The sequence below is a fragment of the Eriocheir sinensis genome, chromosome 30 (genome assembly GCF_024679095.1).
Source record: "Eriocheir sinensis breed Jianghai 21 chromosome 30, ASM2467909v1, whole genome shotgun sequence".
In the NCBI taxonomy this organism is placed as follows: domain Eukaryota; kingdom Metazoa; phylum Arthropoda; class Malacostraca; order Decapoda; family Varunidae; genus Eriocheir; species Eriocheir sinensis.
This window is the reverse complement of record NC_066538.1, coordinates 14,066,969-14,139,057: the sequence shown is the minus strand read 5'-3', so window position 1 is coordinate 14,139,057 and position 72,089 is coordinate 14,066,969. Positions and strand designations below refer to the sequence as shown.

General features: G+C 41.8%; 2 protein-coding genes and 1 long non-coding RNA gene across 11 annotated transcripts; all 3 read right to left on the bottom strand.

Annotated features, from left to right (window-relative positions):
* Positions 1-11,023: 11,023 nt before the first annotated feature.
* LOC127005607 (uncharacterized) lies at positions 11,024-37,898 on the bottom strand. Of its 2 annotated transcripts, none has more exons than XM_050874561.1 (15): positions 37,736-37,898; positions 29,746-29,871; positions 26,418-26,605; positions 24,535-24,608; positions 23,579-23,762; positions 23,257-23,348; positions 22,355-22,436; positions 21,511-21,668; positions 19,650-19,777; positions 19,379-19,521; positions 17,977-18,156; positions 15,372-15,533; positions 14,546-14,711; positions 12,408-12,503; positions 11,024-11,847 (listed from the first exon to the last, which is right to left on the bottom strand). In XM_050874561.1, exons 2-15 carry the CDS (start codon positions 29,858-29,860, stop codon positions 11,597-11,599), a joined length of 2,019 nt encoding a protein of 672 aa, XP_050730518.1. In that variant the 5' UTR covers positions 29,861-29,871; positions 37,736-37,898; the 3' UTR covers positions 11,024-11,596. The 2 variants fall into 2 exon arrangements, with proteins under 2 accessions (XP_050730518.1, XP_050730519.1); XM_050874562.1 differs by lacking the exon at positions 37,736-37,898 and adding an exon at positions 30,843-30,960.
* A 3,471-nt stretch (positions 37,899-41,369) lies between these two features.
* Positions 41,370-70,583, bottom strand: LOC127005603 (MICOS complex subunit MIC60-like). 3 transcript variants are annotated; one of them, XM_050874558.1, is made up of 16 exons: positions 70,432-70,583; positions 65,816-65,974; positions 63,594-63,810; positions 62,059-62,157; positions 61,280-61,360; positions 60,004-60,292; positions 57,484-57,653; positions 56,123-56,304; positions 51,570-51,694; positions 50,724-50,852; positions 48,748-48,841; positions 48,300-48,391; positions 47,291-47,373; positions 46,689-46,851; positions 45,753-45,881; positions 41,370-44,216 (listed from the first exon to the last, which is right to left on the bottom strand). In XM_050874558.1, the coding sequence occupies exons 1-16, from the start codon at positions 70,474-70,476 to the stop codon at positions 44,039-44,041; spliced, it is 2,235 nt and encodes a 744-aa protein (XP_050730515.1). In that variant the 5' UTR covers positions 70,477-70,583; the 3' UTR covers positions 41,370-44,038. The 3 variants fall into 3 exon arrangements, with proteins under 3 accessions (XP_050730515.1, XP_050730516.1, XP_050730517.1); XM_050874559.1 differs by having other exon boundaries at positions 63,609-63,810; XM_050874560.1 differs by lacking the exon at positions 62,059-62,157 and having other exon boundaries at positions 63,609-63,810.
* Positions 52,717-55,191, bottom strand: LOC127005605 (uncharacterized). Of its 6 annotated transcripts, none has more exons than XR_007758752.1 (3): positions 54,412-55,191; positions 53,094-54,376; positions 52,717-52,915 (listed from the first exon to the last, which is right to left on the bottom strand). It is a non-coding gene; the product is annotated as an uncharacterized LOC127005605 (long non-coding RNA). The 6 variants fall into 6 exon arrangements; XR_007758748.1 differs by having other exon boundaries at positions 53,094-54,616; positions 54,689-55,190; XR_007758749.1 differs by having other exon boundaries at positions 53,094-54,688; positions 54,761-55,189.
* Positions 70,584-72,089: the final 1,506 nt, after the last annotated feature.

The window sequence follows — 72,089 nt, the reverse complement described above, 5'->3', positions numbered from 1 at the left end:
GGCTACAAGAAGGGAATATGAAACACGAAAATATATGTATACAGCATCTGACACAGCTCCACATAAACTTATTGTTTTTTGTTCTCTTGGTTATTTTCTCGATTTGGTGCATAAATGTCGCATCCTACTATCAGAGTTTTATTTTTTACTAGTTTCATATTGTGCTGAGTTAAACTAACTTAAAGGTTATGTTATTTAAATGAATAAAAGCCAGAATGAAGCAGTTCCTCTCTGTACCCGCGGGGCTTTGGGAACCAGTGCGCACGAGTTGCGGGAGTGACGTCACGGTTCCCCGCCACGTCATAACAATGACGTCGGCATGAACTATCCTCTCTCTTTAATCCATGCTCCGGACGCCCATGATGAGCCGTGCTCCTCGTCTCGAAAATAGCCAAAAGAATGCATTGGGATAATATTCACGAAAGCGTAGCCTCCTCCTCTGGCGGTCGCGGCGGCGGTCCAACCGGTGTTGCGAGAAATACCTCCTCGCAGAAATTAGCCGCATATACATCCCCCCACCCCACCCCACCCTGGTTAGGAGGTTATGTAAAGTTCGGTTGGAGTAGTTTAAATACGCTCCCTCACCCAAAACCCTCGATTTCCCACGGGTGTCGTTGAACCTCTCTGCGAGCTATTTTGCGGCTGCGGCGGCGGGTCCACAAAAGGCATTGAAAAGTCAATCATTTAGTAGTGATTTCCGGAGAAAATACTATCTCCATGATAAACGGCTCATATTTTGTCCAGAAATAAGCAGTCAGCATCTCGAATTTAGTAGGCTACACTTTCATGAACATGCATTGAATCACAAGAACTATCTCGAAAATCTCTCCTGAGGGACACGTGCCTCCGCCATAACAGCCTGTGTTAACATATGCGTGCCTGCCCCTCATGGCCAGCGGGGCACAGAAAGCGGAAACCAAACACTTGTGAACAGAAATCTCGCCTGACAACCCTAAAGCAATAGGCTAATCTAGTCCTTTAAGTCCAGGAAATATAAAATAACTTCCTAGAAGGTTTACTGTTGGACTGGCTGGGCCACACGTGTGCCTAGACCTTGTCCTTACCTAGCCTTAACCTTAACCATTACCTGCACTACACTCGTGAGGACACAATTAAGGTGGGCAGCTGTGCCAAGGCTCCCCTCTGAACAAGCCCTGCACTGAACCCTGCCCCGCCCAGGTCCACTCCAGGCCCAGTAACACGTGAACCTTACCATTACCTGCCGCGCCCCGCCTTCTAAACCTGCAGGACTACTCAGGGAGGAGGTGAGGCCATGAGGGGCAGGAAATAGCGAGGCGTGACCATATGGCTGAGGCAACACACGCCCGGCGCACCAAGACAACACAAGGCAGAAGAGAACCATTTCCTCCACGCCCAAACCTCCATAACCAGCTCTAATATACTTCCATATGCTCACTGGTACTAAATGGCTCTCTTACTTTAATTCCTCGCTAGGGTGCTTCACCGCCGCCTGCGAACACTCACTAGGGAAATATCGACATTATTCTGTCCCACCGAGGCACCGAATTGCCGACCCGACACCTCGAGGACTCGCCTGCAGCTGAGTGACTTTCCTTTTGTTCTACAGTGAAAGAAAGAAAAAATATTAAAGAAGTTGAAAATAATTAGACGATATAGGTTTTGTTGCTAGGAAACAACTGTGGTCTCTCCTGTTGCAGTCCCACGTTATTTCTGATACGTTTATGATATGCAAATTTATGATCTTTTACTGATAAATTCATTGCTAGTAGGTCTATTTTATATATCTTGGATGCTACACAAAGTCTTGCTTATATGTAAAGACCCTATTTTTATATATGACACTGGCAGTAGGATTTAGTAATAAGTAGCCTAGTACTGAAGTTTTCTTTCTTATAGTTAGGTAGCAGATAGTTCTACATTGACCCTATCCTTCTTTCAAAACAACTTAGCAAGAACACCCAATAAAACTCTGTAAAACAATAATAAAATACATCAAGCTTTAGGGGATTTGAGGCAAATCTAATAAGTGACAACTTGAATGTAAATAATGATAAATAACACACACACACACACACACACACACAGGTATAGCTACTGTACCAACAATCATATGCAGCCTATTGGGTTTAAACACTTTCAGCAATACAAAATTAGTTTGTCACACTTAACTAATAAAACACAAGCAAAGAACACACTGACATCACATACTAACCCACATGGCAATATACTAAGTTACACTTCACTAACACCCTCATACTGACACATACTAACATACAACATACCCACATACCAATATACTAAGCTACGTATCACTAACGCCCTCATACTAACACATACTAACATACCAACCCACATGCCAATATACTAAGCTACACATTTTTATAACACTCTCATACTAACACATACTAACATACCAACCCACATACTAAGTTACACATGACTAACACCCACATACTAACACATACTAACATACCAACCCACATACTAAGCTACACATCACTAACACCCTCATACTAACACACACTAACATACCAATATACTAAGCTACACATCACCATTCACCAACACCCTCATACTAACACATACTAACATACCAACCCACACATCACCAACACCCTCATACTAACACATACTAACATACCAACCCATATACTAAGCTACACATCGCTGACACCCACATACTAACATACCAACCCACATACTAAGCTACACATCACTAACACCCTCATACTAACACATACTAACATACCAACCCATATACTAAGCTACACATCACTAACACCCTCATACTAACACATACTAACATACCAACACACACATACACTAACATCACATACTAACCCACACGCATACACTAACACCCACACTAACATCACATACTAACCAACACACACACACTAACACCCACACTAACATCACATACCAACCCACACATCAACTAACACCCACACTAACATCACATACTAACCCACACATCAACTAACACCCACACTAACATCACATACCAACCCACACATCAACTAACACCCAAACTAACATCACATACTAACCCACACATCAACTAACACCCACACTAACATCACATACCAACCCACACATCAACTAACACCCACACTAACATCACATACTAACCCACACACATACACTAACACCCACACTAACATCACATACCAACCAACACATCAACTAACACCCACACTAACATCACATACCAACCCACACATCAACTAACACCCACACTAACATCACATACTAACCCACACACATACACTAACACCCACACTAACATCACATACCAACCCACACATCAACTAACACCCACACTAACATCACATACTAACCCACACACATACACTAACACCCACACTAACATCACATACCAACCCACACACACACTAACATCACATACCAACCCACACATCAACTATAACACCCACACTAACATCACATACCAACCCACACACATACTAACATCACATACCAACCCACACATCAACTAACACCCACACTAACATCACATACCAACCCACACCCACACTAACATCACATACCAACCCACACACACACTAACATCACATACCAACCCACACATCAACTAACACCCACACTAACATCACATACCAACCCACACCCACACTAACATCACATACCAACCCACACATCAACTAACACCCACACTAACATCACATACCAACCCACACATCAACTAACACCCACACTAACATCACATACCAACCCACACATACACTAACACCCACACTAACATCACATACCAACCCACACATCAACTAACACCCACACTAACATCACATACCAACCCACACCCACACTAACATCACATACCAACCCACACATCAACTAACACCCACACTAACATCACATACCAACCCACACCCACACTAACATCACATACCAACCCACACATCAACTAACACCCACACTAACATCACATACCAACCCACACCCACACTAACATCACATACTAACCAACACACACACACTAACACCCACACTAACATCACATACCAACCCACACCCACACTAACATCACATACCAACCCACACACACACACTAACACCCACACTAACATCACATACCAACCCACACATCAACTAACACCCACACTAACATCACATACCAACCCACACATACACTAACACCCACACTAACATCACATACTAACCCACACATCAACTAACACCCACACTAACATCACATACTAACCCACACACATACACTAACACCCACACTAACACCACATACCAACCCACACATCAACTAACACCCACACTAACATCACATACCAACCCACACATCAACTAACACCCACACTAACATCACATACCAACCCACACATCAACTAACACCCACACTAACATCACATACCAACCCACACATACACTAACACCCACACTAACATCACATACTAACCCACACACATACACTAACACCCACACTAACATCACATACCAACCCACACCCACACTAACATCACATACCAACCCACACACACACTAACCTACACATCAACTAACAATCTCACTATGATACCAAGGACACAAACTCAAAAGAACACCTCCACACTGTCATACCTAATACTGCTTACCTTCATCTTGCCCCGAGAGACTGTGGTAGGGACTGTCATTTTTACAGGAATTAGTTCATAGTATGGTAGAATTAAATAGATAAGTCAATGAATAAAGTAACAAATATAAAGGTAGAGCTATGGTGAAAGTAAAGAAAGCACATAAATAAGTAAGTAATAAAGGAAATGTAGAGCTATAATTGAATAGATGGATAATAGTGTACTGAAAGAAAAGTAGACATAGTGGAATCAAAGTAAATAGATGAATAGATAAATGAATAAGGTAATGAAATAGTTGTGGTGGAATTCAAGTAGATAGATAAATAGATAAAATACTAAAATAATGGTAGAATTATGATGGAATTAGAGTAAACAGAACAAAGAATAAAGTAAAAGAACATTGACAGAGTGGTTGTTGAATTCCAAGAGCCAAATATGAGGATGGGCAGATAATCAACCATAATCTGACGGGCAGGTAAGCTCAGTCTCGTTATTTTCCTTAATACAGATGTTCTTTCCTTTATTCATGAGGCGTGTGCTTGCTGTGTGCTTTTGCTCCTCACTAAATAGATGGAATAAATGTAGAGTAGGTGAAATTAATGTAAGTAGATGCATAGAAAAATAATTAAATAAAGATGAACCAAAGATAGTTATGGTGAGATTCAATAACAGGAGGAAAAGGAGGAAGAGGAGAAGTTATGAGAAAGAGAAGGAGGAAGAGTTGGAGAAAAAAAGAAGTTGGAGAAAGAGGAAGAGAAAAAAGAGGAAAAGGAGCTGGAAGATGAGAAAGAGGAGGAGAAAGAGGAAAAGGAAGAGGAGGAGGAGAAAAAGGAAGAAAAGGAGCTGAAAGACAGGAAAAAGGAGGAGAGAGGAGGAAAAGGAAGAGGAAGAGGGGAAAGAAGAGAGGAGAAAAGAAAAGGAAAAGGTCATCGTCCAGAAATAATACACCAGTTTTAAGTTAACTATTGCATGCTTACCGTAACCTTCCTGGGTCTTCTTGGTAACGGGAAAGCTATAGAAAGTGGCATAAGAAAATAACACAGACTGGGAAGCAAAGAATGTACTATAATATGCCATAATGCACTCTCTCTCTCCCTCTTTCTCCCACACACACACACACACACACACACACACACACACATTCATGAGGGCAAAAAAACAATATACACAAAAAATATATATAAAGAAGGGTGTGAGAAAATCCAGCTTTCCGACAGAGCTATAAATCAATGGAATATATTATCGGAGGAAGTCGTGTGAGCCAAGACATTCACACAGGCTTCAAGAAAAATATGATAAAGAAAGATTCAAAAGACGAGACAGAGAAGCTTCACCCAGCGTTGTAAAAAGTAGAAATAGGGAAGAATTAAATGAGAAATCACACTCGCTCTCTCTCTCTTACACACACACACAGCATCAAAAGGGTACAGAATCACAGTCCATTCCGGTATCATTATATAATTTGGCATCATCTTAAATGAGTATACAACAATAGTTACTAAAAACGTTTGGACATGTGAAAAGCTCCATAAAAACTGCGGCTTCCGGGATTATCTTATACACTGTGATGAACGATGAATGGATGAGTGGGCGGGTGACTGACTGATCGGGTGAGTGATGTGTGTGCATGTGTGTGTGTGTTAGTGATGGATGACTGACTGATGATGAGTGAGTGGTGCGTTGTGACAATGGCCTGAGTGGTGGTGGTGGTGGTGACGGTGGTGGTGATGGGTGATGGTGGTGGTGAATGGTGGTGCTACAAAGCCGCGCAGCAACCCAAAGGTGGCGGGACCGGTCAGAAAAACAGTCCATGGAGTGGCACAGCACGGCAAAACAAACATACACACACACAGCGTCCACCTGAAATATATATAGATACCCACGGTCCGATTTCTTCTCTCTCCCCTCTTATTCACTCTTCCTTCCCTTTACCTTTATTTTTTTTTCCTAGCTGTCTGAAGGCCTGTTATTAAATTCCTTGTGGTCTGTCCCCTATTTCTTAAGGCTAATGGTAGTGAATAATTGGTTAGTTTTCTTCCAGTTGAAATAGAAATAGAGGAAGTTAGACAAAATAGGACCAAGATCACATAAATTTTCACCCCATTTTAAACACCCAATGAAAACTAACGTTGCCAGATTGTCGTACTCGGCCGATTATATTTCCCGACTTCTTACCCCTAAACTGTCTTCTGGGTTCCAAAAACAAAACTCATTTATAGTTATCGTTAAAAGAGTTAGATCCTGATGTTTCTTGGCAATAGTTAGACGTCAGAAACCAGTAAATACTATGCTCTGAGTATGACAATCTGGCAATGGTGATGAAAACCAGCTCAAAAAAATATCACTGAAGCAATTTTTAACTTCTACCAATGAGTTAAAAAAAAAGACAAGTGGACCAAGACGACACACTTTCCAATCATAAAAATCCAATATAGTTTAACCTCACGAAAAAACGAAGGGAGACCAAAAATCGCACATTTCATCAACGGAAAATAAAATAAACGAGAAGGAAGGAAAGAGAGAGCGAGAAAGAGGAAAAAATAATCAGACCACAACACAAATCAGTTCTTCCAAGGATAAACTAACTGGCACTCCTCTCACCCAGTGCCAGAAGGGAAGAGGTCAGGGTCAACGAGGATTAAGAGGTCAAAGGTTAAGCCCAGGACGCTCCCCCTTACCCCCCTCCCTTCCAGCACTAGTTGAGGTCAGGCTTGCCACGGGAGGGTCCATCGAGGGTACAAGACAGAGGAGAGACGTGTGTGTAAGTACAAAGAGGTCATGGATAGTCATCAAGAATATAAGACTAGAATTGCTGTGTTTTTTTCCAAGGTGTTCGTGTTGAAGGGTAATTTTTTTGAGCTCTGGTACACTTGCAGCTGAACCCAAATTGTTGTACTAATTATTTACAAATTTTCTGAAGGCGGAAAAGGAGGAGAGAAAGGAAGATTGAGAGGAAAAGGAGGAGGAGGAGTTGGAGATCTAGAGGAGGAGGAGGAAAAGGAAAAGGAAAAGGAAAAGAAAGATGTGGAGGAATTGGAAAAAGGGGAGAAAGAGGAAGAAAAGGAAGAGGAGGAGGAGGAGGAGGAAAAGGAAAAGGAAAAGAAAGATGTGGAGGAATTGGAGAAAGGGGAGAAAGAGGAAGAAAAGGAAGAGAAGGAGGAGGAGTTATGAGAGAGAAGGAGGAAGAGTTTGAGAAAAAGGAGAAGTTGGGGAAAGAGGAAGAGGAAAAGGGGTTGGAAGAGGAGAAAGAGGAAGAGAAAGAGGAGGAAAAAGAAGAGGAAAAAGATCAAAAGGAGTTGGAAGAGGAGAAAGAGGAAAAAAGAGGCAGAAAAGGAAGGGGAAGAAGAGGAGGAGGAAAAGGAAGAGAGCAAAAAATACCATGTGCCCAAAATAATCCATCAATCAATCCCCAAACACTTTCTCTCCACCAGTTCCTTGATTGTCGTTGGCTCGTGAGTGTTCCGTGATATGTAAAAAATGTGAAGCAAAGAGAAGTTCCCCCAGCCAATACATATACACTATATAAACTCCGCTGGCAATACAAACCCCAATTAAAAAATATAATCCATCCCACCAATTAGCTACAAGAGAACCAGACTCAAAGCAGAACCCCCAGATAGCCAGGAAAAAATATGTATAGTTGAAGCTGGCTAACTTGTCCCCTATGCCCAGCCTCTTGGTCTTCGTTGATTGGGTGAGTTGCTGTTTCAGGTGTATAGGAGCAGTGATTAGCATTTTTTTTCGTTTTCTTTTTTTTTCTGCCCTTGAACAAACTGCTTCCTTTGCTGTATAAAAAAAGTTTAAATAGAAAATAATTATGTAAGCCATGGCGTAATCTTTTGAACTTGACTGTGATTGATTCATGTAATGCGAGGATGTTTTTGGCTTAAATAGAAAAAGAAATATTAAAAAAAGGTTGATTTGAATAGAAAAAATATGTTAGCTATGGAATTATCTTGTGATCTTAAGTGTGATCAATTCATATAGACGTTGTTTCACACTTAAATAGAAAATAATTAGATAGAAATAACTGCGCAAGTCATGAAGTAATACGATTTTAAGTACGATTTATTCATAGAGAAAAGTCATAGTTTCTGGCTTCAACATAAAAATTTAGGGAGGTCATGAAGATTGATCAATTCATATAAAAAGATAACTATTTTTGGCCTGAATAAAAAAAAGTAGCAATGAAGTTATCTTATGTGCAACTCATGTAAAAAACTATTACATTCACAGCCTTGAGAGAAAAATTACATCTTACGGTGATCTTCAATGTGACAAATTCATATAAAACACAACTCTGGGTCTAAAGGTCAGGGCTAAGGGGACTAGATAGCCGGCAACAACTACGTCACTGGTACGAGTCTTCCAGCGGTGCCAGCATGCAGGGCCACGGTGCCACTCTGCCTCATAGTGCCAGGCATCGCGCGGGCCAACAACGCAACGCTAGCCTTGCCACACTGTTGAGCAAATCGCTGAGTGGCTGCCAAACACAATATATCTCAGAGTAGCGACAGCGAGCACTTTGTAAGGGGGTGAAAATTATGCTTGTTGCGAGTTCACTATCATAAATATTACCATTATCTTGTTTAGTTGTGCGTTTAAATACATGCTCTCTCGAAGTATGTATAGTTTAATTTTTTTGGCTTTTTGCTATATTTTAATCTACTACAGGTGTGATTTTTTAATAGCCAAGCGTATTGTTATTATTTTTTCTTCTTCAAACTCAGTGGGCAGAGGCTGAGTTAGTGTAAAGAGACGGAAACTACAGAACATCATCGTGGATCTCAAGAACACAGGGCCAAGTAGTAATGAAGTTATTATTCTCTCTCTCTCTCTCTCTCTCTCTCTCTCTCTCTCTCTCTCTCACATATATATCGACCACTTAAATTGATCATAACGCTGTATCAGTAATTTCCTTTTTCCAATTTTATATATTAATTTCAGTGCAATTCATCTCTTTTTATTTCCTTAGTTAAGTATGAAATTGTTTTCTTTATATGGATGAACTGAATTATTTTCCTTTAAGTACCTCTATATATCAACGATGCACATACGCTTGTCTGTCTTTCTTATGTTCATTAGCACAGTCCTCATTTCAAGACATATCCCATTTTTCACACATACAGTCTTTCCATAACTTCCATTCCATAATTTCCATTCTTTACTTATACACATCAATCTCTCATCTCTCAACACCATCATTACTTCATTTCTTCCTCCCTTCCTTCTTCGTCCTTCCTCCCGGTCACTAGCACAGCCACAGGAAGCGGTTAATACTGATAATGACACAATGATAAGTAACGCTTGGCAGGTTTTTACACACATTCACACACAGGCTTGCGGCTCCGGACTCACACACACTGTCTGTTCTCGTTTCTTTTCGGCGAGTGCGACCATCGGCGACGACCTCCAGCAACTTGCATAATACTGGATGTGGATGTGCCTCTGGAAGATTATTTTTCCCCTGACGTCAATGATAAAAATATGAAAAATAGTCGCATATAATCAACCTTGGCAAAGAGTTAGGCAGTTATCGGTAAGTATAAGTTCACAAACACTTTACAAAATTAAACTGCAGACCAGAGTTACCGCACTGGCTCAGTCGTGTAAGTAGTAATGGTAGTAGCACTGGTAATGGTCATAGTGGTGGTGGTGGTGGTGGTAGAAGTAGCAGTAGTAGTAGTAGTAGTCATAGTAACAATCATGGTGTTTCGTAATCTCTCTCTCACACTCATTCTCACGCTCTCTCTCACTCTCACTCTCTCTCTCTCTCTCCACTCCCTCTCTTTGGCGTTGGGTGTGAGGAGACTTTATCATCACAGCAGGAGGTGGAGGTGGTGGTGGTGGTGGTGGCGGTGGTGACTTGGCTCCGGCAGTGGTGGTAGTCATGGTGGCATTTATGTTGGTGACACAAACACTCGCCTCTGCTGCCACTCGGACCACACTGACTGGGTAGAGGCTGGTAGGGTGAAGCAGGGGAAGGGGGGGAAGGAGTAAGTGTAGGGGAAAGGGGTGAGGAGGGAGAGGAGTAGGATGAAGAGGAAGTAGAAAATCGAGAGCAAAGAAAAGGAAATAGCCAGGACAAGAAAAATGGGGGATGGAATATTGCACAAGCTGAAGAATGCAAGAAGGAATGAGGAAATAGTAGGAAATGAGGGGTGAGGAAGAGGAAGAGGAAGAGGAGGAGAAGGAGAAGCAGGAGGAAGAAGTGAATGGAGAGCAATGAGCGAAGAAAAGGAAATACCCAGGACAATTAAAGTGAGGGAGGGTATTTTGCCCAAGCTGTAGAATGCAAGGAATAAGAGAACTGAAGGAAAATTGAGGAAAACGTGGAGCAAAACTGAAGAAAGACTACCAAGATGAGAAGCATATGTAAGAGAGGATGGAAGAGGAGGGAGGGTATTTTGCGCAAGCTGTAAAATGCAAGGAATGAGAGAACTGAAGGAAAACTAGAGAGGATGGAAGAGGAGGGAGGGTATTTTGCGCAAGCTGTAAAATGCAAGGAATGAGAGAACTGAAGGAAAATTGAGGAAAACGTGGAGCAAAACTGAAGAAAGACTACCAAGATGAGAAGCATATATGAGACAGGATGGAAGAGGATGAAAAACTGCATGGAGAAATGAGAGAATAAAGGAGAGCAAGGGGCAAAATGAGGGATGGAAAGATGGGACTAAAGAAACAGGAGAATGAAAAATAAGAGGAAGAACAAGGAGTAAAGCATGGGAAGGAAAATGAAGATGCAGGAGGAGGAGGAGAAACAGAAAACAAACAATATGAAAAAGAGAAAGACAGGAAAAGAGGCACAAGATGATGAGATGGGGAGGAAGGAAAGGGAGTGAAAGGGAATAAAGGAAAAATGAGATGGGGAGGAAGGAAAGGGAGTGAAAAGAAATAAAGGAAAAATGAGAAGTACAAAAAGAAAAAAATGCAAAAAATCACCAGAGAAACAAAGTAAAGACAGACAGAAAAATAAGCGCAGGACAGGGATGGGAAGGGGCGACGGGAGAGCCTAGGGAACCCGGGAATCAGTGGCGAGTGGCGGCGAGGGCGAAGAGTGTGTGCGCATCCTCCACGGCAAGCACCGGGACCAGGGACACCGAGGTCAGCTGGGGCGGGACAGCGGTGGAGATGGCCTGCTGGAGGAGGGTGCGCGAGAGCCGGCCGGTGCGGTAGTAGAAGGTGAGGTTGAGGGGCGTCTCGGTGTCAGCCTTGGTCAGCGTGTATTGGATGGCCTCCTCCAGGATCTCCAGCGTCAGATCCTCACACGAGAAGCAGCCTGAAAAAGGGGAGTGTGACGTGGAGGTGAAAGTGGTGGTGATGAAGGTGTTTGGGTTAGGCTTGGTGTTTTGTGTTATCCTGTTTGTTAAGACTTTTTTTTTTTTTTTTTTTTTTGTGTGTGTGTGTGTGTGTGTGTGTGTGTGTGTGTGTATTATCAGGCTATTTTGTGGACACTGATGGTTAGCCTCCAGCATACACACACACACACATACATTGCATTGCATGAAGCATTGAGCTGTGGAATGGAGAAGCATTGAGCTGTGGAATGGACTGGGGGAGGAGGTGGTTTGTGCAAGAAACATTCATGATTTTAAGAAAAAGTTGGATAAGAGCGGATATGGAGACAGGACAGCACGAGCGTGGCTCTTTTCCCATATGTCACAACTAGGAAAATACACACACACACAAACACACACATACACACACACACATACACGAATACAGTTAAATGAAAACAAATATAGAAACAAGAAAACACTAGCTTAGCTCAAATCCTATATACTACAACTAGGTAAATACACACACACACACACACACACACACACTTGGTACACTCACTTGCCACAGTGTTGACGGCACACACAGAGTTGTCATGGTACCACCGCCGCCGCAGCCGCACACTCACGTTGCCCCTCGTGTAGCCCTTCTCCTCATCTGTCGGCACAACCACACACAAATATTGGGTTAGTTTAAGCCATTAGGTTCTGGTTGGGAGAAGAGAAGATGGAGGAAGCAATACTTAAGAGACAGTTCTATGTAAGACTGGCAGCATGGAGAGAGGTGAAGGAGAGAGTAGTGAAGGATGGACAGGTGGTTTGGAGAGAGTTATGACAGTAAAACAGGAGAGTATAGGGAATAACAGGGGCACAAGAAATAACATTATGCAAGAAGGAATGAGAAAACAGAGGATAATCAAAAATGAGGAAACACTGTCATAATGAGAAACATGAGGAACAGTAGGACAGGATGAAAACTGCATGGAGAAATGAGAATAGAGAGCAAGGTGCAAAATGATGGGAAAAAAGATGGGACAAGAAGGGTTTTTTTTTTTTTTTTTTACAACAAAGGAGGCAGCTCAAGGGCACACAAAAAAAGAAAACAATAATAAAAAAAAAGCCCGCTCCGAAAAAAGAAACAAAAGAGGTGGCGAAAGGAAGATCAAATGCGGAGAGAGAGGTGATACCCTCCTCTTGAAAGAGTTCAAGTCGTAGGCAGGAGGAAATACAGATGAAGGAAGATTGTTCCAGAGTTTACCAGCGTGAGGGATGAAAGAGTGAAGATACTGGTTAACTCTTGCATAAGGGGTTTGGACAGTATAGGGATGAGCATGAGTAGAAAGTCGAGTGCAGCGGGGCAAGGAGGGGAGGCATGCAGTTAGCAAGTTCAGAAGAGCAGTCAGCGTGGAAATATCGATAGAAGATAGAAAGAGAGGCAACACTGCGGCGGAATTTAAGAGGTAGAAGACTATCAGTATGAGGAGAGCTGATGAGACAAAGAGCCTTAGCCTCCACTCTGTCCAGAAGAGCTTTGTGAGTGGAGCCCCCCCACACATGAGATGCATACTCCATTGACAAGGCCCTGTATATGGACAGCAACTGTGCAGGGGAGAAGAACTGGCGGAGACGGTACAGAACGCCCAGCCTCGAGGAAGCTGATTTAGTAAGAGATGAGATATGAACTTTCCAGTTGAGATTTTGAGTTAAGGATAGACCGAGGATGTTTAGTGTTGAGGAAGGTGATAGCTGGGTGTTGTCAAAGAATAGGGGATAGTTGTTTGGAAGATTGTGTCGAGTGGATAGGTGGAGAAACTGTGTTTTTGAGGCGTTGAAGGACACCAGGTTCTTCTTGCCCCAATCGGAAATAATAGTAAGGTCTGAGGCTAAGCGTTCTGCAGCCTCCAGCCTTGAGTCGTTAAGTTCCTGAAGGGTGGGTCTTCTATTAAAAGAAGTTGAGTAATGATGAGTGGAATCATCGGCGTAGGAATAGATAGGACAGTTTGTTTTGGAAAGAAGATCATCAATGAACAACAGAAAAAGAGTGGGAGATAGGACAGAACCCTGTGGGACACCACTGTTAATAGATTTAGGGGAAGAACAGTGACCGTCTACCACGGCAGAAATAGAACGGTCAGAAAGGAAACTGGAGATAAAGGTACAGAGAGAAGGATAGAAACCGTAGGAGGGTAGTTTAGAAAGCAAAGATTTGTGCCAGACCCTATCAAAAGCTTTTGATATGTCCAGCGCAATAGCAAAAGTTTCACCGAAACAGCTAAGAGAGGATGACCAAGAGTCAGTTAAGAAGGCTAGGAGAAGTATGAGGATTGGTTTGACAGAAGATAAAAAATGAGAGGAAAAACACAAGGAGAGCATGGAGAACAAGGGCAAACTAAAATCAAAACCATAACATAGAAACATGGACAACAAAAGTGGCAAGATTCTAATCCCCCCAGCATGCTAACCACTACACCACAGAGCCCTAGCAGTCCTCCTCTTTTTCCACTCTTCTCATTATCTTAGCGTCATCAGCAAGCAGACTCATATGGCTAGCCACTCCTTCTATCAAATTATTAACATATACTGCAAACATAATTGGGGCCAACACAGAGCCTTGCAGAACTCCACTCATAACATTCTTCCAACTTGATTTTATGATGCAAGTGGAGAAAAGGAGAAACAGCAACATCATAATACACTCACACTCAAACTTATTATTCTCCACACAAGCCCAGGTCTGCCACTCCACCAGGACTCCTCGGGGCAGCGCCGGCACCACCACGTAGGTCGAGATCTGAGACTCACTGAGGCGAGCCATCATGCGCCGCGCCACACCAATGTCAGAGAGCCGCGTCACAAAGCACACACCCTGCCATGGGGGAGAAAGGGGCGCTGTGAGTGTGGTTGTGGTGAGTTTAAGAAATGTGAGGTGAGAGAGAGGGGTGTGTGAAATGAGAGGTGAAAATATGTGTGTCGAAATAAAGAATGAATGATAAGAATAAAGAATAATAAATCAGAAGAGTGCAATGTGTTTGTGGTTTAAGGAATGCCAGGAGGTGAGGGAGAGGGGTGTGTGAGATAGATGAAAATACTTGTGACTGAAGAAAAAATGAGAGGATGCTAAGAAAATAAGAATAATTATAATGAATCAAGTGTGGTGTGTGTGTAGTTTTGGGAGGTAGGGGAGAGGGATGTGTGAGATGAGAAGTGGAAATATTTGTGACTGCAGAAGGAATGAAAAATAAAAAAAGAATAATGAATCAGAAGTAGTGCATTTGTGGTTGATGAATGTTAGGAGGTGAGGGAAAAGGATATGGAAGATGAGGTAGAAATATTTGTGAGATGAGAAGTGAAAATAGTTATGGATAAGAAAGAATGAGAGGATGATAAGAAAAAATAATTAATCAAAACAAAAAATAAGACCCTCTAACCATGAAATCACTGAAAAAGAGAAAAATGAGGTAAATGATTTGAACTCATATATATAATCCCTTCCCATACCTTCCCCTCCCCGCCGCCCCACACCCACCTGTACCACCGCCCTGATGTCCGAGGTGTGCACGACGGCAGTGATGACCCGCGACACATGGCGCAGCGCGAGCCTGGCCTGCATCTCCACGCCGCCCGCCACCACCTGCAGTGTCCCCGGCACCAGCCCAATCATGCCCGCCACCACCACCACGCCCCCGACCTGTGCCATGGGGAAGGAGGAAGGGATTAGGGGTAGGGGTCAGTCTCTCTTTCTCTCTCTGTTTTTATCTGTACATCTGTCCGTCTGTTATATCTGTGTTTGTCTGTCTATCTGTTCTGTCTGTCTATCTGTCTGCTGTGTGTGTGTGTGTGTGTCAGTCTGTCTGTCTCTCTATTCTGTCTGTTTGTCTGTTGTGTCTGTCTCTTTGTCTCAGCTCTTTCTATTTCTCTACACATATGAAAGATATACAAACATGTAAACATATACACACAAATGAAATTGTGCCAAAAATATACATAATATCAAAGAATTAAAAGATAAAAAGTGTTAAGATTAGGAAGATTACGCACTTGGTAAAATTCTGTAACGTGTGATCTGAAACCCTGAGCCACAACCTAGAATAAAAAAATAAATAATAATAATGTATTGACACCCTATCAATGTGGATCATAGCTGTCGAGAGAAAGAAGACAAAACATCTACAACAATAAAATATTACACAAAATAACCTCAGAAATAACTTGTGTCTTGTGAACCACACCTGACTTAACCTCAAATCGAACCAAACCAAACTGAAATTAACCCACTCTACTGTTACCTAACCTAACCGAAATGAACCTAACATAATCTAATACGACCTAGCCCAGCCTAACCAAATCAAACCAAACCAAATTGAACTTAACCTAATCTAATATAACCTAACCTAACCTAACCTAACCAAATCAAACCAAGCTGAACTTCTAATCTAATGTAACCTAACCTAACCTAACCAAACCAAAACAAATTGAACTTTACCTAATCTAATATAACCTAACCTAACCTAACCAAACCAAACCAAAACAAATTGAACTTAACCTAATCTAATATAACCTAACCTAACCTAACCAAATCAAACCAAACCAAATTGAACTTAACCTAATCTAATATAACCTAACCTAACCTAACCAAATCAAACCAAACTGAACTTCTAATCTAATGTAACCTAACCTAACCTAACCAAACCAAAACAAAACAAATTGAACTTAACCTAATCTAATATAACCTAACCTAACCTAACCAAACCAAACTGAGCTTAACCTAACCTAACCAAACCAAAACAAAACAAATTGAACTTAACCTAATCTAATATAACCTAACCTAACCTAACCTAACCAAACCAAATCATACCAAACTGAACTTCTAATCTAATGTAACCTAACCTAACCTAACCAAACCAAACCAAAACAAATTGAACTTAACCTAATCTAATATAACCTAACCTAACCAAACCAAAACAAATTGAGCTTAACCTAATCTAATCTAATGTAACCTAACCTAACCAAACCAAACCAAACCAAAACAAATTGAACTTAACCTAACCTAACCTAACCAAATCAAACCAAACCAAATTGAACTTAACCTAACCTAATATAACCTAACCTAACCAAATCAAACCAAACCAAATTGAACTTAATCTAATATAACCTAACCTAACCTAACCAAATCAAACCAAACCAAATTGAACTTAACCTAACCTAATATAACCTAACCTAACCAAATCAAACCAAACCAAATTGAACTTCATTCATTCATTTCATCGACGCCCGCTCCTAGGAGCTCCCACCAGGGGATGGCCACGGCAGAAGAGCTTTCAACTTTCTCTATCCAGACACTCCCTCCTTGCCTGCTCAAAGTTTCTCAAAGATCTTTCCCCCCTCTCCCTAACGTACTCTTGCACCCTATCCCTCCATTTCACTGGAGGTCGTCCTCTAGCATTCCCTCCCTCTATCTCACTCACATACACCCTTCTGGTCATCTTACTCTCCTCCATTCACTCCATGTGGCCAAACCACTTTAAAGTCTGTCACTTCACTTCTTCCACCACTCCACACTTCTTCCCTTCACCCCTGTGACACATTCCAAAATGCTCGTACACACTTTCATTACTCATTCCATCCATTCTACTCACACCACAAGCACTCCTCAAATAACTCATTTCCACTGCCTGCACTCCAGACCTCTGACTTTCATTCCAGGGCCACGTTTCACTTGCATATGTGAGGGTTGGTACTAATTGGTACAAATTAAACTTAACCTAATCTAATATAACCTAACCAAATCAAACCAAACCAAATTGAACTTAACCTAATCTAATATAACCTAACCTAACCGAATCAAAACAAACCGAATTAAACCTAACCTAACCTAATACATACTAACCTAACCAAATCAAACCAAAACAAATTGAGCTTAACCTAACCTATACAAACCAGGGCAAATTAAACCTAACCTAATATAACCTAACCTAACCTAACCAAACCAAATCAAACCAAATTAAACCTAACCTAATATAACCTAACCTAACCAAATCAAACCAAACCAGACCGAATTAAATCTAACCTACCCTACCCTACCCTAACCCATCCCTCAGCTCCTCAGTAAGGCCCAGGGCACCGCTATTCACCTTGACGGCCTGGCTGTAGGGCCCAATGTTGGCCGGCGCCCAGTGGGAGATGCCCTGGACATGCATGGTGTTGCGGGAGGCGGGGTGCAGCTGGTCCCCCTCCTCCTCCTCGGTGGTGACGTGGCCATGCTTCCACGCACACACCTCCAGCTGCACCCTCACTTGACTTGGCAGTGGCACCTAAAACACATTGACGCACATTGGCATTAACACATATTGACATTCACACACAATCACGCACCCTGACATTTATGCACTTTGACATTCACACTCACACACATTCACAAACATTCACGTACATTGATATTCACACACACTGACATTCACACACTTTAACATTCACACTCGCACACATTCACGCACTCTGATATTCACATATATTCATGAACATTGATACATTTTAAAGTCGTCATGTGCTTAATCCTGAAATACATGCACATACCCTATCCCCAGAAAAGCACATAAGCAAGTTATTTGGAGAAACCTACAGGATGATGCAAAATATAAGGGTATCATTCCACTTTATGGACAAAGAAATGATGAAGAAAATAATAACAACACTGATAAGACCAAAGCTTGAATATGCTGCAGTTGTGTGGTCGCCTCACAAAAAGGATATCAGAAAGTTGGAAAGGATACAGAGAATTGCAACTAAAATGGTCCCAGAACTCTCGAATATGACATATGAAGACAGATTGAAGGAGATGGACGACGACACTGGAACGAAGAAGGAAGAGAGGGGTCTGATCATGCTGTATAAGTTGGTAAATAAGTTTGATGAGGTGGATAGAGATGATCTCTTCTTAACTGCAAGAATGCAGGGGTTGAGATGACATAGGAAGAAAATTAATGAAGGAACCTGTTTGAGTGACTTAAAAAAGTAGTTTTCCACATTGAAGTGTTAACACATGGAACAGCTTGCGGGAAGAGGTGGTGGAGGCGAGCAGCGTCCATCAAATGAAGGAAAGGCTGGATGAATGTAGATATGGAGACGGGACTATTAGAGCTTAGCTCAGGCCCTGTAGACAACAAATAGGTAAATACACACACACACATACACACACAACTCTTTACTTTTTCTCTCCTTCCTTCCCCACCCACCCACACACACACACATACATACACACACATGCAGATATAGACTACACACACACCCATTCACCCAACCATCAATACATACATCAGGCAACATATAGCAAACATACATACACCACACACATCCAAGTATATATGCCGTCATTAAGATATATACATCATGACAATATAACCATTTGGGATAACAATAACAATAGTAAAAAGCACTAGCCAAGGTAATTTAAAATCTCACTCCTCTTCCTCCCTGAAAAAACAGCGCCTGACCCCTGTGGCAGTGACCCGGGCGGCGAGGGAAGCAGCTACCTACCTCTACACAGACTCTAACAGGAGGGTTGAGGGAGAAGTGCCTGATATACTGGTTATTGAGCTGGACATAGTCACCCATGTCCTGTACGTACATCTTGACGCTCACCACGTGCCTCAGAGCCATGTCCTCCCCCTCCAGAAGCTCTGAAAGGGAGAATAATAAATGGATTGTCTTTTTACTGTGAAGAAGCAAAGGGTGAATTTCTGTCTACTAAGAGGAAGAAAAAGATAGGTTTGTGTGTGTGCTAAGAGAACCTTCCTCCCTCAATTACCTTTTAGCCTCAATATAGCGTCCTCAGTGGTAGCAGCGGAAATGTTTGAGATGAAGGTGAAGCCGGTGGGGGTGTGGACAAGGGGGCAGTGCTCCCCCTCCCCCTCCCAGTCCTCCTCCTCCTCACACCTGTAGGAGGAACATGGGGAGTGTAAGTCAAGAGGGCAATACAGATATATCAGGAGTGAGTCAAGGAAGCAAGTGTATATGGGTTAATAGTATTCTAGCACAAGCCAACTAAAATAATGTAGCATATGGTAGGCTGTAAGTCTGAAACAGTAAAGTTATATGAAGAGAAGGAATGTCGTGTGTGTGTTGTGTTAGGGGAAGGAGAGGGAAGGAAGGGAAGGATAAGTAGAAGAGCTACAAGACCAAGGAAAATGAGATGAGTTGAGAGTTGCTGGGTCAAGGAAGAGAGTGTTCCAAAAATGATTCAAGGGTGTAATGGAGTTATTATATCATCAACGAGCTCTGTGTGAGTGTGTGTATTTATCTCGTTGTGACACACGGGAAAAGAATTACGCTCGCGCTGTCCCGTCTCCATATCGTCTCTTATCCAACTTTTCCTTTCCAACTATTTCAACTTGTGTGTGGATGTGTGTGTTACTATATCTGCACCTCAGCATCACTTACCTCAGAGCAGGATTATCATACTCATACCTAATATTTCACTCCTATCTGCATCACCAATGATTTAAGAAGTGTGTGAGTATGTGTGCAGTCACATACAGTCGTCCCTCAAATAGTACGGGGGTTAGGGACCCAGGACCCCTGTACTATTCGAAAATCCGTATAAAATTAGTGCCCCCCGTAGAAACACTCATGGGGCACTCCTACGGAATCCAAGTCCCACCTGGCTAAGCTGTTACCCACGGGCCCAAGTTGCCAGTTATGCAGTCACAGTGTAGTGTTATCATGCTGGGGGGGTCGAGGGGGGCCAAGCCCCCCCGTTAGAGGTCAGGATATTTAAAGTTCGGGTTGGAGTAGTTTAAATATGCGTCCCTTAACTATATAATATGGAGGCGTAATGTCGTATTTTGGAGGCGCAGATTCAATCTCCACAATTACCGTTTTGTATCTTATTTCAAGTATGATTTAGAGAGCAATAGAAACTGTGGTAGAGAGTAAGGGAGAGTGTGAGTGTATGACATGGCTCGCTCGCTGACAATGTGGGAGGCAGCTCTGCCAGGATGGCTTCGTTGCCCAGCGTGGAAACACTACAGCAGAAAATGCAAAACTGGCAACTTTGGCTGGCGAGTAGAAGCTTAGCCAGGCGGGACCCAGATTCACGTGGTAAGCTCTCCCTACCGCAACTTAACTCATACCAAAACGTACGTAACTTCATCTAAATCTGAATTCTTCTGCAAGGTGAATACCTTTCTCAAATGCTTTGGGGTGCATTCAGTAGGTGTTTTGGCTTGTCTCTTGGGTCCCATGTTCATGTTATGTGGTAATGGAGAAGCGTAGCTAAGGGTGTGCACACACACGGACTTAGGGAAAGCGCATAGGTTTCAATCTGACAAAACAGTGTTCCTGATGTTGTGCACACACATGGACTGAGGGGATGTGCATGGGTCTGGTAGAACAGTGGTGCCACTCACACCATGGCTACCTGGTGCAACGAGTGGGAAATTTAAAAATCCTAAAAAAATCTTCCGTATAAAACCGAAACCGTACTATTGGAAACCGTACTATTTGAGGGACGACTGTATGTCTGTCCCTCAGTAAGCATGATTCACCATACAGCAGCATTATCGCAGTCATGCCTAATATCTCACTCCTATTCACACCACCAACGAGCAAAGCAAGTCAGTGTGTGTGTGTGTATGTGTGTTCATCTGTGTGTCTGCCCCTTCACCCACCTGAGAGCTGCGTTATCACAATCGTCCTCGATGTGCCGTTCCTTGGCCTGGTCCTCCGCCTGCTGCTCCTCCTCGGCCAGTGTGAGGTCAGACAAGAAGTCCTCCGGCGTGCGCATGCCACAAGCCTTCACCATCTCGGCCTGGCTCAACCCCTCGGGCTGACGGGTGGAGGCGGAGAGGATTGGTAAACTTATGGTGAGTTTGTGAAGGGAGGTGAAAGGTGAGTTATTGTAGAAAACTATCAACTGTATCAACAGATTACTTTTAAACTCTTCCTACTACTCTTAGTATTCAAGAATATTTCAAAATGGATTGCCAGCTAAATAAGTCCCATGTATTTGTGCTTTCTATATTTCTTCTCTCTTTCCCTCTCTGTAGCCTCCCCGACATACCTATCAACCCAATCCAACTAGACCCACCCGAACCTAGCCATCTACCTAACTGCCTGCTTATCTAAGTAACTCTGCAACACTAGAGATGTTGGCTAAGTGGTCAGCATGCGGACAGGGTGATCCTGAGGGCCTAGGTTTGAGTCCCACTGCAAAATGCTGACAGCCATCACTGAGTGGTTGTAGATCACCCACATGCTGCCCATAATTATCTTCAATCAACCCTAACTTTAGTGACTTGGGTAAAGAGGAGCAGCATGGGCCAAGCAAGTCATACATCATGGCAGCCACTATAAATAAAATTCACCTTGGCCACTAACAGGCTGGGGTCATCCAAGAGGCCTAAAGAGAACCCACCAGCTCTGTAGGCAACACAAAAAAAAAAAAAAAAAGTACCAAAATGATGAGCTAAAGCAATGCACTGGGAAGGAGGAAGGTGAGCAGCAGGGACTCACAATATCTTTACTGACGAGCTCGAGTTCCGTGAGGTTGAGGTAGCCAACGTCCCCGGGCGTCTCCACCATCTCCGTCTTGTGGCTGGCAGGGGGACAGGGAGGAGTGAGGAAGTGTTTGGGGTGTAATGTGTTTGTGTGAGTGTCATTTTTATCCCTAGAAAGTTTTCCTGGACTTGCAGAATAAGATGATTTGTTTTAAAAGATTTCTGTCAACAAATTGATACATGTGGCACCAATCTTTTTTGTTTTGTGTTAATCTGAGGACAAGGACACATTATAACTGAAAGGATACTTATCATAAGCCATGTAATTTCAAGTTTTATGATGTGATGAGCACTGAGCTTTGTTATTTCTGTGTCAGCTTACATTTGACCTGAAGATAAAACTATAAACTTGCAATGAGTGTTTCAGTAATGAGCTTGGGTTACAGGTTTATCATATCTGTGAGTTAAATTATACATGTATATGAATGTTATCCAGCCATGAGCATGAATATATAATTTAATTATATGACTTCATTATGTCATTAGTAGGTGAATGTTATCTGGTAATGAGTGTCTTTGTTAATTATGCATCATTTACATTACAGCATGTTACCTAGCAATTAGTAGGCTACATATTTGCATAATTGTTAGGTCACTTTAATCGTGCCAAGAGTATGTGAAGATCATCTGAATGTAAACACCCATATCAAAAAAGTAGGCCATGAGTGTGAGCTAAATAATGCCATAAGTATGTGCATTATCCAGCAATGAGCACAGGACAATGTTATGTGCACGTCTACTCCTGCAAGCATGAGTATGGGTAAGTTTACTCAAGTCAAAAGTATAAGTATGAATGAGTCCCAGCACAACACTTCATCTTCAACACTACAATACAGAGGGGAACCTGCTGTCACCTACACAACAATGCGCTTCCTGAAGAGGGGGCAGTCCAGGGTGAAGGTCTCGTACTCGCCGCCCTCGCCACACACATTGAGGTGGTACTTCTCCTTCTGCACCACAGAAAACCAAACACAAAAACTTAACAACTTCAGCTTCAACACCGGAGACTAACATACAAGATTACTCAATCAATATGAAACCAAATATAATAGTATTGAATGTGTAATGCAGTTAATATTACATTACAAAAAATGTACCAAAAAGTAACTGTTTGCAAGTTGAGAGAGAGAGAGGGGCACTGAATTATAAGTGAAAAAATGAAGTCATACTCCTGACTCACCATTTTCTCGAGGTAGGAGATCATCTGTGTTAGGGACTTGCCGAGGTGTTTCCGGGGCTGCAAACCAATGGCGGCCACCTTGATGAGGATGGCGTCCAGGCCACACGCCACCATCTCCTTCAGCAGCTCAGACTGATCACGGCGCCACATGTACGCCAGGCACACCAGCCCCAGCCGACTACAGCTGTAGAGCACACACACACACACACACACACACACACACACACACACACAAGAATCATTAGAGATGTTGAAGTAAGAAATGGTTGGATAACCTAACAGCATATTGGGATGCAATCAGGAGCAATCTTTTGCCTATAGAGTACATTTAGTAAACATATAGCAGAAGTGGGCAGTCTAATTTAAGAAGCCAGCTAATCTAAGTAACTAACCAAACCTATCCAAGTTAACCTAACCTAGCACTGTCCTCATTCAAATTTACTATCAACCTAATCTGCCCTAATCTTATATAACCTAACTTACCCTGACATTACCTACTCTACAGATGCCCAGACCCACCCCTCCTCCCCATCAGCCCCACACAACAGAGGCTAACCTATTATAATATTACATACTTTACAGACCCCCAACAATCCCCCATCCCCACACGATAGAGGTTAACCTACTCTAATGTTACCTACACTACATATGCCCAGACCCAGCCCCACATAGCAGAGGCTAACCTATTATAATATTACATACTTTACAGACCCCCAACCAATCCCCATCACCACATGATAGCAGCTAACCTACTCTAATATTACCTACACTACATATGCCCAGACCCAGCCCCACACAACAGAGGCTAACCTATTAAAATATTACATACTTTACAGCCCCCTAACCATTCCCCCATCACCACACGACAGAGGCTAACCTACTCTAATGTTACCTGCACTACATATCCCCAGAGCCAGCCCTCCTCCCCACCAGCCCCACACTTCTGCCACACTTACACGTTCTCCACCCTGACCCGCTGGTAGTCCGACAGCACGGCGCCCACACTCACGGCCTCCACCTGGCACTTCTCCTGCAAAAGAAAGGTTGAAGAGTGATCTTGTGTCATTTCTGTTGCTTTAAATTTTTTCATTAACCCAGTAGCAGCGATGGGCCAAATTTGTGCCATTATTTAAACCCCCCAAAATAGATGATACATAAACTGATCACAAATGCACTGATATATATTATGAAATGGTTTGTGTGAGTGATGCTTTTTTCTCATTTTTCTCGCTTAGAGGGACCATTAAGAAACATGATCCCCGCTGCTACCGAGTTAAAGTTAAGCATATATTACAGTTTCAAGCTCTTCATTTGTCGCCTATTTTTTCCATCAAAGCCAAACATATATTACGGCTACAATCATTTCACTTTTGTTGGTTATTTTTTTCCTTAATATCAAACAGAAGTCTCGGTTGTTATATCACGTCATCTATTATGCCTTCGTTGTTTCCCTCAAGGTCAGAGAGATATTACGGTTTTGCTTTTGTTTCATTTATGTTACTTTTATATTTTTCCTTTCAGATCAGATATTAGTTTCAGTCCTCTCATTTATGTCGCCTAATTTTTTTCCCTTCAATGTTAAAAAGATATTACAGTTTTAAACTCCTCTCATTTTAAGTCATCTGTATATGTCCCTGAAGATAAAAGTAAAGTATGTAATTTAACCCGTTGAGTGCAGCATTTTATTCAAGCCATCTATTCCCCTGTGCATGTCTTATCAAAAAACTCAAAATTCACCTTCCCATCATGACTGTTGGGTGACTGACTATGGTGAGAAGGGGCTGACAGGTGATGCCACTCTATAATCTGACCCACTTTAGGAAGGAGGTCGGGGCTACATGTGGGTGACTGTCATTTGCTTAGGAATGGCCTGATAGGGGTGTGTCACAGATTATGGGTTTACCTTACTTCAATCATGTCACCAGTAGTTTTCGTAAAGGTCATAAACTCTTAAATCACAATATGTATATACATGCCCAACTGGCAGGCTGATATAATCTTCGCAAGTAAGGAGATTAGGATGAACTTTTTTTTTATACTGTCCGACTGCCAAAAGAAAGTAGACCAACAAACAGAAACATAAAAACTAACATCTTTATCCTTCTCAAAAAAACAGGAGTAGGACACACACCCCTTCCCTTCTGCTGCAACATAGTCATTTCCATTCAATATGAGGTTACTGTTTCTGAGGAGTCTTCTTCATCTGCTATCAAATACTATGTCCTCCCTGAACTCACCCTAACATCAGAATCCACGCATGTAGTAAAAGGTGACACTAAAAATTGAAGACAGGAAGATAGAAAGGAAGAAAGAAGGAAGGATGAAAGGAAAGAAAGAGAGGAAGAAAGAAAGATTTAACTCCTCAGAATCCATGTAGTAAAAGATAACACTCAAAAATGAAGACAGGAAGATAGAAAGGAAGAAAGAAGGAAGGATGGAAGGAAAGAAAAAGAGGAAGAAAGAAAGATTTAACTCCTCCTCAGAATCCATGTAGTAAAAGATAACACTAAAAAGTAAAGAAAGAAAGAAAGATGGAAGGAAGAGAGAAAAGGAAGGAAAGAAAGAAAGGAAGGGGACGAGAGAAAAGGAAGGAAAGAAAGAAAGGAAGGAGGAAAGATTTAACTCCCCTTCTCAGAATCCATGTAATAAAAGAAAGATAGAAGAAAGAAAGAAAAAAAGAAAGACAGAAAGAAAGAAGGAAAGAAAGAAACGAGTCACCTATATCATTACCTGACCTAACCTCTGTCCAACCCCATACAGGAAAATAAGGACACTAACCAAGGAGAAAGAAGAGAAGATTACCTGAACTAACCAACCTCTCCACGCCACTGTCCCTCACCTGCACTTCCTTGAGTAGGAGGTAAAGGTCCTCCACTTCATCTCCTTCTGTGGGGTGGTAGGTGATGGAGGTGGTGTTGAGGGAGGAGCCTTGGATCACCCGGCGGAAGAGCGGTACACCCACAGCCTCCGCGTACATCTCCACCCCCATGTGACCCACACTCTGGTACATGTAGCTGTCCAACTCATCTGTAAGGGCGGCAGGCAGAACATGGCGTATAGTATAGCACAGAACAAATGGAGATAGGGAAACAGGTGTGTGAAGGATTTGGCTTTCACTGGTAGCCTGGTAACATATACTCCCAGGTCTTTCTCTGCCCCTGTGGTGGATAGTGGAGTGTTTCCCATGTAGTATTGGTATGCTGGATATCCCCTTTCAAGCTGCATGACTTTACAATTTTCTGCACTGAATTGTAGCAGCCACTTTTTGCTCCATTCCTGTAGCTTGGTGATGTCTTCTTGTAGGAAATCCACAATCAAGGGGTTAAGATGAAGTCAGGCAAGAGGAAAGAAAAATATGTAAGATGGAGGTATTCAAGAAGAAAGAAAAAAGGTAAGATAGAGGAAAGGATAAGATGGAGACATGGAAGAAGAAAGAAAAAATGTAAGATGGAACATGAAAGAAGAGGAAAAAGTAAGATGAAGGCATGGAGGAAGAAAGGAAAAAAGTAAGATGGAGAAATGAAGGGAGAAAGAAAAAATGAAAGAAGGAAGCATGAAAGAAAAGATGAAAAATTAAGATGAGGGCATGAAGGGATGAAAGAGTAAGATGAAGGCATGAAGGAAGAGAAGAAAAAAGTAAGATGGAGAAATGAAGGGAGAAAGAAAAAATGTAAGATGGAAGCATGAAAGAAAAGAGAAAAAAGGTAAGATAGAGGCACGTAGGATGAAAGGAAAAGAGTAAGATTGAGACATGTAAGAAGAAAGAAAGTAAGATTGAGACATGGAAGATTGAGACATGTAAGAAGAAAGCAAGATTGTGACATGGAAGATTGAGACATGGAAGAAGAAAGTAAGATTGAGACATGGAAGATCGAGACATGCAAGATTGAGACATGGAAGATTGAGACATGGAAGATTGAGACATGTAAGACTGACATGTAAGATTGAGACATGGAAGACTGAGACATGTAAGATTGAGACATGGAAGATTAAGACATGGAAGACTGAGACATGTAAGACTGAGACATGGAAGATTGAGACATGGAAGACTGAGACACGGAAGATTGAAACATGTAAGATTGAGACATGTAAGATTGAGACATGTAAGATTGAGACACGGAAGATAGAAACATGGAAGACTGAGACACGGAAGATTGAAACATGTAAGATTGAGACATGGAAGAATGAGACATGTAAGAAGGAGACAAGGAAGATAGATACATGGAAGACTGAGACATGGAAGATTGAAACATGTAAGATTGAGACATGTAAGATTGAGACATGTAAGATTGAGACACGGAAGATAGAAACATGGAAGATTGAGACATGGAAGATTGAAACATGTAAGATTGAGACATGTAAGATTGAGACATGTAAGATTGAGACACGGAAGATAGAAACATGGAAGATTGAGACATGGAAGATTGAGACATGTAAGACTGAGACATGGAAGATTGAGACACGGAAGATAGAAACATGGAAGATTGAGACATGGAAGATTGAGACATGTAAGACTGAGACATGGAAGATTGAGACACGGAAGATTGAAACATGTAAGATTGAGACATGGAAGATTGAGACATGTAAGATTGAGACATGTAAGACTGAGACATGTAAGATTGAGACATGTAAGACTGAGACATGTAAGACTGAGACATGTAAGACTGAGACATGTAAGATTGAGACATGGAAGACTGAGACATGGAAGACTGAGACATGGAAGATTGAGACATGGAGGAAGAAAGGAAAAAAAGAGATGGATAAATATGGAGGAAAGTGAGACAGGAATGAGTGAAAGCATTGTCAATAGTAAAGTGAGATAAAAAAGGAAAGTATGTTGATAGCACAGATAAAGGAAAGGAAGCAGAGATAAAACTGAAAGACTAAGAAGTAACATTGATACCACGACAACTGCAAAAGAGTAAAAAGAGTAAACACCCGATATCGACCTCTCTTTTGGTCACTCTTTACTTTTGTCTGTTGTGGGGGCGGTGAGTAGCGGGCTTTTTTTTTTAATATACACTCTTTGTTGCCCTTGAGCCGTCTCCTTTGTTGTAAAAATAAGGATAAGGAAACACATGAAAGATAGTGGATGTTAATATAGAGGGATAAAAATAGAGGAGAGGAAGGGACGGAGTGGTGGAGAAATACAGTAAAATTGAAGAGGTAAAATAAAAATAATGAGAGAAAGCAAAGTGGATAACAGAGAGACAGAAAGTGGAGGATGAGGAGAAAGGGAAAACAGGTGGGAAAAATAGAAAGAGTGGGAGATTGTTCCAGAAAATACGAGTTAAAAGACACATAGGAAGGAGAGAGGTGAAAGTAAGTAACGCAGCAAGGGACATGTGTAAGGGTAAGCAGCCAGTGTAGATGTGGTTAAGAGGTTAGGCAATTACCATAAGCCAAGGAGACAAGCAAAGGTAATGAGACAAGGAAGATTTAAGCAGAGACAGTGGTAATACAAGAAGTCAAGAGTACAAATTAAGGAAGACTGGAAGCAGAAACAACATTAACCCGGTAGCTGCGGGGATCATGTTTCTTAAAGGTCCCCCTAAGCGAGAATAATGAGAAAAAATCATCACTCACGCAGACCATTTCATAATATATATCAACGCATTTTTGATCAGTTTATGCATCATCTATTTTGGGGGGTTTGTATCATGGCAAAAATTTGGCCCATCGCTGGTACATGGTAAGGCCACAACTTTGCTCCGTTGTTGCTACCGGGTTAAGAAGTTTAGTTTTCCAAATGGAGGTATTGATGCTTGGGAAGGCTTGGTAATGGAGGTGGAGAGGGCAAGGAACATTCACAATTTTAAGTCTTAAGTTGGACAAGTGTGGATATGGAGACAGTTCAACACAAGATTAATTTAAATCCCGTATACTACAATTGACCTCCCAAAATTAACCTTTCTTTCGGTCACTCCTCTTAACTCTTTTTTATAGGAACAGTGATTTGTGGGCTTTTTTTCATTAGTTTTCTTCTTTTTTTTTGCCATTAAGCTGTTTCCTTACTGTAAAAAAAATGATAATAATAAAAAATAAATACAAAGCCAGGGCACTAAATACAAAATAAGGACACAAAACGAAAAGTGGAAGAATGCGAGAAGGTAAAGACAACCAGGTAAAGACAGGTGTGAGGGAGAGTGGCAGAGTGTCTGGCATACCTGTGTGGTTGGGTGCAAGGTTGGCCAGGGCCACCACCTGGTGTCCTGCAGCCACACACTGAAGCAGGTTGAAGCAGCTGTCCTTCCCCCCCGACACCAGCCCCACCACCCGCATCCTACACTGTCCTGCGGAGGAAGAGGAAGAAAAGGTTAAAAATGCTGAAAATGAACTTACTGTCTTCATATTTTATACTTTGCTGTCCATATTATTTGCCACCTTCTTTATCAACCCCGGAAAGATTAGTCTACATATCCATTTATGATCTTTTTTTACAGTAAAGGAAGCAACTCAAAGGCACAAAAAAGCTTGCGATGTGCTGCTTCCTCAAAAAAAAAAGAGTAAGTATTTTACCTACCACTGTCTATTCTGTACTGGGCACCCTGACCTTTCCTTATTCAACCAACCCTGACATCACATAATACTCATCCTTATTCAGTCTACTTACAACCTAACCCACCCTAACCTAACCAAAGCTGACATAACACATTATCCTCTATCAATTTCCTTTTCACGTAATATACCATATCTCTAACAATATTGACACTAACCTATCCTAATTTTCTGACAGCCTGTTCCTCCCCTACATTGCCACTCCATCAATACCCTTTACCTCTGAACTTCCTTGACTGGTGTTGGTGTGTGCGAATGTGAAACCAAGATGAGTTCCTTCCTTAGGAGGGGTCAGTTCACTCACTCCCTCCCTCCCTCACACATCTCTAACCTAATTTACTGACAGGCTGTCCTTCCTCTTTATAAAACGATACCCCTTACCTATAAATGTCCTTGACTGGTGTTAGTGTGTGTGTGTGTGGGGGAAGGCAAGGTGAGTTATTTTCTAAGGAGGGGTCAATTCATTCGTTCACTCATTCACTCACTCGTCCCTAACTTTCACTCCATCAAAACCCCTTACTATTAACTTCCTTAACGGGAGTTAGTGCGTGTGCGTGAAGGCAAGGTATGAGTTATTTTCTAAGGAGGGGTCAATTCACTCGTTCACTCACTCACTCATTCACTCACTCACTTACTCATTCACTCATTCACTAACTAACTCACTCACTCACTCGTCTCTAACTTTCACTCCATCAAAACCCCTTACCTATTAACTTCCTTGCCTGGTTTTTGTGCGTGTGCGTGAAGGCAAGATATGAGTTATTTCCCAAGGAGCGGTAAGTACACCTGCTCACTCCCTCCCTCACTCATCTCCAGAACTTTCACTGCATCACACACTCACACCAAGTCTTCGTTATCAAGGTCAGATAAGGGCACTGACTGGGGGGATTGGGTCACTGATAAGGAGATAAAGTCCAAGACAGGAAGTTCTCAAGGCTGGTGGTCTATGAGTGAGGTAACATAAGCAAGGTGAAGAGCCTAAACAAGGTAAACCCAGGTAAACAAACGGGAGATTATGTAGCGGCTGTAATAAAACTTTACTAACCAAAACCGATAACTTATTTAGCCATTTTCTGTTCTTGTTTTGTGTGATCATACTTCCCCTGACTAAATCAAGGCCTTTATTTTTTAGCACTTGTCAGCTATATATATCATTGTCTCTTTTTAGTTTCCTGGTGCTAGTCCTTCCACATGTATCCTTAGTTGTATAATCACACTCTGTACTGCCTGGGGTTGAGATGGCATGTTCCTCCCTTCTCCTTTGTTGTTTACTTGCAACAATAAACTATCAATCAGTCATCAATCTTCCCTAATTAAAAGTGATGATTCATTTGTGCATTTTCTTCTCTTTCTGTAGGATAAAACAGCACTAAATAAAACTGTGGACTTGCTTTGCTATTGATCATATTGTAAGATCACATATCCCTAACTGAAACTGATGACTCGTTTAGGCAAATTTTCTGCTTCCTTTTGTTGTTATATAGAGAAAGTTAAGCTGAGGGAACCACTATGCAGGGAGAGATTATAGAAAGCTTAATTTGGTTGGGCACTCACATCAGCTTAGGGTCAGCTTAGAAAATTGTCATGTAAAGAAAGATTTAAGATGGGGGAATCACTACATATGCAGGGAATATTTATGGAAAGCAGTGGCAGATGGGCACCCTAACCCTTCCTTATCCAACCAACCCTGACATCACATTATACTCATCCTCATTCAGTCTACTTACAACCTCACCCACCCTAACCTAACCAAAGCTGAAATACTGGCTTTTTATTTCATTCTTTTTATCCTGCCCTGCCTCCTTAGATGTAGAATGAAAAGAAAATAGAAAAGACACTTCAATCCCATTTTCACAGACCTTGAATCCACTGTGTTCTAAGTGTGCCTTATGTAACCAGCCGTGCACTTTTTTATGGGAAACGAAACACAAAACAGATAAGAAAAAGGTCAGGCGAGCAATGTTCAACTTTACCTTTTTCTCTCACATCTCTATTTGATCTTGAAATAAGTACACATGAGACAAACTCTGAATTCTCTCACCAAATACATCACATCAACCAGGAAGAGAAGGACGGGTGAAAGGTAAATTTTATATTGGTAATAATTTCACCGGTAATTTTATGATCAACTTTACCTTATTTTTGCTAATCTCTATTTGATCCTGAACTAGCTGTACATGGACCTAACTGCATATTCTTTCCTCTAATATGCAACTTCAATGTGGTAAAAAGGGACAGGTGGACAATACATTTTATGGAACTGCACTAATAATTTCACCTTTACTTTTACATGCAATAATACAGTACCTTATTTATAGACATTCAATAAAATTTTGCCAACAGTATATTATGTAACTTAACTGAAGCTTCTTTCCCAAAATAAATCACACAGACCCGGTAAACAAGGTCATTTAGCATTACACAAGTGGTGGTAATTACACTTTGTTTTGTATCACCGTAAGTTAACTTAGGGCGACAGCATCACATCTCTGAGCTACTTCTTTTTTGGTGTACATCTTTTATATGATGAAACTACATATTATTATTATTATTATTATTATTATTATTATTATTATTATTATTATTATTATTATTATTATTATTATTATTATTATTATTATTATGCCAAGCTTCACCTATTTTTCATATCTAATTCAACTTGTACTACTATGCATTAGGTAAAGTAGTAACCTGACAGTGGTTTCTTCCTAAATTCAACATTAACCAGTAAGAAAGACAGCTGAGAAGATTAGTTATCAGGTGTAGAGTGCTGCCCCTTTAGTTAAACATGTAAAAGTCATAAGATCTAGTACACAAAACTGTGATTATACTTTTGCTTCTTCTCCTTCTTTAATTAATGTAAGTAAGAAAATCTGCAAGTGCCACCCATTTTGATCCACATACATACAGCAAAGGAGATCTCTTGCTTATTTAATAGTTTTCAAGGCACTAAAATAACTTGAATATATGGTTAACCCGGTAGCAGTGGGGATCATGTTTCTTAATGGTCCCTCTATGCAAGAAAAATTAGAAAAAATCATCACTCACACAAACCATTTCAAAATATATATCAAAGCATTTGTGATCAGTTTATGCATCATCTATTTTGGGGGGTTAATATCATGGCACAAATATGGCCCGTCGCTACTACATGGTAAAGCCACAAATTTGGGTTGTCGCTGTTACCAGGTTAAAGAAAAATATAACATAAATAAAGCAGAATGGAAGGTGAGGAGACAAACCAGATCGGGGGTGTTACTGCTCTCTACAGGTTCCAAGAAGACACCAAAAATATGTTGATATCTATGCTCTTCCCCTCATTGTTATTCCTGTTGCTCTTCTCATAAGTTATAGAAATCATGTCGCAGGTTCTATGAATACACACAAAAAAATGTTGAAATTTATGCTCTTCCCTCATTATTACTCCTGTTGCTCTTCTTAATAATATAAAATAAGTCGTAGGTTTTAAGAATACACACAAAAATGTTAAGCTGTGGGATGTTTCAAGGGCAGAGAAATGTATTGATGACAGGGAAGTCTTTTACCATGTTAACATTAGCACTCAATGGAAAACTTATCACACTAACTGCATAACTATCTAAAGACTCAAGGGTACAACAATTCAATCTATGCCTTATCCTCCTTCCCTCATTTCTCACTCCACCCTCAACCCATGACCAGCGCCAGATAGAGTTACAATTGAGCCCTGGTGTTGCAAGTAATTCCAGGCCCTTAAGTATCTTAATTTACATACATAATGCCCCGGCGGCCGGGCCCCCTATGAGGCCGGGCCCTGGTGCTGAGATACCAGCTCCCCCCTCCTCTCTCGGGCCCTGCCCATGACATAATGCAACCCAACTGTAACCTTTTTCCACCGCCCAGCTTCTAAAACACTATGGCAGAAGTGAGGAAATAGTGACTGAGGGAAATTATTGTATTATTGTCCTCCATTAGTTTTCTTATACTTCCCAGCCCATTAAGTCATGTTTCCTCTTCTCTGCCATATTTTTAAAGTTAAGGGGACAGTTGTTTTTTGTCCACCCTCTTTTTATATTCTTCCAACTTTGCTGTCACCCTCTAATATTTCTCATATGTATCCATGCCTGCTCATCGTGGGGACTGTGTTTGGGTCTATATCAATCTTTTTATCTTCACTTGGTACTCCTTTCATGAATCTCGGTAATAATAAAAGAAATGACAGGATGGTAAGGAAACTAAGAAGGTGAAGCCAATATTACTTTTCTGTCCCTCCTTCATTATTTTTCACTCTCCAAACTAGTTCTATAATGATACCTGGCCATTTAATAACCCTTCCTCACTGCCCACTTTTAAAACTACAGCAGAGGTAAGGAAAATAAGTTAATGGGACAGGAACAATGAGGAAGCTAACAGGATGAGGACAAATTACTTTTCTGTTCTTCATTCATTATTTCTCACACTTCAGATTAGTTTTGTAATGACAACTTAACGATCCTTCCCAATATGGCAAGGGTTCGAATATCTGGGCTAATGGGACAGATCAAAAACTAGTGGGATGAGGACACGATTTTGTGAATGTCCTTACTTTGCTCCTTCCCACCACTTACAAATTTACTCTAGGATCTGGTTGAACTCTATCATGACCCATTCCTTCCTCCCAGCTTCTAAAAGTTAAGGTGAAGGTGAGGAAGTAGGTTAATGGGACAAAATGAATGAGGAAGCTAACAGGGTGAGGATAATATTACTTTTCTGTCCCTCATTCATCATTATTCACTCTCCAAATTAGTTCTATATTGACATTTGACCACTTGATAACACTGCCTTGCCACCTAACTTCTAAGACTATAGCAAAGGTGAGTAAATGAGTTAATGGAACAGAATGAATGTGGAAGCTAACAAGGTGAGAACAATATTTGACAACATAATAACACCTCCACACTGCCCAACTTAAAAAAAAAAAATGATGGCAAGGGTAAGGATATCTGCAGAGCTAAAAAATAATGTGATAAGGACAAGATTATGTGAATGTCCTTACCTAGCTCCTTTTCCACCCCTTTATATTGGTTCTGTAATGACATTTGAACACTTGTTAACACTTCCTTACTGCCAAGCTTAAAAAAAAGTATGGTACGGATAACTGATGGACAAAACTGGACACTAACTCAAACCCTAATGTGGTAAGGACAAATTATGTGAATGTCCTTACTTAGCTCCTTTTCCACCCCTTTATATTGGTTCTGTAATGACATTTGAACACTTGTTAACACTTCCTTACTGCCAAGCTTAAAAAAAAAGTATGGTACGGGTAATTGATGGACAAACCTGGACACTAACTCAAACCCTAATGAGGTAAGGACAAGATTATGTGAATGTCCTTACTTAGCTCCTTTTCCACCCCTTTATATTGGTTCTGTAATGACATTTGAACACTTGTTAACACTTCCTTACTGCCAAGCTTAAAAAAAAAGTATGGTACAGGTAACTGATGGACAAACCTGGACACTAACTCAAACCCTAATGTGGTAAGGACAAATTATGTGAATGTCCTTACTTTTCTCTTTTCCACCACTCAAAACTTATTATATGACCTGATTTGACCCTAAAATGACCCTTTTTGCCTCTCAGCTTCTAAAAATATGGCAGAGAAGAGGACATACAAGATAATAGGACAGGATGAATAAAAAGGGTAATGCTCAGTAATACTCTAATGTCCTTCTGCCACTATTTCCAGCCCTTAAAATCAACCCTATTTTGACCCTTTTTGCCTCTCAGCTTCTAAAAATATGGCAGAGAAGAGGACATACAAGATAATAGGACAGGATGAATAAAAAGGGTAATGCTCAGTAATACTCTAATGTCCCTCTGCCACTATTTCCAGCCCTTAAAATCAACCCTATTTTGACCCTTTTTGCCTCTCAGCTTCTAAAAATATGGCAGAGAAGTGATGAAATACGAGTTAATGGGCTGAGAAGGGAAAGAAAACTAATGGGGGAAGGATAACACTGCACTAATGTCCTTCTGTCACTATATCCAGCCCTTAAAATCAGCCCTATGACCTGATTTGACCCTATAGTGACCCTTTTTGCCTCCCAGCTTCTAAAAATATGGCAGAGATGAGGACTTACGAGGAAACAGGACAGAATGAAAAAAAAGCGTAATGCTCAGTAACACTCTATTGTCCTTCTGTCACTATTTCAGCCCTTAAAATCAACCCTATGACCTGATTTGACCCTATAATGACCCTTGTCGCTGCCTAGTTCCTAAAAATATGGCACAGATGAGGACATACAAGTAAACAGGACAGAATGAAAAAAAAAAAAGGTAATGCTCAGTAACACTCTAATGTCCTTCTGCCACCATATCCAACCCTTGAAATCAACCCTATGACCTGATTTGAGCCTATAATGACCCTCTTTGCCACCCAGCTTCTAAAAATATGGCAGAGATGAGGACATACAAGAAAACAGGACAGGATAAATAAATAGGGCAATGCTCAATAATATACTAATGTCCTTCTGCCATTACATTCAGTCCTTAAAATCAACCTTAAGACCTGATTTGACCCTATAATGACCCTTCTCACCCCCGAGCTCCTTAAAATATGGGAGGGGTGAGGACATATGACTAAACAGGACAAGATTAATAAAAAAGGGTAATGCTCAATAATACACGAATGTCCTTCTGCCACTATATCCAGCCCTTAAAATCAACCCTATGACCTGATATGACCCTATTGAGATCCTTTTTTGCCACCCAGCTTCTAAAAATATGGCAGGGGTGAGGACATGTGGGTTAATGGGCTAGATAATAAAACTGATAGATTATATGAATGCTCCTATTTTAACCACTTCCCAGGAACCAAAATTAGCCCCATGACCTGATTTGACCCTTTTATGACCTTGCTGACCGCCCAGAACCTAGAAATAAGACATAGATAATAAATGAAGCAAAAACAACACAATTTACACTGATAGATTACGTGAATGCTCCTATTTTAACCATTTCCCAGGAACCAAATTAACCCCATGACCTGATTTGACCCTTTTATGACCTTGATGACCGCCCAGAACCTAGAAATAAGACATAGACAATAAATGAAGCAAAAACATCACAATTTACACTGATAGGTTACATGATTGCTCCTATTTTAACCATTTCCCAGGAACCACATATACCCCATGACCTAATTTGACCTTACTGACTGCCTAGCATCTAAAAATAAGGTCAAATAACGATAAATCAAGGAAAAAAAACGTAAATCAAACAGGCATGACCAATATTTGTGGATGTCCCCCCCACTGGCTGCTCATCTGACCTAATTTGACCCTTAACTGACCTTACTGACCGCCTAGAAGCTAAAAATAAGGTCAAATAACGATAAATCAGGCAAAAAAAAAAACGTAAATCAAACAGGCATGACCAATATTTGTGGCTGTCCCCCCTGACTTAATCTGACCCTTAATTGACCTTACTGACCACCTAGAAGCTAAAAATATGGTCAAATAACGATAAATCAGGCAAAAAGGACATAAACTAAACAGGCATGACCAATACTCGTGGCTGTTCCCCCCCACCGGCTGCTCATCTGACCTCCTTTTGACCTGTTTCCCGGCTACTGACCTCTCTTATGGCGTGCCCGGGAGTCGAAGTGGTGACCCGTGGCCCTCAGGCGCTGGGTATCGTCATGGTGGAGGGAAAATTAGGGAAGAAAATGACCCGAGGAGTGAGATGAGCTGTCTGCGGCCTCCCTCCAGCCTCCCCTCACAGCCTCTGACTACTACTATCTCTGTTTGGGTCTTTATCTTGTTGTTCTCTAAGTTATTTTGGGGTTTTGTGTGGTTTATTATGTCATGGGTCTTATTTCTGTCGTTTTTTGTCCTTTTTTCTCCTTTTCTATTTCACAGTTTTTCGTCTGCAGTCTTTTTTTCGCTTCATTTCGTCCATTTTTAGCTTTGTTTGGCACTTCAACCTATATTTTTTTTTCTATTTAGTCGTTTTTGTGTGTTTTATTGTGTCATGGTTCCTATTTCTGTCGTTTTTGTCCTTTTTTCTCCTTTTCTATTTCCCAGTTTTCGTCTGCAGCCTTTTTTCACTTCATTTCGTCCATTTTTAGCTTTGTTTTGCCTCTCAACCTTCCATTTTCTTAGTTATTTCTTTTATTTTATGCAGTTTATGTAGTTTATTATATCTTAAGTCTTATTTCTGTCGTTTTTGTCCTTTTTTCTCCTTTTCTATTTCACAGTTTTCGTCAGCAGCCTTTTTTCACTTCATTTCGTCCATTTTTAGCTTTGTTTTGCCTCTCAACCTTCCATTTTCTTAGTTATTTCTTCTATTTTATGTAGTTTATGTATTTTATTATATCTTAAGTCTTATTTCTGTCGTTTTTGTCCTTTTTTCTCCTTTTCTATTTCCCAGTTTTCGTCTGCAGCCTTTTTTTCACTTCATTTCGTCCATTTTTAGCTTTGTTTAGCCTCACGACCTTCCATTTTCTAATTTATTTCGCCTAATTTATGCAGTTTATGTATTTTATTATATCTTAAGTCTTATTTCTGTCGTTTTTGTCCTTTTCTATTTCACAGTTTTTCGTCTGCAGCCTTTTTTCACTTCATTTCGTACATTTTTACCTTTGTTTTGCCTCTCAACCTTCCATTTTCTAATTTATTTCGCCTAATTTATGCAGTTTATGTAGTTTATTATATCTTAGGTCTTATTTCTGTCGTTTTTGTCCTTCTCTATTTCCCAGTTTTCGTCTGCAGCCTATTTTCACTTAATTTCGTCCATTTTTAGCTTTGTTTTACCTCTCAACCTTCCATTTTCTAATTTATTTCGCCTAATTTATGCAGTTTATTAAATCATGTCTTATTTCTGTCGTTTTTGTCCTTTTTTATTTCCTAGTTTTCGTCTGCAGCCTTTTTTTCACTTTATTTCGTCCATTTTTAGCTTTGTTTAGTACTTCAGTCTTTCATTTCATATCTTATTTTGTCGTTTTTGTGTGGTTTATTATGTCATGGGTCTAATTTCTGTCGTTTTTGTCCTTGTTTATTTCCTAGTTTTCGTCTGCAGCCTTTTTTTCACTTTATTTCGTCCATTTATAGCTTTGTTTAGTACTTCAGTCTCTCATTTCATATCTTATTTAGTCGTTTTTGTGTGGTTTATTATGTCATGGGTCTTATTTCTGTCGTTTTTGTCCTTTTTCTACTTTTCTATTTCCTAGTTTTTCGTCTACAGCCTTTTTTTCACTTCATTTCGATCATTTTTACCTATATTTGGGCCATTATCTTGTTCTCTATGTTCTTTTGTTCTTTTTTTATGTAGTGTATTAGATTTGTAAGTCTAATTTCTGTCGTTTTTGTCTTTTTCTTTATCCCAGTTTTCGTCTGTGGCCTTTTTTTACTCATTTCGTCTATTTTTAGCTTTGTTTTGCCTCTCAACCTTCCATTTTCTTAGTTATTTCTTCTATTTTATGCAGTTGATGTAGTTTATTATATCTTAAGTTTTATGTCGTTTTCTTATTCCACGTTTTTCGCCTACAACCTTTTTTTCCTTCATTTCGTTAATTTTTTAGCTTTGTTTTCCCTCTCAAGCCTCCCCTTCCATATTACCTCATTCTGTTTAGCTAGTTTACCAAGACGTATATTATAACAAAAGTCTAAATTAATTGGTTGTTCTGAGGTCATGTTATTGCAATGGTTCTCAATTTCCCAGTTTTCGCCTACAACCTTTAATTTTTTCCTTCATTTCTTTCATTTTTTTAGCTTTGTTTTCCCTCTCAAGCCTCCCCTTCCATATTACCTCATTCTGTTTAGCTAGTTTACCAAGAAGTTTATTATAACAAAAGTCTAAATTAATTGGTTGCTCTGAGGTCATGTTATTGCAATGGTTCCCAATTTCCCAGTTTTCGTCTGCAGCCTTTTCACTCCTTTTCTTAATATTTAGTACAATTTCTCCTCCTCGATCTCCCTCATTTAATATCAACACTACGTTTTATTGTAGGCGAACGTGGTAATATACATAGAGAAAAAATATATATGAAGTTCTGAATATGTATCAGTTTCCATCAGCTTTATTTATTAGGTTATTATTTTTTTCCCATTATATATACGTACCAATCTCTCTCTCTCTCTCTCTCTCTCTCTCTCTCTCTCGATCATTTCTTTTCTCCTCTTTCAATCTTTCTTTCCTTTCTCATCCACTTTTCTCCCATCTATTTCGATCCTTCCTTTCCTCCCTCACACATTCTCTTTCCTCTCTCTCTCTCTCCCCCCTTTCTTTCTCATCATATATCCACTCTTTATCCCTCTTTCCCCACCTATTTGTCCCTTCCTTCCTTCACACATCTTTCCTCATTCCCATTCATCTCTCTCTCTCTCTCTCTCTCTCTGGTATTTGACAGGCATTGTATGTGTAATGGACGGTGACAGGGCCGGACAGCATGCCTTCCCCCCCTCCGTCTCCTCTCTTTCCCTCCCTCAAGAGATATTTATGTCACTGTCACTCGTTATTATTATATTTATACCACGTGCGCCCCCCAACCCCCGCCCCTCTGTCTCTACGTAGCTACCATTCACCTATACTCTCTTATCTTTATTGAAATGTTATAGCTTTTGTCTCTGTGAAGTATCAATCAAGTCATTATCTTAAAATCAGTACAGCTTTTGTGTTCTCTCTCTCGCTCTCTGAATACCTATGCAAATCTATGTAAATCTCTCTTAGCTATTATATAACAATGAATAACCTACTTTATCTCTACTACAGCACATCACACACAATCACAATCACCTTCGTATCCTCCAAGAAGTCTAGAGGAAATATACTCTATAATCCTTGGTATCCTCCACGTTGAGGCTTGTCTTATCTCATGGCCTGTGACTAACCTTCCTCAGGCACCTCGCAAGCATGGATTTCTCTTATTAGTGTATTTGTTTCTGCTTTCAGAGTTTCATTCATACTTTGTTTTGTTGTAGAGATAAATATATATAATCACCACTCTACTTCATACTACAAATATGCCTCATCCTCATCCTATAATAATAATAATAATAATAATAATAATAATAATAATAATAATAATATAATGATAATAATAACAATACTACTTGTCAAAAATGTCCTTACAATAATAATAATAATAATGATAATAATAATAATAACAATAATAAAAATAACAATACCACACCATTACTCCTATTACCACCACTGCTACTATTATTTCTGTGTGGATTTGTGTGTAAGGGAGGTGAAGACAAACTCCATCAGTAGTCATTAATTCATTCACCAAGGAATGCTGCTTTACAACAGTATGCACAATATGTACACAATCTCCGCCACAACTCTTATTATATATTACTCCGGCCAGCAAAGATCCGTCAACCCAGCATGGAGACGGCCACCGAAAGCCATCCATTCTGCCCTTCCTGCTCCATCAATTCACACACAGTTGATGACGGAAAGGCAGGAGCATAACTTGACCCGACTATCATTCTTACATCCCTCAGTATAAAACAGTAAAGTGTCTTCTAAGCTTGGAGAAAATTCCTAACACTTAGTATTTATATATCAACAAATGTTCCTTAACTTCCATTCGCCGCTGATAACCTTTAGTATTTATAACAACCGTTCCTTAAAGTCCATACATCGCTGAGTTTAAGTGTCTGGGTCGAGGCAGTGGAAAGATAAATCAGATAAAATCCTCTCAATTCGAATAAATTACATCTCGTTCACTAAATTTAAATGCATATGCGCCCAGATGCGGCATGAATCTGATAAAAAAATAAAACCATGCTGCTCTGGCAAGAACATCGCACATATCACAAAATTAGGAGTGTGCCAATGGGATGTGGAGGGACAGGGTGCGTGTGTCTGAATTTGTGTGTGTGTATTGTAAGGGTATTGTTAGCATAAATTCGGAATCCCAACACCTTATTAATGCAAGGAACAGAATCCCATCCCATCCCAATACAGGTTTAAGTAATGTCGCTTTCTAAATAAAAACTGAATACTTTTGCCAATGTTCTCTGGGAGGGGTGTGAGGGGCAGAGGTGCGAGTGTTCTTACTTGTTCAGAGAGGATCAAAACCCCTAGATAATGCATTTAACACATCCCACCCCACTCTAAGACCTATCCAATAATGTGATGTGACAAAGATAAAGAGGAAAAGAAGAAGAAAAGATAAAAGAAACAGACAATTTTAGACTTTTGCCTCATGTCCATCCCCCTCTCTGTGATCTATCCAAAAGTATATGTGACAAAAATAAGGAAAATAAAGATGAGGAAGGATGATAAATACAGGTAATTTGAGACTTTGATCCATGGTCCAAAGTCAAGTGTGGATAGATCGATATGAAGTGACGTCCAACCCCCATAAAGGATAGGACAGCAAATGCAGAGGAAGAAAAAGAAGAAAAAAGAAGAGAAGAAGAGGTAATGTCCAACCCCATAAAGGAAAATCAGGATAAAAAATGAAGAGAGGAAGAAAAAGAAGAAAAAAAGAGAAGAAGAGGTAATGTCCAACCCCATAAAGGAAAATCAGGTTAACAAATGAAGAGGAAGAAAAAGAAGGAAAAAGAAGAGAAGAAGAGGTAATGTCCAACCCCATAAAGGAAAATCAGGACAACAAACAAAGAGGAAGAAAAAGAAGAAAAAAAAAGAGAAGAGGTAATGTCCAACCCCATAAAGGAAAATCAGGACAACAAATGAAGAGGAAGAAAAAGAAGAAAAAAAAGAGAAGAAGAGGTAATGTCCAACCCCATAAAGGAAAATCAGGATAGCAAATGAAGAGAGGAAGAAAAAGAAGAAAAAAAAGTGAACTCCAACCCCCATAAACAAAAATAAGAACAACAAATGAAAAGGAGAAGAAGAAAAGGAAGAAAAAAAGAAGTGATGTCCAACCCCATAAAGAAAAATAAGGACAATAAATGAAAAGAGGAAGAAGAAAAGGAAAAAAAAAAGAGGAGAAGTAACCCCATAAAGAAAATAAGGACAATAAATTAAATGAAAAAGAAAAAGAAGAAAAAAAAGAGAAGAATGTCCAACCCCAGGAAGAAAAATCAGGACAATAAATGAAAAGAGGAAGAAGAAAAAGAGGAAAAAAAGGAAAAGAAGAAGAAGAAGTAAAGTCCAACAGAGAGACAAGAAAAGGAATAAAGGAAAAATGATAAAAAATGCAGAACCAGTAGAAGGAACAAAGAGAGGAGTCAACAGTTCAAAAGCACATTCCAACCCCATCCAGGACTCGGGAGCATCAACCTTAGATTGAAACCCCCACACTAGGGCACTCCAGAAACACCCACCCATTGACACAGTCCGCCACCATTAGCACAAAGGCCTGAGTGTTTTGGAGGTTTGAGGCATGATTGGTATAGTGCTTGCATATAGGAGGACTTTGCCAGTGTCCTGTTTGTAAGGGGGAAAGGCCTGACAAGTCCTCTAAGTCCTGGGGTAGTAAGGGATTTTGTGGAGTGTATTGAGAGAGGAGTTCAGGGGTGGTAAGAAAGTCCTGCTGTTTGAGGCGTTTATGGAAAGGAGAAGGGAAGAGAGGAAGGGAAGGAGGGTAAAGAGAAAGGAAGAGACAATTCATGTTTAAGGAAAGGGAAGAAGGTGAAGTGAAGGGAAGAGAGGACTGATGTTTAAGGAAGGGAAGTGAAGGAAAGGGAAGAAAGGAAAGGGATGAGAGGAAAGGAAGGAAGGAAAAGAGAAGGGAAGAGAGGAAGGGAAGGAACAAAGGAAGAGAAGGGAAGAGAGGAAGGGAAGGAAAGTGAAGAAAAGGAAAGAGGGGAAGGGAAATCAGGTAAAGAGAAGGGAAGAGACGATTTATGTAACTATTTAGGACACTGTGGAGCCCAGGGATGCTGGAAATACTCCTCTGGGTGCTCAAAACAAGCCTCTGGGGTGCTGCGGGTCCCCTTAGCGCTGACCATGGGGTGCTCAAAGGGCCTGGACAGCAGTGGCGGCGGCGTGGGCCAGGAGGGCGTATGCTGCCTGGCGTGTCTCTAGAGTGAGTCGCGCCTCCTTCAACCAACTGGCGGCCACATTACGCGGCTCCCCCCTCAGCAGGTTCATGTACCGCACACTCATGCACAGGTCATCCTTCTCCAGACAGTACCTGAGGGGGCATAGAGGAAGGGGAGGCTTGGTGAGTGAGGGTAGGTATAGGTTCTTTATCCTTAGCATCTATATTATGTTTGGGCAGTGCAGAGGCTGAGGCTGGTGCTGTCAGATGCTTCCACCTCTCACATCATTTCCAAAGATCAAAAAGGAGATCAGTTGGGTTCTAATGAGTGGTATTTTAGGTTCAAGGTACAAGAAAAAGGATCAAATTACAATCAGGGTCATAAAACTATCCATGGAAATGCCCCAAACTCTTATGAAAGTCTTGTCTAATATGAAAACTTGGGCACCAAAATGTTTAAGACTATAGCTCTGAGGAAATGGACAGAAGTAGTTTGAAACAAATCATTGACCACCTAACCTTATAAGAGATCATGGGAAAACCTGATGTTGGGAGTAGGCAATGTGAATGAGGGCAAGTATCTTCTCTTCATCTTTAGCATATATATTAAGTTTGGGCATTGCAGAGACTGGGGCAATGAACAGAAATAGACGGAAGCAGATCATTGACAGTCTAACCTCACAACAGACTATGGGAAAGCCTGATGTCGGGGGAAGACTTTGTGAATGAGTGAATATACTCTCTTTAACCCGGTAGCAGCGGGGATCATGTTTCTTAATGGTCCCTCCAAGCAAGAAAAATGAGAAAAAATCACCCCTCACACAAGGCATTTCATAATATATATCAAAGCATTTGTGATCAGATTATGCATCATCTATTTTGGGGGCTTATATCATGGCACAAATTTGGCCCATCGCTGCTACCGGGTTAACATTATCATCAATATTAAGCTTGGGCATTGCAGGGGTTGAGGCAATGGACAGAGAGTTGGAAGCACATCATTGACCATTACTGGGAAAACTTGATATTACAGAAGATGACGATGATTTAAATTAACCTCCACCCATTCTAGTCCAACAACCACCAATAGGAGTTAGTCTTTTCAGCCATCCACCAAAATTATAATAAAGGTGAGTTCTTTTGCCAACCAAGGCTAGTCCAGCAACCACCAATGAGAGTTCAAATTTTCAAGATTCCACCATCATTCACAGCATGAGTCAAGTGGGTTGGTGGAGAAGGTGGTGGTGGGGAAGGAAGGGATATGAGGGAGGGGTTTAGGTGGTGATGGTGGTGGGGAAGGAAGGGATATGAGGGAAGGGTTTAGGTGGTGGTGGTGGTGTGGTGGGGAAGGAAGGGATATGAGGGAGGGGTTTAGGTGGTGGTGGTGGTGGTGGTGTGGTGGGGAAGGAAGGGATATGAGGGAGGGGTTTAGGTGGTGGTGATAGTGTGGTGGGGAAGGAAGGGATACGAGGGAGGGGTTTAGGTGGTGATGGAGGGGTTTAGGTGGTGATGGAGGGGTTGAAAAAGGGAGGGGTAGTAGTGATGATGGGATTTTTTTCTGCTTGTTTGGTTTTACAATAAATGAAGCAGCTCAAGGAAAAAAATAAATAGAGAAAAGAAAATAAATAAAAGCTAATCACTGGTAATACGAGTGTAAGGAAAACTAAATAGGTGTGGTTTTGAGCTCACCTGGCGCGGGCAAGGATGTCGTAGGTGGTGAGGGCGTCCACAGGCACCTCCTCATTCCTCACCTCATTGCCGGGCATGTACTCGAAGGACTCCAGCACCAGGAAGCTCTGAATGTAGGACAGAAGGTATCTGGGGGGGAGAAAGGGGGAAGGATGGTTACAGAAGGACCAGTAAAAGACTAAACAAGAGATAAAGGAAAGGCCTGCAAGAGATATATGATGGGATGGAGAGATAGGGAAGGGGAAGGTTACAGAATGAGTTGGTATTGTAATGTTTTCTGTTACATATTTATTATTCAAAGGTAAACTAAGACATATGAAAGATTGATTGAAAAGATAAAAGAAAGGCCTGCAACAGAAAGAAATGTGATGATGTGGAGAAAAAAAATAGGAAAAAAGAGTTAGTATTGCAATGTTTTCAATTGCGTATATGTTTTTCTATGGTAAAAAAGGCAGATAAAGGACTCGGAAAAAAGTAATAAAAAAATGCATGCAACAAAATGAAATGAGATCTGTATTTGGCTACTTTTCCCCTCATTTTTTTCCACAGTCCTGTTCACACTCCACCATCTGTCTTACCTTAACTATGAACTAAGGAATGAGAGTTTACATTTCTATTCCGATCTATTCCACATTCACCTCCGCACCCAATATCTGTCTTTCCTTACCCATAACACATACACAGAGACAGTAATTAAACATGACAGCTCCTGAGAACAAGTTACCCTCTGCCCTCCTTATCTACAACTCTTTTTCACTTCCACACCCACCACTTGTCTTTCCTACTCTGCCTTTCTTACTCCACTTAACTCCACACATCCCTTTGACAGCTCCTGAGAACAAGTTACTCACCCTCTGCTCTCCCTACCCACAAATCTTAAACTTCCACACCCTCCACTTGCCTTTCCCACTCCATCCTACTCCACTCTTTGCTTACTTGATTAGTGATCCACCATTGTCGCCGATCATGGAGACTCGCTTACACACTCGCTCCACCTTGATGAACCTCTCCCTCAGGGCCTCCTCAGGGTACACCCCACGCTGCTCCGCCTCCTCCGACAGCGACTTCAGTATGGCCTCCACATACGGGTTGCCTTCGCCTGATGAATAAGAATAGACAGGTTAATGGTGGGTTATGTTACTTGTGTGGGGCATTGGGGTTGTGTGAGAAGGGGTGAGCGTGGATATTGTACATGAGGTGATAGTGGTATGGTTTGGGTGTGTGGGTAAAGTGCATAGGTGTGGGTGTGAGGTTGTGTAGGTGTGTGGGTGTGGGTGTGAGGTTGTGTAGGTGTGTGGGTGTGGGTGAAGTGCATAGGTGTGGGTGTGAGGTTGTGTAGGTGTGTGGGTGTGGGTGTGAGGTTGTGTAGGTGTGTGGGTGTGGGTGAAGTGCATAGGTGTGGGTGTGAGGTTGTGCAGGTGTGTGGGTGTGGGTGTGAGGTTGTACAGATGCATGTGTGTATGGTTGGTGTGGTGTGTAATAAAAAGAATGACATGGAAATTCAAAGTCCCGTACACACATTGCTTTGAAGAGCTTACCGGCAGCCTTCTTGATGGCGGCGATCTGGTCTTGCAGGGGCTTGAGCTGCTCCTCCCAGGACGGTGCGCCCTCACCGGAATTTCTATACAAGAGAGGATGATGAGACAAAATTATTAATTAGGAATACTGGAACACTCAAATTTATGGATAAATCGAGAGTTTGTGAAGAGTGAGAAAGCTGGAAATGCTATATTGACATGTTCATGAGGAATACTGAAACATTATTAGCTTAACAAATGCCACAAAACACATTGATGAGAAATACTCCATCACTGAGAACTACAAATAATATGAGTTAGTGGGAATATATGCCAAGAATGCTCCATAAACATAATATTAAGGAATACTGGATCACTATTAGCTTTACACATAATATTACAATGGTCCACATACATAAACACTTTATTGGGAACAGGAGACTTACTTTCAATATTTTTCAAGTGTTAGTATTATATCAAGTAATGTTTGTAACCAACAATGGCTTTAAAACAAATAATTCTGAACCCCACTTGCTACTCAAGGAACATCAGATAGTTGGTCTGCACAGTGATGGTAGTATTATTTTTAGGTATGAGCTGACCTCCAAAGCTGTAGTCTGCATTAATGTATAAAGTGAGCAGGGACTGGACAAAATGAGTTTGTCTGAAGGTATGCCAAGGAAGCTTCATATTCCATTCCTGTCTCAGCACAAGTACAGTAACAAAGACAATGACATACACAAGGCTGGCCCACTCCACATAAATAAACATGGCGTTGAGTACTTAACAGCAGCAATCACGGGAAAAATAAGCTTCTAACCAAGTGCTTATTATTTTATTTTTCCATTTTCATTCTAAAAATTTGGACTCCCATGTTTTTCAGACAAGCTCTCCTCATAATTCGTCTTGGAAATCAAGGTCCATTGTAGCTGTAATGTAGCTCTTCATCAGTACCGAATACTCAATATGGGCTGCCACAATCACCTGCCATGGAAGCAAACTGATGTAAAAATACGTATGAGGCACACACCTGAGGGCATTTCTGAGGGACTCGCACGCCAGCCACATCTCCCGGGCAGACAGAGCGGCCTTGTCCACGTCGGCACGCTGGCCCAGGGCACTCTGAGGGACGGGCGACACAACACCAACATGAAGATTCCCATAAAAAGGCAAACATACGTATGAGTGAAATATGCATAAGCACTCAAGAAAGCACACCTCCACACACCAATAAATAATGTAGCAGGTAATAAAACTGAAAATTATGCTGTGAAGAGATGGAAATGAAACTGATAAAAATTGTACATACTCATTAGGCATTACCATTTCAGTTTTCCTTCACATTATTATCACCAGAGTTCTTCCTTACACTAACAGCACCACTTAAGTCTTCCCTCACACACACTTAAGTTTCCCCTCACACCAACACTTAAGATTTCCCTCACACTAACACCACTTAAGTTTTCCCTCACACTGACCTTGAGTCCATCCAGCTGGCCCTTGATTCTGGCCAGGGAAGACAGGTAAGTGTCCTTTTCGCTCTGCACCTTGTCCTGTAGGATACTCGACCACCTGAGAGGGAGGGAGAAAAAATGATCCTTCAGTTACTTAAGTCATGGATAACAAACACAACTTAACCTAAATAAGATGAGTTAAAATCACTTAATTCCTCACTTATTCATTCTTCAATTGGTTATTAGTATACAATGAACAGGCAGGTGTGAATGTTTGGAAAGTTTCGTTTAGTCGGCGCAACATCTATGGTCATATGCCGGAGACAGAAGGGGAAGGAATTATAGGAGAAGGGTATGTGACTGGATAGTAGTAAATGGTAAAGGTTACTTCATAGCACAGTTGAGGTAGAACAGCAATAATACAGTGTGGCAGAGTGGAGGGTACAGTGACAGGGTGGAGGGTAATGATGGAAAGTGGAAGGTGATGTGGAAGTACAGAAAGAGTTAGAAGGTAATGTGGCAAAGTGAAGAGTGATGTGGAAGAATGGGAAATGATGTGGAAAGTGATGTGAATGTGTAGGGAGTTATGTGAAAGTGTGGGAAGTGATGTGGAAGAATGAAAAATTACGTGGAAAGTGATGTGGGAGTGTGGGGAGTGATGTGGAAGTGTGGAACGTGATGTGGAAGAATGGAAAATGATGTGGAAAGTGATGTGAATGTGTGGGGAGTGATGTGGAAGTGTGGGAAGTGATGTGGAAGAATGGAAAATGGTGTGGAAAGTAATGTGAATGCGTGGGGAGTGATGTGGAAGTGTGGGAAGTGATGTGGAAGAATGAAACACTATGTGGAAAGTGATTTGAATGTGTGGGGAATGATGTGGAAGTGTGGGAAGTGATGTGGAAGAATGAAACACTATGTGGAAAGTGATTTGAATGTGTGGGGAATGATGTGGAAGTGTGGGAAGTGATGTGGAAGAATGAAACACTATGTGGAAAGTGATGTGAATGTGTGGGGAGTGATGTGGAAGTGTGGAAAATGATGTGAAAGAATGAAACACAATGTGGAAAGTGATGTGAATGTGTGGGGAGTGATGTGGGAGTGTGGGAAGTGATGTGGAAGAATGAAACACTATGTGGAAAGTGATGTGAATGTGTGGGGAGTGATGTGGAAGTGTGGAAAGTGATGTGGAAGAATGAAACACTATGTGGAAAGTGATGTGAATGTGTGGGGAGTGATGTGGAAGTGTGGGAAGTGATGTGGAAGAATGAAACACTATGTGGAAAGTGATGTGAATGTGTGGGGAGTGATGTGGAAGTGTGGGAAGTGATGTGGAAGTGAAAAAAATATATGGAAAGTGATGTGAATGTGTGGGGAGTGATGTGGGAGTGTGGGAAGTGATGTGGAAGAATGAAAAAAATACATGGAAAGTGATGTGAATGTGTGGGGAGTGATGTGGGAGTGTGGGAAGTGATGTGGAAGAATGAAAAATTACGTGGAAAGTGATGTCAATGTGTGGGGAGTGATGTGGGAGTGTGGGAAGTGATGTGGAAGAATGAGAAATGATGTGGAAAGTGATGTGAATGTGTAGGGAGTGATGTGGAAGTGTGGAAAGTGATGTGGAAGAATGGAAAATGGTGTGGAAAGTGATGTGAATGTGTGGGGAGTGATGTGGAAGTGTGGGAAGTGATGTGGAAGAAAGGAAAATTATGTGGAAAGTGATGTGAATGTGTGGGGAGTGATGAGGAAGAGTGGGAAGTGATGTGGAAGAAGGGAAAGTGACATGGATGAGTGGAAAGTGATGTGGAAGAAGGGAAAGTGATATGTAAGAGTGAAAAGTGATGTGGAAGAGTGGAGAATAATGTAGCATACCGAGACGTGCTGTGACATAGTGTGGCATACTGTGATGTGCAATAGGTCAACATGTTTTATAATAGATATCAGAGGAGAAGGAAAAGGATGGACACTTGTTCTCTAATAAAAACATCCTTTGCTTCACTCACTTGTTCTCTAATTCCTTCTCCTGCACATAGAGAACATCAGCCAGGTGGTCGGAGTGAGCAGCCGCCTGCCTCTTCAGTTGGCCCCTCAGCTCCCCCTCCAGCTCCTCCTTCATATCCATCGATCGCTTCCTGCACAAGGGTGAGAGGCAATGAAAAAAATTAAGAGGGATTTTCATTTTATATGGGACAAAGTTCCTTGGTTTATATATTCTGTGTTAATTCCAGCCTTTTTTTTTTCATATGCAATACTATAGTCAGTTTCATGAGAGCTGGCGGGCCTAGTCCTTCAGGGGTGGACTCGCAGACTTGGCATCATTGCTTGGGTGACGGTCTCTGCGTCGCTCACTGGCTGATGTTTACTATATCTAACCTGCCGTGATGTATAGCCTACTATCTCTCGCTCTCTGCCACCTCTTTAACCCGATAGCAGCGACGGGTGGCTTTACCGTGTAGCAGCGACGGGCCAAATTTGTGCCATGATATAAACCCCCCAAAATAGATGATACATAATCTGATCACAAATGCTTTGATATATATTATGAAATGGTTTGTGTGAGGGGTGATTTTTTCTCATTTTTCTCGCTTGGAGGGACCTTTAAAAACATGATCTCCGCTGCTACCAGGTTAAATCAGTACCATCACTTAAGCAATTTTACCAAGTCCAGGAGTCACCCCATGAAGGATTAGGCCCACCAGATCTCGTGGAACTGACTATAATACAACATGACAAACCCAACTCCAACATAAACAAAACTTCACGCAGTCCACCTAAAACACACTCAACCTAACCTGATCTCACCCAACCTCACCCGTCCCAGCCCCACCACAACACAGGCCAACACCTACTTGTATTCCACCTCCAGCTGCTGCCTCTGCCTCTCCAGCTCAGCCTCCACCTTGGACTCCAGCAACTGTCCGTCCTCTGCCCGCTGCCTCACCAATGCCTCCTTGAACCTGTCGTGCTCCATGGTCTGGGGGAGGATGAGGAAGTGGAGGAGATTATGGGGAGGGAGTTAAGACATGGAGGTGAAGGTAGGTTGAAGGGAAGATGGAGAAGAGGAGGAGGACTGGGAGGAGGAGGAGGTAAGATGATGGGGAGGAAGTTAAGACATGGAGGAGAAGGTGTTTTAGAAGGGAAGATCAAGAAGAGGGAGGAGGAGGAAGTGAAGGAAGACAATGATGTGGATGAAGAGGAGGGGGAGAAGGAAGAGATGATGGGGAGGAAATTGTGACATGGAGGTGAAGATGGAGAAGAGGAGGGGGAAGGAAGAGAAGAAGGGTCAAGAAGAGAATATGGGGAGGGAAAAAGAAAAACGGTTAAAAGTTGTAGATGAGGAAATTGTGAAGGAAGAGGAGACAGGAGATGAAGTTACAAGTCAGAGGTGATGAGGAGATTAAAAGGAGGAGGAGGAGGAGGAAAAGATGAAAAGTGGAGAGAAAATTAGGAGGAAAAGGATGAAGCAACGTTAAGTGATGGAGGTGATAAAAAGATAAAGAAAAGATAAAGGAGGTAATAGATGGAGGATATGAAGAAAGCAAAAGAGGAAAGGGGAGGAGCAGGAGGAAGAACAGGGGTAAAAAAATAAATAAGTCAGGGGTTAGACGTGAAAATGGAAGATGGAAGAAGGGTAAGGAAATAAAGGAGATTAGAAGAAAATGTCAAAGAGTAAGTACAGGTAAACAGACGGTGCCATGCAGGGGAGAGTAGTTAAGGAGGTAAGAAGTAAAAGGAGGTGAAAGAAAAGCTGCAGAAGACAAATTAAGACAAAGAGAAGGGTAGGATGTAGAGGCACAGCTGTCACTTCTCTTATTCTATCAGTATTTCAACCCTTACAAGGAAAACAATACAGCTGACTAAGAAAATCTAGACTTAAGAATTACTAACTTACAACTATGATATAAATTAGGTTATTGTCATCTTACAAGCTAATAGACTATAGTGATTATGTTGCAAGCCTTAACACAGTACACCCACCTCCTGAGTTGCCTTGAGTGTTGCATGGTGAGGCACAGAGGGAGAGAGAGGAGTTAAAAAGCAGGCAGAGTGATGGTGCAGAAGCCGGCTGATGTTGCTTGAGATCAGTGAGAACACACACACACACACACACACACACACACACACACATGCACACACACTCATACCAAGCACCAGGAAAAATGCCCTTAGCTCCTGCAAGTCCAAGTGTATCAACCTCATAACTTCTTGCAAACTATGTGACTTGAAAAATCTCATTCCCTTATACATGCAAGATCACACTATACTTCTAACTCTTGAAAGCAAAGTATAAACAGCATTTCACACACACACACACACACACACCAAGCACCAGGAAAAATGCCCTTAGCTCCTGGAAGTCCAAGTGTATCAACCTCATAACTTCTTGCAAACTTATGTGACTTGAAAAATCTCATTCCCTTATAAATGCAAAATCACACTATACTTCTAACTCTTGAAAGCAAAGTATAAACAGCATTTCACACACACACACACACACACACCAAGCACCGGGAACAATGCCCTTAGCTCCTGCAAGTCCAAGTGTATCAACCTCATAACTTCTTGCAAACTATGTGACTTGAAAAATCTCATTCCCTTATACATGCAAAATCACACTATACTTCTAACTCTTGAAAGCAAAGTATAAACAGCATTTCACACACGCACACACACACATACCAAGCACCAGGAAAAATGCCCTTAGCTCCTGCAAGTCCAAGTGTATCAACCTCATAACTTCTTGCAATACTCATCTGACTCAAAACATCACATCCCCTTATACATGCAGAATCACACTGTATACCCCTGACTCAAGCACAGCATAAAGACAGGATTCCACACACGCACACACACACACACCAAGCACCAGGAAAAATGCCCTTAGCTCCTGCAAGTCCAAGTGTATCAACCTCATAACTTCTTGCAATACTCATCTGACTCAAAAAATCACATCCCCTAATACATGCATATCACACTGTATACCCCTGACTCAAGCACAGCATCTCACTCGGCATTCCACACTCGTACACACACACTATTATGCTACTCTATTCATGTGTCACCGATGTGTATAGTGAATTCTGGGATGGTTAACTCTATGTAAATAATACCTAATGGGAATCAAATCATCAACTAAGACTATCATGCAGATTATTAAGCCTACTAGATTCTTTTTAACCCAGTAGCAGCGGGGATCATGTTTCTTAATGGTCCCTCTAAGCAAGCAAAACGAGAAAAAATCATCACTCACACAAACCATTTCATGATATATATCAAAGCGTTTGTGATCAGTTTATGTATCATCTATTTTGGGGGGTTTAAATCATGGCACATATTTGGCCCGTCGCTGCTACACGGTAAAGCCACAAATTTGACCTGTCGCTGCTACACGGTAAAGCCACAAATTTGGCCCGTCGCTGCTACACGGTAAAGCCACAAATTTAACCCGTCGCTGCTACACGGTAAAGCCACAAATTTGACCCGTCGCTGCTACACGGTAAAGCCACAAATTTGACCCGTCGCTGCTACACGGTAAAGCCACAAATTTGACCTGTCGCTGCTACACGGTAAAGCCACAAATTTGACCTGTCGCTGCTACATGGTAAAGCCACAAATTTGACCTGTCGCTGCTACACGGTAAAGCCACAAATTTGACCTGTCGCTGCTACATGGTAAAGCCACAAATTTGACCTGTCGCTGCTACACGGTAAAGCCACAAATTTGGCCCGTCACTGCTACCGGGTTAAATACTCACATTAGCTTTAATTCTACAGCAGATGAGCTAGACACCTTCCCATGGCACCCAGCAAAGGTACATCCCCCTATTTCAATACACCTTTTCCTCCTTACTTCCCTCCTACCTTTCCTTTCCTTAAGCACCTTCCTTCCTCTTTATCTTCCTTTCCTTTCCCTACACCCCCTGCTCATTATATTTTCCTCCCTTCTATTTATTCCTCTTCCTCTCTACCTTTCTTTCCTTTCCCTAAACCCCCTGCTCATTATATTTTCCTCCCTCCTATTTCTTCCTCTTCCTCTCTACCTTCCTTTCCTTTCCCTAAACCCCCTGCTCATTATATTTTCCTCCCTCCTATTTCTTCCTCTTCCTCTCTACCTTCCTTTCCTTTCCCTAAACCTACCACTCATTATATTTTCCTCCCTCCTATTTCTTCAAACTCCTCTCCCTCCTCAACACACCCTTTCTACTTTCTAACCATCCCTTTTCACATACAGTCTTCCCTTCATCTCCCCTCCTAATCATTCTTATCTCCTCCCATCACTGCCCCTCCTAATCATTCCTTTTCTCCCCTCTCCCTTCCTAGCCATTCCTTCTCCCCCCCTTCCCCTCCTAACCATTCTTATCTCCTTCCATCACTGCCCCTCCTAATCATTTCTTTTCTCCCCTCTCCCTTCCTAGCCATTCCTTCTCCCCCCCTTCCCCTCCTAATCATTCCTTTTCTTCCCTCTCCCTTCCCAGCCATTCCTTCTCCCCCCCTTCCCCTCCCAATCATTCCTCTTCTTCCCCTCCCCTCCTAACCATTCTTTCTCTCCCCTCTCCCTTCCTAACCATTCTTTCTCTCCCCTCTCCCCTCCTAATCATTCCTTCTCCCCCCTTTCCCCTCCTAATCATTTATTTTCTCCCCTCTCCCCTCCTAATTATTTCTTTTTCCCTCCCTCCTCTCCTAGTTATTCCTTCTCCCCACCCTTCCCCTCTGCTTCTAACCATTTTTTCTCTCCCCTCCTAACTATTCCTACACTCCCTCTTTACCTATCCATTCCTTTTCTCTTCTCTCCTTTTAACTTTTCCTCCTCTCCTCCCCTCCAAGCCATTCCTTCTCTTCCATGTCCCTTCCTTCCTAACTATCCTTTCTCTCCTCCCAGTACCTTCCCTCCAAGCCATCCCTTCTCTTCCCTGTCCCTTTCCTTCCTAACCATCCTTTCTCTCCTCCCAGTACCTCCCCTCCTAACCATTCCTTCTCTTCCCTACCCCATTCCTTCCTAACCATCCTTTCTCTCCTCCCAGTACCTCCCCTCCTAACCATTCCTTCTCTTCCCTGTCCCCTTCCTTCCTAACCATCCTTTCTCTCCTCCCATTACCTCCCCTCCTAACCATTCCTTTTCTCCCTTCTCCCCCTCCTAACCATTCTTTCTCTGCCCTCTCCCCTCCTAACCATTCCTTCTCTCCTCTCCTCTCCCCTTAACTTTTCCCTCTCTCCTCCTCTCCTCTGCTCTTAATCTTTCCTTCTCTCCTCCCCTCCTAACCATCCCTTTTCTTCCCTGTCCCCTTTCTACCAAACCATCCCTCTTCTGCCCCCAGTACTTCCCATCCTAACCATTTTATCTCCCCCCTTCCCCCCTAACTATCCCTATTCCTCCCCCCTCCCCTCCCCCTGCCCCCCAGTACCTGCAGGCGTGCTAGCTGGGTCTGAAGGTGCAGCACTTTGCGGTGGGCGTGTGCCAGGAGGAGGTTCAGTTCGTCCGTGGTCAGTTTGTCGCTCGTCTCGCCAAGCTTCACCTCCGGCAGCAGCGAACGCACCTCAGCCTCGAACTGCTCCCTCCCCGCCTGTACCAAGTCCTTGTAGCTGCCTGGGAGAGTGAGGGAAATAAGTGGGGGTTACTGCAACTCCTAAAAGCAAAGAGGTAGATGCAAAGGCAGGTATACGATTACATTTTTCAACCATTATGTTCTAAAAGATTGAGAATGCTGTTTTTATTTCAGTCATTGAATTCTGAAGTATCTTACTGAATGAATTTCCACTGCAAACCCGAGATGTGGGCTTGGTTACAAATTTAGCAGGGATAGGTTACTTGTAGTGGAGATGAGTTTTAATCTAGTCTCTACAAGAGTTGGCTAGCTTTTGAAAATTGGTCTTACTTTAAAAACTACAAATTAGTCACTCTCAAAATCATACAAAAGCGCGTCATGGAGTGTTCCCAACCCACACAACGCTCAGTCTCTATCTGCAGTCAAGTGAGTTCAAGCGTTTTTCCTGTGTTTTACTACCCACTCAGAGTTTGTATTCAATCTGAGTCTTGTCATTCTGTTACAGTAATAATGACAGCTATGTGTGGTGGATATTAGTGACTACAAATCTTTTCTCTTTCCTGAGACTCACCCAACCTACCTTAAGTTATACTAAAGGAGGAGGTAATGGCTTATAAAAATAAATTCCCTTAACTACATCATAATGCACTTCTTATAAAGAAATAAACATTCCCTGAACACAACAAACAACCTGGCAACTTTAAATATTGTTAAAAATGAGTGAATAATCTGCCAACCCCCAATATATTAGTCAATGTTCACAAAAACAAAAACAAAAATCTTATCCAAAACAGCAAAAAAAGTCAAAGGAAATTGAGGTTTGCAAAATCAAACGAGAAACAGTGCATGAAAAAATGTTAATTCCATCCTCAAAAGCTAGAAAACCAACACAAGAATTCCGTCAGCCTCGTAAACATACTGCCCAAGTCATTTTTCGGTGATATCCAGATTCTTGGCTGCACCAATTTCATTATGTGATGCACTTTTTGGTAGAGTTGCCCTTGTCATTGTAGGGCGTGAGTATTCTAAAATTCTCCTGAACTTTTCTACCTATATTATGAAAATTAAGAAAAGGCAACAGCCTTTTCCAGTTTCCCAAAGTGTACAAAAAATAGCTTAGGCAGTTATTGTTTATGGTGACTAATTGGCAAAACAAACAAAACAAAAACAAAATTAGATAAGCAAGACAAAAACAAACAGCCAGCTCCCCGGATACTCACTGACGACCTTGCTGTCCCGCTCCGCCTCCAGGATGACGCCCTTGGTCCTCTCAAGTGCGTACTTCATCTCCACCAGCGCCTCCTCCGAAGCGATGAGGGCCGGGTGCTCCTTGGTCAGGCTGGAGGAGTGACCCGCACTGATCTGCTCCTTGAACTTGTCCACCGCCTCACTGCAGGTCACACAGAGGTCATGGGTCATAAGGGTTAGTGGTAGCGGGTTAGGGTTAAGCGTGGTGTAGCGGTATTTTATTTTTCCCTGTCTCCATTGAAATTGACACACAGACAGAGACAACACACACACACACACACACACACACATAAATAAATAAATAAGTAGATAAATGAATAAATTATGTGCAAAAAACAACCCTGAAAATACATAATAGGCTTAGTAAAGACACACAAACTGCAAGAGAGACTGAGAGAGTGAGCTTAATCATGGCATTCAAACTCATTAAGGGCCTGGAGCATGTGAATAGAGGAGGGGTCCAAATGATAAAGGATAGTGGAGGAAAAAAGGGAAATGAACATAAACTAAGGAAAACAGGATGCTGGTTATGTGCCCAGCCTGTGGAAAGTAGCTAATGTGATGCCGATTTTGAAAAAGGGGGACAGGTCAGCTGCTTCAAACTATCGCCCAATTAGCTTAACATCGGTTATAGGCAAGATGCTGGAGTCCATAATAGCCAGGAACATTTGGGAGTATCTAGAGAAAGGTAGGTCATGCCTCACCAATCTCTTGTCCTTCTCCAATAAAGTATTTGAGGCGGTTGACAGAGATGAAAATTATGATGTAATCTATCTTGATTTTAGTAAAGCGTTTAGCAAAAATCCTCACCACCGACTGTTGCTTAAATTACAGGCTCACAGAGTAGAGGGAAAAGTTTTGAACTGGGTCAAGGCGTGGCTTAGCAATAGGAAGCAAAGAGTGCAAATCAATGGTAAAAGATCTGACTGGGGATGTGTTACGAGTGGGGTCCCACAAGGTTCGGTATTAGGTCCATTTTTGTTTATTATTTATATCAATGACTTAGATACAGGAATTAGTAGTGATGTCAGTAAGGTTGGTAATATAAGACACTTTCGCTTCTCACCTCAGCTATTTTTAAAGGTCAAAGAGGGAGTCAGCCGGGTTCTGATGAGTGTTTCTTCAGGTTCACGGTACAGAGGAAGGGTCAAACTACCACCAGGGCCATAAGACTACTCCTGGAAATGCCCTAAACTCCTACGAAAGCCTTGTCAAATAGGTGTTCTTGGGCCACGAAATGTCTTATAATATGACTCTAAGTTTGCAGATGATACCAAGATCGGTAGAGTAATTGAGTCGGATCAGGACGCTAGTATTCTCCAGGATGAACTAAACAGATTGTATGACTGGGCGGATAAATGGCAGATGGAGTTCAATGTAGGGAAGTGCAGTATTCTGAGTGTAGGTAGGAACAACTCCTCTCACAACTATTGCTTAAATGACACTCTCATAAGCAGGTCTGGGTGCGAGAGAGATTTAGGGGTCTTAGTGAGCTCTGATTTCCATCCAAGGGCACAATGCATTCAAGCTAGAAATCGAGCAAATAGGGTACTGGGATTTATTTCAAGGAGCGTAAACAACAGAAGCGCCGAAGTATTCCTCAAACTATATTTAGCATTAGTTAGACCTCACCTTGACTATGCGGTTCAATTCTGGTCACCTTACTATAGAATGGATATCAAAATGTTAGAATCAGTGCAGAGGAGGATGACTAAGATGATTCAGGGGTTGAGAAACTTGCCATACGAGGAAAGACTCAAACAGTTAAACTTGCATTCTCTAGAAAGGCGAAGGGTGCGTGGAGACATGATCGAGGTTTATAAATGGATGAAGGGCTTTAATAAGGGAGATATTCATAAAGTTTTGTTGGTAAGAGAACTGGGTAGGACACAAAGTAACGGGTTTAAACTGGATAAATTCAGATTCAACAGGAACATAGGCAAAAATTGGTTTACTAACAGGGTTGTGGATGAGTGGAATAGGCTTAGCAGTCATGTGGTGAGTGCCAATACAATTGTCACATTCAAAAATAGATTAGATGAATTCATGGACAGCGATATTAGGTGGGGTTAAATACACGGGAGCTTAGGTTCAAAGGAGCTGCCTTGTACAGGCCTACCGGCCTCTTGCAGACTCCTACGTTCTTATGTTCTTAAAAAATATTCCAAATGGCACTGTTAAAGCTTGGAATAGTCTAGATGAGATGGCAATTAGAGCTAAGAACATCCATTACGTTGAAGCAAAGTTAGAAACAGATATGGAGGCAGGACATCAGTAGGCTATTCATGAAAGCAATCAAGACTCACTCACTCACTACAACATTTGCGAATAAGTGCATTGAGGATTATTATTGAGGCTAACATCGTATTTGTTGACGGCCCTGTGGAGCACTGCGCTAGCGGCGGTGTGAGGCTTGAAACGTCATCAACAGTAAACGGTAAACAACACAAGCTTAGCGGCAAGATAAGCAGTAAACATAATCCCACACCCACCTGGCGGCAGCGATCTTTTGGTTGGCGTCCTCCACCATCTGGTTCCGCTCCTTGGCCAGCTCCGCCACGGCCTCAAACTGCTCCTTGTCGTGCACGCCGTCGATGGCCTGGTAGGCGCTCTGGGCATGGCGCTGCACCACCCGCGCCGCATCCTCCGCCGCACTCAGGGCTCCCGTGATCTCCTTCTGTGCCAGTTGGGCCAGCTCCTGCAGTGCCTGGGTCAGCGCCGCACTCTCCACGTCCTGGGTCACCTCCGAGGACGCCAGCCGCTCCTCCAGGGCGGATATGGCTGCAGGATGAAGGACGTGTGAGGGATGGGCAAGGATACGCTACAATAGGAGTCAGCAGGACGGAGGATATGGCTGCAGGATGAGGGACTTGTGAGGGATAGGCAAGGATACAGTAGGATAGGAGGAGTCAGCAGAATGAGGGACTTGTGAGGGATTGGCAAGGATACACTAGGATATGTGGAGTCAGCAGGAGTCCAGTTAACTTATATACAAAACAAAGATGTCCTCTGACCACACCAGCAGCTCTTTGTGTGGTGGATGAGATGTCTTATGGGTAGGTGGGTGAAGGATAGAGGATGAAGAGAGGGGAAGAGGAGATATAATAGGAAAGTCAGGGGTAAGAAAAGAAACATGAAAGAAGCGAAAAGGAAAAGAATAAGAATAAGACAGTATGAAGGTTTTGTCGAGGAGGTGAGAGTAGAAAAAGAGTGTAAGAGGAGGAGAAGGTGAAGATAAATTAAGGGAGAGAAGGGGAGGATGAAGAACTACAGGTATTACTCATCTTATTCTGCCAGTATTTCAAACATTACAAGGAAAACAATACAGCTGACTAGGAACACTGTATGAGGGAATTATACATGGTCACACACATAGGAGGATTAGAGAGAGACTGAACCCTAAAAATGACAAATGGAAAGAGAGGTAGAATATAAAAACAAATACGCAAAAGTTGAATTGAGGTAAAAAAATAAATAGTACAAATCGTCACGCTCATAAAATATTTCCCGAAGTCATTTTTCAGCGATTTCCAGGTTTTTGTCAACATAATTTTTTCAACATGCGACGCCCATTTTTGTATAGTTGCCTTCGTTATTCAGGGTTTGAGTGTTCCAGAATTGGCCTTTTCATTCCTGCCTAAATCTTAAGCCCAATGAGATAATGGCAGTTCTTTTCTGATTGCCTGTAGAGTAGAAAATAATGACTTAGGGGGTTTGTTTACGGTGACGAAATATATACCCAAGAAAAAAAATCAGCTTGTGACTCACCTGGCTTCTCAGCATCCTCAGCCGCTGCAGGTGCTGAGGTCAGGGTTGGCTGCTCAGGCTCCGGTGCTGCTGGTGGTGCCTCTGTGGGGGAAGACCAAGGGAAGGACGTGTCTCAGAAATGCATGACGTTGTTAAATGTTGGTTACTGGGAGGGAGAGAGTGGAGGCGAGTGACTTACCTGAGGCATAACAAACTACATAAGTGAAGAGAAGGGAGGAAGAAAGGAGGAGTGTAAGAAGAGGAAGACGAGGAGAAGGAGGAAGTGAGGAAAGGGAGCTATTGATATGGAGAATGATTAGAAGATGAAAGTAAAGAAGTGGAGAGGAAAAGGAAGGAAGAATGGAGGAGAGGAAGATGAGAAGGAGGAGTAGGAGGAAGTGAGGAAAAGGGAATGAAGAAAGAGCTATAGATATGGAGAATGATTAGAAGATGAAAGGAAGGAAGAATGGAGGAGAGGAAGACAAGGAGGAGGAGTAAGAAGTAAGAAAAGGGAATGAGGAAAGAGCTATCGATATGGAGAATGATTAGAAGATGAAAGTAAAGAAGTGGAGAGGAAAAGGGAGGAAGAAAGGAGTGTAAGAAGAGGAAGAGGAGGAGGAAGTGAGGAAAAGGGAATAAGGAAAGATCTATAAATATGGAGAATGATTAGAAGATGAAAGTAAAAAAATGAGGCTACAGGTTAGAGAAAAAAAATCAAGCTACAATAGTAAAAGAAATAAAGCATAAAAGAAACTAGCAAGCAGAGAAGATAAGGTAGAAGTTAGTAAAGCAACCCTCACCTATACTGAGCTCAGGTGCTGCCCCAGTGTCCCCCTCCTGCTGCTGCTCCTCCTGCTCTCCGCTGTCCTGTGTGGGGGGTGCCTCCAGCGCTGCGTCACCTGTCACGGCCACCTTTAGTCTCACGCCACACGCCAGGTTCACCAAGCCGCACTAAGGGCCAGTTTTACAGCCCAGTACAGCAAGTTCGTAAGTTCCCCCAACCAAACACAAAATACAGTCATCCCTCAAATAGTAGTTTCCAGTAGTTCGGTTTCTGTTTTATACGGATTGTCTGGAAGATCTTTTTAGGATTTTTAAATTTCCTGCTTGTCGGGAAATTTAAAAATCCTCAAAAATCTAAGAAAATCCACATAAAACCGAAACTGACCTATTGGATACCGTACTATTTGAGGGACGACTGTACTATGAAAATTCCTTGTATGGTGTTTGCGATTGATATAAATAGGATTAAATTTTAGCAGACCACATGGGAAGTCTCTTTAGTGTCCGGTATTGCGAAGAAAAAACGGATCATTGTGGAGATTATAGCTTGGTTTGGGTGCTTACGCTGACTCTGTTGGACTGTCGAACTTGCCCTAAGCCAAAGCCGAGTCTATCCTTCACTTATACCACACAAAGCCGTCTCAGCAGCCATTTTAATTTTAGCAGTGAGCCAAGTCTAATATCATCATTTATGAGGAAACTCGTGTCTACTCTAATACTAATGTTAGGGGTATGTACAATGGACACAAAGCTATATGAGATTGATGAGTATAGGTATTTAGGTGTTAATGTACTTGTGGGTGAAGAGTTATGGGTGAAGGTATATCCTGGTATCAGAAAGTCCCAGGATCAAGAAGTATCAAGAAGTTGGACCACACAATACAGAGGAGTCTTTCAAGTTCTTTTCTTTTTCTTCTTTTCATTTAACATCCTTATTTTCCTTTAGGAGTCTTTCAAGTTCCCTTTTTCTTTTCATTTAACGTCCTTATTTTCCTTTAGGAGTCTTTCAAGTTCCCTTTTTCTTTTTGTTCAACATCCTTATTTTCGCTTAGGAGTCTTTCAAGTTCCCTTTCCATAATTCTAAGTAAATCTAAATCATATAAACCGGGCAGTGAACACCCTCATTGACACATGTACTATGCAAAGTTACATTAAGTGCAAACATGATAAGTATTTTGCCTAAACTGTTAAGTGTATAATGTGCCTAAGTTAAAGATAAAGATGAACAGGCAGTTTCACAGAAGTACACACACTGCACTGTAGCTACTCTCCTTTTCCTCATCTAACCTCCTTGTTTTCCCTCATGGGGTTGGATGGGCAATGAGTCTCCCGCTCTTGATGATCATATGCTCTCTCCTCCCTGATATTCATCCTGCACTGTAACTACTGGACTCAACTTCCTCCAGGGACTTGCTGACACTTTTAAATGAGTGAAAAGACAGCAGTTTTCTCTGAGTGTGTGAGAGACATCTGAGTGTGTGAGACATATTTGAGTGTGAGAGAGATTGAGGGACAGAGGATCCCGCTGTTCCAGCATGCAGGACACACGCACCATTCTGGAACTCACCCTCCTTTGGCGCCTCCAGGGGAGGTGCCGGCATGCCCTCCTCTGCCTCCTTGCCCTTCTTCTTTTTCTCCCTGTCAAGCTTCTTCTTCAAGAGGCCTTGGTCCACTTTTGGGGGGGCTGGGGGAGTGGGGGGCACCTCCACCAGGGGTCCCAGCACGGCCGAGAGGATGTAGCTGGACCCGGGGATGGACTTCTCCACACCCTGGAATGGGAAGAGACAGTGAACCCTCATTTTCACAGACTAATAAAAGCGATCGATCAAGACACCTCTCCACCTGAAATTGACCTCTCTTTTAGCCACTCTTTACTTTTTATCTTTTTTAGGAGCAGCATTTAGTGGGCTTTTTTTTAACTTTTTTAAGCCCTTGAGCTGCTTCTTTCCTGAAAAAAAAAAAATAATAATAATAATAATAAAAATATAAAAAATACTGGGACCAAATGCCATAAGGAGGACCCGGGTTCAAGTCCCACCTGCCGCTACAAACTAACAATATTCAGTCATCACTATGTGGCCTGAGACTACCCACATGTTGTCCTGATCAGTGGTGGGCACCACTAACCGAAAAGTTAGCTTCGCTAACTGGTAATCCACTAACTAAAAAGTTAGCTTCGCTTATGCTAAACTGATAAAGAAATTGGTGGATGCTAAAGGTAACTGCTATTTTTTTAATATATAGATTTAGCTTTGGTTTAGTGTTTTGGCTCTAAAACCCTTGAAAACAAACCTAGTGACCTGAAATTTCAATATGTTGTAGCTTAGACATAGAACTTCCCAGAAGCTCTCCAGAAGCCTCCAGTTTATCCTAAATCCATATATTTTACCCAAGATTTCCTTCAAATTTACGCATTTTTTACTTTTTTCCATAACTGACACTTATTTTTATTATTTTAAGTTTATTTCTTGTCAGGTGGAAAATATAAACTTCTTGTTATTAAATCCCGAGTTCAAAGAGTTGGAAATGGAAGATGCATTACTTTAAAATACCAATAAAGTTTCCATAATAATTGTCCAATTATACTCTACTTTAAGGTGTAATTTACCCAAAGGTGGAAGCCCTGGAATTATTGCGCCATGTGGCTCAACTGGTGCTGTGTCTGCCCACAACAGACAAAAACAAACCTGTATGATTTTTAATGAACTTTAAGTTAGCGGAGAAGGAACTACATTTAGCGGAAGCTAATTGTTCCGCTACCTGTTTCCAAAGTTAGCGAAAACGCTAATCAGCTAACAAAAAAGTTAGTTTCGCCAATTAGCGGTTAGTGGAAGTGTGCCCACCACTCACCAATTAGTGGTTAGTGGAACTGTGCCCACCACTCACCAATTAGTGGTTAGTGGAACTGTGCCCACCACTCACCAATTAGCGGTTAGTGGAACTGTGCCCACCACTCACCAATTAGTGGTTAGTGGAACTGTGCCCACCACTCACCAATTAGTGGTTAGTGGAACTGTGCCCACCACTCACCAATTAGCGGTTAGTGGAACTGTGCCCACCACTCACCAATTAGCGGTTAGTGGAACTGTGCCCACCACTCACCAATTAGTGGTTAGTGGAACTGTGCTGTGCCGTGGAACTGTGCCACCTCACCAATTAGTTAGTGGAACTGTGCCCACCACTCACCAATTAGCGGTTAGTGGAACTGTGCCCACCACTCACCAATTCTCACCAATTAGTGGTTAGTGGAACTGTGCCACCACTCACCGTTAGTGGAACTGTGCCCACCACTCACCAATTAGTGGTTAGTGGAACTGTGCCCACCACTCGCCAATTAGTGGTTAGTGGAACTGTGCCCACCACTCACCAATTAGTGGTTAGTGGAACTGTGCCCACCACTCGCCAATTAGCGGTTAGTGGAACTGTGCCCACCACTCACCAATTAGTGGTTAGTGGAACTGTGCCCACCATTGGTCCTGATGGCCACCTATCAACCTCCACTTTTGATAAACTCTCCCAAGAGGATCAAGTGGAGCTCCAGGGGGCAGCATGAGCTGAGTATGAATGGATCCACTATAAAACACTTGCCTCTGCTACTAACAGGCTGGGACAAGGCTCTATCAGGAAAGCCTTCCAGCACTATTGGCCAAATGTAAAAGAAGAAAAAGGGATCTCTTGTTTTTAATCTGTGTTGTGAATCAATAATCAATTAATAACTCTCTCCCCCGGCCCCTTGAATGTTAGGGCTGGGTGTCCTGACAGTCTCCCACTCACCTTCCTGTTACTGTCACTCCAGGATGCATAGCCCACCAGGCCGGCCAGGAAGGTGGTGCCTCCGGCCACCACCACCAGGCCCTTACCCACCAGGCTGCCACCCCCGCCCCCAGCCTGAGATGTCTGGGACCGCCGCCCGACACCCCCACCACGCACCACCTGCCATGGAGAAAAAATAACAGTAGAGGAATTGATGAAAAATATACATATAAAGAAATAAAGAGAATAAAGAATGACTTGTCAAGATATTAGGTTATTAGATGGTCAATTTATGGGTCAGACCAATTTTCCACAGTAGTTTTTCACATAAATTTCCTGAATTGTGCCCATCTCACAATGGTTAGGTGTTCTGCTCAGTGATCTGACAGACAATTCTGTTGGAAATCATGATATCCTTATTCTTTGCTTAACTTCCTGGATCACATAAACTAATTAAACCTGCCTGCCTAATGTAACCTACCTGGGAATTGGAACCTAACTTGGTAATTTAGCTCAGCCAGTAGCAGTGGCTTGGCCTGCCTCAGCACCCACTACACCGAGGCATCTGGATCTGGATTTGGATTAATGATGCGCAGGGCACCCGTACAGGTGCATAACACGTATAGAGAGAGACTGACTGCCTGCCAGCACCCATTACAAAGACTTAAAGAGTGATCTCTGACAGAACCAATTATCAGACTAATGAAGATGCATTAAAATCTATCAAAAAAAGATGAATCACAGGAGTGAGACGCATCTTTCTAAGATAGTGCTGTTTTTATTTCCTGATGTGAGTACTGACTGGAACAGAAGATCAGTATGAGCTAACATGCTCTACCTCAATATCACTTCTCATTATCAGTGATGAGGTATTTCTCAGAGTGATGGATATGTTAACACAAGTAGCCAGATGAGAAGTATTAGCAATAATGAAGATTACAGCTAGCATAGGATGGACAATATTCATTGGCTGACCCTTAGATCTAAGCTTTTAGAGACATACAAATAGGCTTTGGAAATCAATGACAGTGCCAAGAAAGATTCTTTAACATTTCCCTGTATTTCACTCAACACTTGCTCACGAGTGGAGATATTAACATCGGTGCTTCATGAAACGTGTCTTCATGCATTGGTTTATTGCCACACTTATGCACTTCTATAATCGGTTCACGTAAGTCTGAAGTGTGCATTATCGTGCAGCGGCAACCTGCAGCCAAACGGCGTGTCCAATTTCGTGGATACTGTATGGTAGCCTATGCACAGTAAGCAGTCGTCACTGTCAATAATGTACAGGCAGCAATAACAAATATATACCGTCAATTACAGTACCGTAGATTATGAGTTAAAAAATATTAGTAATGTTGTAAATAGCTGTTTTGTTAATATAAAGCCTGATAATTTTCTCGGTGGTGGACAGCTTCAAGGCTGTTTAATAATCATAATCAGCGATCTTGTTAATTAACAAAACAACTGTTTGGAGCATTACTTATATTTTTAACTCATAATGGACTATAATTTATGGTATTTGTTATTGCTGCCAGCATATTATTGACACTGACGACTGTTTACTGTGCGTAGGCTCCCATACAGTATCCACGAAATCGGACGCGCCGTGTGGCTGCAAGTTGCCGTTGAGCGATAACGCACACTTCAGATTCGGGTGAACCGACTATAGTTGCTACTATGAACACTATAATATTGACAGGTTACTATTTCAGTGGCAATTACTTAACAGGTACTCTTCATAGTTAAGCTGCTATGTTAGCAGCAACAGGTTATTATTATAGAAGTGATCATTTATTATCCTTAGTGGCATTAGGATACTACATCAGCAGTGATAAAATACCATCTTGGGTTAAAGGTGCAATTCTGTTAGTTCACGAGGCTGCAACATGGCAGAGTGAGGGTCCAGTGGTAGCCTACTCCGCCCCGTCAACTATGTCATTACCCCACCCAACAGGGGAGGGGGAACAGTATGAAAACAAAATTTCCCAGGAGATATTATGGTCAAAATCTCTTAAAACCAATGAGCAGTGGAAGAAAACTTGTATACATGTTAAAATGAATACTGGGCCTACCTAATCAGTCTGCCACCATGGTTAAAATTCACGTAAATTATCAAAAACCACTTCTGCAGTTGTTACTGATTTCTAGAACCTATTGGCAAGGTTCAAATACAGGTAACTCTCGATTTACGCGTTTGATTTACGCGTTTTTGAAATAACACGGGGTCCAAAGTCCATATAAATATTTAATTTACACATTTTCTTCACTTATACGCAATATTTTATGGAGTGCCCACCAGATGTCTCACGCAACTGGACTCACACAGCGCCGCGGCCACACAGCTGAGCTCAGTTCTTCCTGCGTGCCAATTGAACAACAATACAGTACCCACGCTGCCACGCTACTCAACAATAGGGGTGGGCAGGTACCAGTACCAGTATCGGTACTAACGGTACCAGCTATATACGGTACAATATCGGTACCAGACTACTCGGTACCGGTACCAATACTAGCCAGTCGCTCATGGTGTCCCTCATTTCTTCCTCACACGAGTGAGGCTGAGACTGAGTGCCTGAGTGGATATCTCGGTGATATGGATATTCTCTCTCTCTCTCTCTCTCTCTCTCTCTCTCTCTCTCTCTCTCTCTCCACTAAATGAAGTGAATATTAATTTTTCGATAGAAACCTACCTCTTGTTTGATTTACATTTTTTTTGATTTACGCGATCTCTTCTAGGACATAATACTCTCGTAAATTGAGAGTTACCTGTAGTTTAAAATAAAGACTATATGGTAAAACATCACTTTGAGTTGCCAGTGCTCATTAGTCATCTCCAATGTACACCGCCACTATACACGACTAAAAAAAATTCATTAAATCTAATGAATCAAATTAAATAACACCTAACAGGATGGCTTTGCCCCCCTCAACCCCACCACCTGCTACGGGGATCTTTGCCCCCATCAACACGCCCCCTACATTTTAATGAACAAAAAGAAATTGCTGAAACAAGCAATTTGACAAAAACGGTGCTGAGAAATCCTGACGAGCACGCTGGAGTTATCAGAAAATAAATACTGTCGACCACCTGACTGAAATTGGCGAGTGACTGGCCCTATCTTACCCATTTTCAACACATCCCTTTCTACTTCTGTTATCTATGTAAGAGCAATGTCAGACATGCATAAGTAAAGACAGGTAATTCAGTTCTCATTCTTTATGCTTTTATTCCCAGCGAGTTAGTTTGGGTGGACAAGAGCATGGCAGGGGTGTGTTTTTGGCAGGTGACAGTTAAGCCCATAAACTGTTTTGTTTGCATTTATTTATTAATAATGTTTGTTAAGGTGGACAAGAGCATGGCAGGGGTGTGTTAATGGCAGGTAATAATTCACCCTGTAGACTGTTTTGTTCATATTTTTTTTATTTATTTATTGTTTGTTTGTTTAGGTGGACAAGAGCATGGCAGGTGACAGTTAAGCCCATATACTGTTATGTTAGTATTTGATTTCTATAGCTAAGGGCAATGTCACAGGTGTATTACTAAGGAACATAATTTGGTGATAGTGAAGACCAGCACCAAAATAATGGGTGTGACTCAAATCCCCCATCAACTTCACTCAGGTGGTTGACAGTACTCTTAGATGATGATTTCAACATGCTCATCAACACCTGTGTCGCTCCCTTCTGAAGTGAGGTAAGCAACACACACAAGAAAATGAGAAAACTGCGATTAAGGTTGAGTGATCGTCACTTATCTTCGGAATATGAATGAAAATAATTGATCATAATCCCACAACTTCTTTGAATTTTTGTCTGAAAAGTTGCCTCAGAATGCCTGAAGAGTTGGTCGATGCCAGGCAAGTGATATTTCAAGATGGACCCCTATGTCACTTATCTCAGGTCAGCATGGAGCGACACATTTCTCAGTACCATTTTTGTTAAATTTCTTGTTTCGGCAATATTTTTTTTAAAGTTCACTAATTGGCAGGGGGTGTCGATGGGAGCAGAGCAAATGATCACAACCACTACCTAATCCCTAAATACATGCCTGACAACCTAAATGACCCCTTAATTAACCGCCTACGAGAGGGAGGAACTAAGTTAAACATTGATGGGTCACGGTCGGCGAGGTCACAGCCACGGTCAAGGTCACCACAACCACTAATTAACCACTAAATACATGCCTGACAACCTAAATGACCCCTTAATTAACCACCTACGTGAGGGAGAAACTAAGGTAAACATTGATGGGTCACAGTCGGCGAGGTCACAGCCGCGGTCAAGGTCACCACAACCACTAATTAACCACTAAATACATGCCTGACAACCTAAATGACCCCTTAATTAACCACCTACGAGAGGGAGGAACTAAGGTAAACATTGGTGGGTCACAGTCGGCGAGGTCACAGCCGCGGTCAAGGTCACCACAACCACTAATTAACCACTAAATACCCCCTGACAACCTAAATGACCCCTTAATTAACCACCTACGTGAGGGAGAAACTAAGGTAAACATTGGTGGGTCACAGTCGGCGAGGTCACAGGGGATCACAGCCACGGCCAAGGTCACCGGTCAGGCACTGTGGAGGTCAAGTAAGGTCAGTGGTCGGGCGCGTGGAGGTCACACTCACCCTGGAGGTCACATGAGGCCGCAGTCTGCTGGAAACCTTGAACATGGTGGGAGGCCGGGAGGTAATGGCTCTCCGGGGCCGTCGACTTCTCAGGAACCGGAGTTATCGTGCTGCTGGTGGTGGCCTGGCGCGGGACTCTCGTATACGGCCTGGTAATTGTCGTACACATCTTCCCTAATACATAATTAAGCAAAAATCAAGAATAAGTCATAAGTGGGAGCCATTACAAAGGCAATCCCACGCCTACTACTGGACTGATTGATTGATAGTTTATTGTTGCAGGTAAACAACAAGGGAGAAGGGAGACTGGGTAAAAGCATTTGCGCCTAGATATTGTGGTTCCCCTCCCTTGTTGGGCTTTCCTTCCTACCATTGTATCTTTTTAGTTTCATGGTGCTGCCTACACATGTATTAATAGTTGTATAATCACACTCTGTCCTGCCTGGGGGTTGGGATGGCATGTTCCTCCCTTCTCCCTTGTTGTTTACCTGCAACAATTTAAACTATCAATCAATCATATGTTCAGCCTATGACTCGATCCCCTGACTAAAGGCGTTTATTTATTAGCGCTTGTCCCTTACCATTTATCTTTATTTTAGTTTCCTGGTGCTACTTAAACTATCAATCAATCAACCACATGTATCTTTATTTTAGTTTCCTGGTGCTACTTAAACTATCAATCAATCAACCACATGTATCTTTATTTTAGTTTCCTGGTGCTACTTAAACTATCAATCAATCAACCACATGTATCTTTATTTTAGTTTCCTGGTGCTACTTAAACTATCAATCAATCAACCACATGTATCTTTATTTTAGTTTCCTGGTGCTACTTAAGCTATCAATCAATCAACCACATGTATCTTTATTTTAGTTTCCTGGTGCTACTTAAGCTATCAATCAATCAACCACATGTATCTTTATTTTAGTTTCCTGGTGCTACTTAAGCTATCAATCAATCAACCACATTTATCTTTATTTTAGTTTCCTGGTGCTACTTAAACTATCAATCAATCAACCACATGTATCTTTATTTTAGTTTCCTGGTGCTACTTAAACTATCAATCAATCAACCACATGTATCTTTATTTTAGTTTCCTGGTGCTACTTAAACTATCAATCAATCAATCACATGTATCTTTAGTTGTATTATCACACTCTACTGCCTGGGGGTTGGGATGGAATGCTCCTCCCCTCTCCTTTAATTGTTGTTTCTTGTAATAACTATCAATCAATCAAACATAAGGTCACGGGTCATCACGGAGTTCCTAGTGCTGTGTGTTGTACTGAAGGACCATCTGGAGCCTTACCTTGACAATGAATTACGGCATGATGATCCCCGCTACGAGGTTGAGGTTGAGCAGAAGGATGAGTTCTTTAAGCAGATATATAGTGATCGATGATGAGTATGAGTGAATGCGATATATTTGGGGACAGCCTACGCCATATAGTTACGCGTGGCCTCCGTGCTCATCTCCGTCGCATTGCCCCAATTGAGCCTGTAGTGAGTTAATTAAGAGCCATTACCCGAGGACAGGTTTGTCATCCGTGTTATCACAGTTTACTTTCATTTTACCTTCCCTAAATTTTAGATGTAACATTTTATCAGCCATCTCCGAAAGGGAAGATGAAAAACCGAGTGTCCCGGTCGGGATTCG

What these genes read in the sequence shown, in the direction of transcription:
- LOC127005607 (XM_050874561.1), bottom strand. Translation starts at nt 29,860, where the DNA reads ATGCGGGTGGTGGGGCTGGTGTCGGGGGGGAAGGACAGCTGCTTCAAC. An exon ending in CGCTATATTGAGGCTAAAAG is followed by an intron (nt 19,522 to 19,649) that starts GTAATTGAGGGA and finishes TCTCCCTTTCAG; the next exon opens with AGCTTCTGGAGGGGGAGGAC. An exon ending in CCTACAGCCAGGCCGTCAAG is followed by an intron (nt 15,534 to 17,976) that starts GTGAATAGCGGT and finishes CCCATGGCACAG; the next exon opens with GTCGGGGGCGTGGTGGTGGT.
- LOC127005603 (XM_050874558.1), bottom strand. Translation starts at nt 70,476, where the DNA reads ATGTTCAAGGTTTCCAGCAGACTGCGGCCTCATGTGACCTCCAGG. An exon ending in GCGGGACAGCAAGGTCGTCA is followed by an intron (nt 56,305 to 57,483) that starts GTGAGTATCCGG and finishes TCACTCTCCCAG; the next exon opens with GCAGCTACAAGGACTTGGTA. An exon ending in CCCAGCTAGCACGCCTGCAG is followed by an intron (nt 51,695 to 56,122) that starts GTACTGGGGGGC and finishes ATCCTCCCCCAG; the next exon opens with ACCATGGAGCACGACAGGTT.